We start from the raw sequence: 72089 nt of genomic DNA, 5'->3' as shown, positions 1-72089 counted from the left end.
ATCTCCTCTGACTATATCTGTAATACTTTACATTTCCTCAGTCAGCTTTAAGGAAAATCCATCCGTCCATCCATTCTCTGCTGAATAACTGAGGTCAGGTCACTGAGTAGCCTGAGTAGTACAGCCCAGACTTCCTTTTCCACTTCTGCCAGCTTGTCCGGGGAGATCCCAAGGCATTTCCAGGTCCCTCCAGCATGTCCTGGGTCTTTCCCCAATGTGTAGAATACAGGAAGGTTTACTCCCTAGCTTGTTAGCGTGGACACAGGAAGAGTGTTTTTTGAAGTTTTTCTAATTTGTGTCAGCCTGACTTCGCTCAAATCTTCAGTTAGAAGTGCAGGTGTTTTATGTCTAGATACAGCTCAGCTTTGCAGGATTGTTTGTGATCTGCCCAGCAACTAGGAGGGGTCAAGTACAGTGGGGATCAAAAGTTTGGGCACCCCCTGGTAAAAATGTATTTTAATGTTAAAAAAAAAAAGGAGCCAACAAAAGATGGAAGATCTCCAAAAGGCATCAAATTACAGATTAGATATTCTTCTAACATGTCCAAAAAGGTTTGATCTTATTTCCATCATTTAAACTTTCAAAATAATAGAAAATAAAAAATGGTGCCTGTAAAAGTTAGGGCACCCTACAGAGTTTAGTACCTTGTACTCCCACATTTGGACAGCTGAGCACCTGACAGTGTCCTGGATTGTTTAGTGTCTGGAAAGACCAGGTGATGTCAGTTTCAAAGGTTTTAAATGCCCAGACTCATCTGACCTTGCCTCAACAATCGGCACCATGGGTTCCTCTAAGCAGCAGTCAAGAACACTGAAACTGAAAATAGTTGATGATCGCAAAGCAGGAGAAGGGTGTAAGAAAATAGCAAAGTGTTTTCAGATGCTAATATCCTCTGTTCCGAATGTAATCAAGAAATGGCAGTCATTGGGAACAGTGGAAGTTAAAGCAAGATCTGGAAGACCAAGAAAAATATCAGACTGAACAGCTCGCAAGATTGTAAGAAAAGCAAGTCAAAACCCAAGTTTGACTGCACAATCCCTCCAGGAAGATCTGGCTAATACTGGAATTATGGTGCACCATTCCACAATAAAGAGATACTTATACAAATATGGCCTTCATGGAAGAGTCATCAGAAGGAAACCCTTTTTTACATTCTTACCACAAAAATCTGCATTTGAAGTTTGCAAAAGAACTTTTTGGCCAGAATGAGCACAGGTACATTTGGAGAAGAAAGGGCACAGAGTTTAATTAAAAGAACCCTTTATCCAACTGTTAGGTATGGGGGTAGATCAATCATGCTTTGGGGATGTATTGCAGCCAGTGGCACAGGGAAGATTTTGGATGCTAACCTGATGCCATCTGTGAAAAAGCTGAAGTTAAAGAGAGGATAGCTTCTACAAATGGATAATGATCCAAGAAAACATCAAAATCCACGGTGGATTACATCAAGAGGCATAAACTGAAAGTTTTGCCATGGCCTTCACAATCTCCTGACCTCAACATAATTGAAAGTCTATGGACAGACCTTAAAAGAGCAGTGTGTCACAGATGGCCCAGAATCTGAAAGATCTGGAAGACTTTTGCAAGGAAGAATGGGCGAAGATACCTCAGACAAGATTCGAAAGACTATTGGCTGGCTATGAAAATGCATTTAAAAGCTGTCATAATTGCCAAAGGGGGGAGTACAAGGTACGATTCAATCACCTGCTCAGTTGTTCCCTCATTTATAAACATGACCTCAAGAGACCTGAACTCCTCCACTTTGGGCAAGCCTTAAAGAACTACAGAAACCTTTATAAAAGATACTGTTGTGCTGAATGCTACTTGTAACAAAAAAAAAAAAATTGACAACAAAATGTACATTTAAACTGACACTGATGCTTTTATGAAACTACAGATCTCTGCTCTTTAACACTCTCAGTGAAACACTTCCCCTTAAGTTCTCATAAGAAAATTACATCTGACTATAATATTGAAAAAAATGATTAATAAAAAGACATTAAATAGTTATTTAAAGTAACAATCACAGTAGCTTCCTCTGGTCTTGGCTAGGTTGTTGACCATTTTTCACAATGAAAAACAAGATTCAGTAAAATAACTTAAACCAGTTTTGCACTGTAACTCTTATGAAAAACACATGTTAAGGGATTAAGAGCAACTGCAAAGTGAAAACCACTGAGAATACACACACACACACACACACACACACACACACACACACACACACACACACACAGTGTCACTATAAGGAAGTGACCTCACAAACCAGAAGTGGCTCATAATATTTCCATTTTAGAAGAGACTCAGTCATTCGTGAAGAAGACATCACTAGAGTCAAAGGATCACAATGGCTCTAAGATGCATTAAAATCCTGATTATAATGCTGCAGTTTAAAGGTAAGAATGCTAATTTAATGTTTAATTTTTAAACATGATGCAAAGCATTAGGCAAGGCAAGTTTATTTCGCACAATTCAACAACTGTGTGATTCAAAGTGCTTTACAGAGACAAAACATTAGAAAATAAAGAGCATCATTTAAAATTAAAACATGAAAGCAAGGAAACAGAAATAACATTAAAGAAAACATGTAGATTTGGACTTGAAAAAAGTACTCAAAATAGCTTTGAATGAAAATTACTGAAATGCAGCTGAGAACAGGTGCGTCTTAAACCTCGGTTTAAATAACTGAGTGTTTCAGCTGATATGAGGTTTTCTGGGAGTTTGTTCCAAACATGAGGAGCAGAGAAGCTGAATGCAGCTTCTCCATGTCTTGTTTTGACTTAAGGTACCGAGGAAACCTGATCCAGATGACATGAGGGGTCTGGTAGCTTCATAATGGGACAGGAGGTCTCTGTACTTTGGTCCTAAACCATACAGAGCTTTATAGACCACTAACAGAACTTTAAAGGGGTGCTATTATGGTATTTGGAGTTTTCTGAGCTTTCTACCTTGTTAGTGTTGAATCCTTATCAGACATGTGAACGACCCTGTTTTTTAATCATCTAAATGCATGTCTGAGTATGAGTTTGAGTTCCAGCACACACTCCATTCAGTTTCCATGGCAACGAAAAACGCGTTGTTTTAGAAAATTTTTTTCTACTTGTAAATCCTTGTGACGTCCTGGGGGATAAGGTTCGGTGATTGGTTACCTTCTACTGGTTAACAAGGGCATGTACAAATACATCATTTACCAAAGAGACATCCTGCTGCATTCGTTGCTGTGGGTTGCTGTTTTCCACTTCGTTTTCAGGGTCTGATTCAGGTTCCAACATGTAGGGCTGTATGCTATGTGTTGACATTGTATTTTGTTTTTTTTATTGAGTTCATATTAGCCTAATCCTTCTGTTTATGAGATGTTACAATGACGGCGAAAGCAAGTGCGGTGCGCGCTCCCGATGTAGTGCAGTGGCGGGAGGCGGGGCTTAAGTCTCAATCCACTCATTTTGCCCACAGGCTGATCTGACAGCCTATGGAGAGGGTCGGTCTGAAGTAAATAAAGCCATTTTTGACAATAACTCCATCAATCCCAGCCCTTCTGGGCTCAGAAATAAAAATAAATTAGCCTGAAATGCACATAATAGTTCCACTTTAAAGTCCATCATCAGGCAGTCAGTCTAAAGACCTCAGAACTGGACTGATGTGGTCCACTTTCTTGGTTTTAGTAGGACTCGAGCAGCAGTTCTGAATTGGCTGCAGGTGTCTGATACATCTTTTAGGAGGACTCGTAAAAACACTGTTACAGTATGTAAAGATTGTTTTTAACAGAAATGTGTTTTCATTACTTGGTTTGGTTGTAAAATTATTGTCATACTAACAAACATGACAGACACTTGCATTAAACTTTTTTCATGTTTCAATGTTATCAGGAGCCGAGCCACATTCATCCTTCATTGTCAGAGTTGGTGTTGAAGTCACTTTCCTTGTGAAAACGTGATAAATGATCAACGTGACTGTGACAGTACGACTTGGATCTTCAGTAATGAGATGGGAACAATACGGCTGTTTGAACAGGGACAGATAAACAGAGATGCAGCATCTAAATCAGACAGACTGAGTCTTAATGCAGAATGTTCTCTGGTTATGAAGGTATTTTATGAAGATGCAGGTCTTTACAGATGCAGACAAATTGTATCAAACCAACATGGATCAGACACTGAGGTTAATCTGTTTGTTATCCACAGTGAGTATTTACATCCTGATGTTTCCAGCTCAGACTGTCTTGTCATAAAATCATACTAAAAATTAAATTTTGGTCACACTGAAGTTAATTTAACTCTTTCTCCTATCTCCATCTTCACAGTGACTGAACAGAAGAACAAAGATAAAGTCACTTTGTTCTGCTCTGTGTTGAAATATCAACACTGCATTCATAAAGTAGAGTGGCTGGATGACAGTAAACAGCAGATATCCTCAGATATGGAGATATCGCCATCTTCCTGCTCTGCAAATGTGACATTTACGCCATCTCGCCTCAATCAGGAGTCTGAGATGTACAAGTTATTCAGGTGCAAAGTGATCAATGTTTACACTGGAAAAATACATCTGTTTCCCTTCATCACTGACTTCTCAGATGAGGAAACAGGTGAGAACATCATGAAATGTTAATAATCATCTCAAACAGTAAATATTATTCTTTTGAATCAATTTTTAAATTTCAACTTTGTCTCAAAGCTGTGAAACATTTGATCTTAATCGACACTAGTTTTTGTTTTTGGTCAGGTGAAAAGTTTACAACATCAACACAAGCAGTTACCGTGGCAACATCTACAACAAGATCCGCAACACCAGCAAAGTCAGTGACACAAAAATTATCCACTGCAAGTAAAGTTACAAGAAAAGGAACATCCACATCACAAAGCAAATGGACATTAGTGGATAAACACACACCTTCAAACAACAATCAAACACAACAAGCAGGTAGAAACTTAATTTCTTCATTTTCTGAAGTGTGAATGTCAGACTGAATCTTGACTGCTGGTGGAGATTTTCTCTGATCCAGTCAGTGTGTCTCAGTCTGAAACCTTGTTCAGTACCACTGACTGTGTTTTAACATTTTAAATGTCTTTCCAGGTTCATCATGGTTGGTTGTTACTGTTTCTGTGGGTTCAGCAGTTCTTCTAACCATTGTTGTGGTGATCATCATATGGACTAAAAGTAGTGGTGAGAACATCCCCAGATTAAACCTCCTACCTCCGTACAGGATGTAATGATAATGTTTGACATTCCAGTTTCTATGTTAGATGTCTATCTGAATCTTGAATTGTTAAAAATTCATACTGACATTGATTTGATCAGACTGAACAGAGGAATTAAGTTGGTTTAAAACAAATATGTATTCTGTAGATGATAGGATCAAAAGTCTGAACTTTTACTTTGGAAGCTGAACTCATTTCTTTTGTCATTTTAGGACATAAAAAGAAAGAAGAGAACAATGTGAGTAACTAGTTGAATATTAAGTGTGTGATTTTGCGTTACAGAGCTAAAGTTTGTTTGCGTGGATATTTATCAGCAGTGAAATAATTCTGATAACAAATGCACACACTCGCATGCACACACAGCTTTTTATGTTTTAGTTCTCAAAATTATTTCTGGAAATAAACACACAGACCACTGAATTTGTTATGAATTTATTTTTTCTAGAAGATTATAGAACAGTGATGATGATATCACTTAAATGAAATACATGTGCAGTTTAGTCAGTATAAATCCTTTTATCTCTGAGCTGCCAGCATATTGTCTTCTCTGTTCAGGCTGATCCTGATGATGGTGTTACCTACGCCTCCATCAGCCTCACCCATCAGACCAGACGTGGAGAACAGGTGAGTGGTGTCATGTGTTATACTGTAAATGTTGCTGAAAAGCTTTAATATTCTGTGTTTTGTTACGTAGATGTATGCAAATATTTAGGTTTCTGTCTGAAAGTTTATTTTACTTTCAGTAACTGCATAAATCTGATTTGTAAAAAGCGTAAATATAAAGCCAGTTTTAATTGAAGGAATATTTTGTTGTCTTCAGAGTTTAATTAAAAAAAAGAAAAAGAAAAAATGATTCAATAAACAGGTGATATTAGTTAACGTTTTTGGGATGTTCAAACTTTTGTAACTTTTTCTTTGTGGTGTAATGTTTGCTTCCAGGCCTCTGACACTGTGACCTACAGCACTGTTAACACTTCCTCCTCTTCTGCTGGAGCTTCTATTGATCCAAACGGCCTCTATTCCACCGTCAAAAAACCCAAGAAATAAAAACCTATATATACCTATAATTGACATTTCATGTTTTCTGATTGGATCATAGACTTATAATGTACAAGCATCTTGACATAATGCAGGAGATTTCAAAGCTTTGAGTATCAGTCATGTCGGATATATTGTTTAATAAAGAAAAGGCTTGATAAAGATTATGTTTCAGTTCTTTTAATTCATTCATTCTTAGTGATATCACTGATTAGCTTAAAAATTTATGTTTTGAGAACGTGGCAAAAACATGTATTTTTGGTTTTTTTTGCTTTGCTCCAACTTTACATTTGTTTTTTTTTTGTTTTTTTAACCAGCTTTTATTTCGTAGTTTATTTTAGTCACTTGTATTAAGCTGTTAAACATTTCCTTTTGATGTGTTTAATAGACAATGGTCAAATCCTTATTGTAAACTTCAAAAGTCCATCTTGTTTTCAGCTGAACTCTTGCTTCCTTTTTATTTTTAGTTGCATATATTTCCTGCAGTGGAAGAGCTTTTGGTTTCCTGTCAAAGTTGTCAGAAACCAGAAAATATACAACATTTAGATACACACACACACACACACACACACACACACACACACACACACACACACACACGCACGCATACACTCAAAGGTACCACATTTCACACATTGAAGCACCACCCAGTTCCCCCCAAAAAAACCCAGCCCACCCACCTTCCTCAGCCCTTTCCAGGTGATATATTTTGGCGAATAAATGACTAACCTGTCATGTCCAGAGTCTCACAAAGTGCTATTTCTAGATCTGACCATATTTCACTTCATATATAAGATTTGCATAATTTTGTTGCTTGTTGACTTAGAAATAGTAATGATGTTGGGTAGATGTAATGCTCAGGAGTTTCTAGATTTCTATAGGTGGACCCACAAAAATGAGATGAGTGCAGACAGTTTGTTTCTGCCAAGTTTGTACATGTTGAACTTTTATTCATCTTGATTTAAAAAAACAAAAAACTCTGCTACTGTTTTCTCATGAACACAAATTTAGCTGCAAGCAGAAAGTAACACCTCTTTAACCGCTGATGCACCATGATGTTCCAGTGACATCATCCCTCAAAGCCATTTAGCATTTTTGTTCACTTTAACTTAATATTAAGAGAAAAGTTGGACGTCTTTAAAGAAAGTGTTGAGTTTGATCTCTTAAGCAAGTATAAAAGTAATTACCAAATCAAATTTCATAGTTAATTGTCATGATTTCCATCTGTATCTATTGGTACTGGTTCCTCCCATTACTTATGGGACACTTAAAAACACTTAAATGTTGGACTGATGCACCTTCAATGCACAGTTGAGTCCTGTTTGTCAGGTTAACTTCTGACCTAAAGCAAACTGTGAACATATTTAACAAATCAGCCATATATTCCACGTGACTGGGGAGGAGCAGCACAAGCTTAACCAGGTCAACCTTTACTTCCGTGCAGTGACATATGTGACAGAAAAGAACCTTTTCTCACATTCATGCGAGCTAACGGGCAACATAAAAGTAACACTTCAATGACACACATCATGCATTTCTGTTTAAGAGGAAACCAGTTTGCAGACTGGGTTATTTGTGAACCAGACCACAGGTGCAAGTTATTCAGGTGCAAAGTGATCGATGTTTACACTGAAGAAATGCATCTCCCTTTATCACTGACTTCTCAGATGAGGAAACGGGTGAGAAGATCATTAAATGTTAATAATCATCTTAAACAGTAAATTTTATTCTTTTCAATCAAATTTTAAATTTCGACTTTGTCTCAAAGCTGTAAAATATTAGATTTTCATAAGTACTGTAGTTATTATTGTTTCTTTTGCTCAGGTGAAAGGTTTACGACATCAACACAAGCAGTTACCGTGGCAACAACAGCAGCAGGATCAACTAAGTCAGAGACACCAAAGTCATCCACTGTTGGTAAACTAACAAGAAAAGTAACATCCATAGCACAAATAAAATGGAAAACATTTGAGGACAAGCAAACCGCTTTAAACAACAATCAGACACAAGCAGGTAGAGACTGAACCTCTCATCTGCTGAAGTGTGAATGTCAGACTGAATCTTGCCTGGTGGTGGAAAATCTCTCTGATCCAGTCAGTGTGTCTCAGTCTGAAAGCATGTCCAGTACCACTGACTGTTACATTTTTATTTCCTGTATCCAGGTTCATCATGGCGGTATGTTGTCGTCTCTTTGGGTTTAGCAACACTCCTGATTTCTGTTGTTACAGTCAACATCTGGACGAAAACTAAAGGTGAGATGATTCATTCATGAAACTTGTGACAAAGTTTTGGAAAACATCTGAAACCAATCAGGCGTCTGTTTTCTCTGTTTTCACTTTCAGGAAACAAAGCAGATGTAAGAAAACAATGTGAGTTTAAAGAGTAAATTTTGGAATATTAAAGTTATTGTAAGATGCAAATTTCTGTCAACGCTTTTGTTTCTATTAAAGTTTGCAACAAAATAAAATATAAAATTGTACAGTTGAAAAGAAACTACCGATTGTTTTGCTCAACACAGCTTTTTGTTGTACATTTGCTAAATCACAGATGTCAAACTGTGGTCCCGAGTGGCCGCTGTTCTGCAGGTTTTTCTTTCTGTGCTCCATCACACCTGACTGGAATGAATGGGTCATTGTGAATCAGCTGTGTTGGAGCAGAGAAACATCAAAATTATTCAGGACCTGCAGGACCAGAATTCTACACTCCGGGTTTAAAGTGTGATTAATTGTAGTGGAAATACAAATAAATTCATTTTTCCTGTTAAAAAAAAAAAGACAAATAATGCAAATATCGAATGATCCTGATAACATAAACCCCTCAACACAACAATAAACTACAACCACAGTTTTCAGGACCTGTTGTGTTTTCCACAGGTAAACAGTGATGAAGATGAAGGTTCGGTGAGATATGAAAAACTTAGACGAGCCTTCTATTTCTGTCAGACTCCACTGATCAACATCAACTCATCACAGACATGAGTCAACATATATTTTTGTGCTTTTAAACATTTTTTTTCCACCTACATTTTTTTCCCTTTCAGATTTAAGTCAAAGTGAAAAGTTGGATATTTTTATAGTCTGTTTTTTTTTTTTAATATTCATTTTGTTTTGGACCTTGCTCTTTCGTTTATTGGACTAATATTTTGTTTATTCAACCTCATTAAATTAGATTTAACTGGCCGTCTACATGTCTGTGCTCAGTTTTTCCTCTATTGTTTTTAAAAAACTATATTTAATGTTTTATTCAGTAAAACAGCTCTTCTGTTCAGTTAGATTTACTCTGTGACAGACCAGGTCCTGTTCCAGAAGCAGGTGAGGATGTTTGATATGTAATTCTAAAGTATGTGTTTTTATTATTGGATTGTTGTCACCTTCTCTCAGCCTTTATAATTATTCAGACAATACCTCACAACTCAGTCCAGACATGTAATTTAAGAATTTCAGCTTCCTCATCTGGATAGTTGTGCATGTGAACTGGAGTTAATTAACAATTAGATTTGTGAATAAACCTGGATAGTGTAAAAGAGGAAGTATAAAACTTCCCCTTTAATTCTCAGAAGAAAATGACATTTTACTTTTTTAATAATAAACACATTAAACACAGAACAGATGAATAAATGTGTTATGTTTGTCTGCATCAGCAATCTTCACACATGCAACCTCTGCTTGTCTTAAAATCTCCAGTCATCTTTAGTGGAGAACAGAGCAGATCAAAGTTTTAGTAAAATATATGATAGATTTAAAATTGAACAAGTTTTAGTGCAACTCTTAAAATAAACACAAAACTAATGGAATAAGATGGTAAACAACTCACATAATTCAAAAATAAAAAGGTGAAAAAGCACAGAGTGCAGTCACTGAGGAAGTGACGCCTCACAAACCAGAACATCATGATATGTTTGTTTCAGAAGAAACTTTTTCTAGAGACTCGGTCATTTGACAAGTAGACAAGAGGTATAGAGAAGCACAATGGTTCCACTCAGATTGATTAAAATGTCTGTATTGCTGATTCTGATTAATCAGTTTAAAGGTAAGGATGCATATTTAACGTGGAAAAAAAATGTTTTGAACCAGTTACAAAGATTGACTAAAGCAGCTTTAAGTTTCCCCCCTTCATCTAACAGACATGTTAGTAACTTGGTTATAAACTTGGTCTTGTAGTGAAATTATTCTCCCTTTAACATAAAACATGACATTTATAGTATTTTTATTTTTTTCTTTTCTCAACAGCAGCAGCTGAGCAACGTTCATCCTCCATCGAGGATTGGTGATGAAGTAAATCTGCCTTGTGAAAATGTGATACATGATCAACATAACTATGACAGTATGACCTGGGTCTTCAGTAGAAGGAAGACAACAATAGTGCTGTCAGAACAAGGGCAGATTGACAAAGATGCAGCATCTAAATCAGACAGAGTCTGACAACAGAATGTTCTCTGGTTGTCAAGAAAGTCACAGATGAGGATGTTGGTGGTTACGTCTGCAGACAGTTTGTATCAGATCACCAACATGGACCAGACTGAGGTTGATCTGTCTGTTCTCCACAGTGAGTATTTACATCATGATGTTTTCAGCTCAAACTGTCTTGTTAGAACAACATACTGAAATATCACAATAATTATGATCACAGTGATGAAGTTCATTTTGCTCTTGTTGTCTTTCTCACATTATCTCCATCTTCACAGTGACTGAACAGAAGAACAAAGATAAAGTCACTTTGTTCTGCTCTGTGTTGGAATATGAACACTGTAGACACACAGTGGAGTGGAATGATGGTGGAATGATCTCCCAAACTCTGTCCGCTCTGCAGAGTCCATGTCTACTTTTAATAGCAAGCTGAAGACTCAGCTCTTCGAGGAGCGCTTTTAATGCTTAGTATAGCTATATTTATTGGAAAGTTGGAGAACTTTGCCCAGTTCTTGGCAACAAACTTTATGGCATTAATGCTTTGTATTATAACATAGGTGATATTATGGGATCGCAAGGGAGTAAACAACAAAAAGAAAAAAAAAACAAAAAACACTGTAGCACTTCATGGAATGACCTGCGTCCAACTGCACAGTCCACTAGCACCTTGCTACGATGTCCTCTACCGTTTATGTGCTTGTGTTGTTCTCACACATATGTAAGTCGCTTTTGATAAAAAGTGTCTGCTAAATGACTGTAGAATAGAATGTTGAATAAAATTATTCAAACCAGGTACCAAGCTTGACTAAAGTAGCTCCATTAACTTTGCCCCTTTCAGGTAACAGACATGTTTGTATCTTGGGTACAGATGGGTGATTTATGAAATTATCCTCACTCCAAAAAACATGGGACATTTACATTGAGTGTTTTTTATCTTTTAATTTTGTGCTTTTCCCAATAGCACCAGGTCAAACACATCCATCCTCCATTGTCAGAGGTGGTGATGAAGTACTATTCCATTGTGAAAATATGGTACCTGATTAGCATAACTGTGACAGTCAACCTGGATCTTAAGCAACAGGAAGAGAACAGTAATGCTGTTTAAACAGATTTACAGACATAAAGCAACTGAATTAGACATAGTCTTAAAGCAGAATGTTCTCTGGCTTTAAAGCAGGTTATTGATGAGGATGCTGGTTTTTATTCTTGCATAAAGTTTCAATTACAAGTAAAAGACTCTGAGGTTTAACTGTCTGTTCTCCACAGTGAGTATTTACATCATGATGTTTTCAGCTTTAAATTTCAGCTTGGTTTCAAAGCTGTAAAACATTTGATCAGAATAGATAGTGTAGTTATTTCTTGCTATTGTCTTGGCTCAGGTGAAAGATTTATAGCAACACAATCAGTTACCATGGCAATATCTATAAAAAAAGTAATGCTAACAAATTCAAAGACACCAAAATCATCCATTGCAAGTCAGCTTAAAAAAAAAAACAAAAAACAAAACAAACAGCAACACCACAACCTGAAAGGACAACATTGGTTGGTTGTAGCTCAGGAGGAAGGGCAGTCGTCCTTCAACTGGAAAGTTGGGAGGTCAATTTCCGGCTTCCCCTTACCACATGCCGAAGTGTCCTGTGGCAAAACACTGAACTCCAACCTGCCCTCTGATGTGCCTTTCAGGTGAATGTGACAAATAGTGTAAAGCGCTTTGAATGGTCTGCATGACTGGAGAAGCACTATGTAAGTACAAGTCTATTTACCATTTATCACTTAACATGCATGTAGAGACTGAATCTCTTGTCTGCTGAAGTGTGATTGTTTGACTGACTCTTGGCTGGTGGTGGGGATTTTCTCTGATCCAGTCAGTGTGTTTGTCTGATATCTTGATCATTACAAGTGACTGTGTTTTCCATTTTTATTTCCTGTATCCAGGTTCATCATGGTTGTTGTTGTCTCTTTGGGTTAAGCAACACTCCTGATTTCTGCTGTTACAGTCAACATATAAACGGAAACTAAAAGTGAAGATTCTTGATGAAACTTGATCTAAAAAGATTTGTAAAACATTTCTGAAACTAATCGTCTGTTTTTCACATTCAGAAAACACAACACAGGTGAAGGAAAACATTGAGTTTAAACACTAAAATTTTTAAATATTTATCGTTTTACCATCTCAATTTTTGTTTGAGTCTTTGGTTTATTTTGTACTTGGAGTTAAAAAAAAATAGAAATAAATAAATGGATGGTTCAGATCAAAATGTGCTGATTGTGTTTTGCTGAATGCAAAGGCTTTTTTATGTTTTTTTGTCAAGCTGGTCCCGGAGGGCCGCTGTCCTGCAGGTTTTTGTTTCTTTGCTCCATCACACCTGACTGGAATGAATGGTTCGTTGTGAATCAGCTATGTTAGAGCAGAGAAACATCAAAATTATTCAGTATCTTTGGTTTAAAGTGTACTTGATTGTATTAGAAATATAAATCAATGCATTTTTTTTCTGTTAAAAAAAGGGCAAATAACGCAAATATTGCATAAACCTGATAATGTAAAAATCTTAACACAACAAAAACTAGGTCAGTTTTCATGACCTGTTGTGTTTTCCGCAGGTATACAGTGATGAAGATGAAGATTCGGTGAGATATGAAAACTTTCAGGAACATTCTACTGTCAGACTCCACTTATCAACATCTTAAACTCACGACAGACATAAGTCCACGTTTTGTGCCTTTAACAATTTTCAAACACTAAATTTTTTTTTTTTTTTTTTTTTTTACATTTAAGTCAAACTTAGTAGCTGGATGTTTTCTTTGTCTTTTTTTCTTTTAGTTTTTTTTTTGTTTTTAACTTCATGTTTAATTTACTAACACCGTTCCTCTCGTGCATTTATTTTTAGTCTTTAACACACCAGGCTGTGATCCAGAAGCAGGTTGCATTCAAATTCTGAGTATGTCCCATTATGTCATTTTCAAATCTGTGTGTTTTTATTATTATTAAATTGTTACCTTCTCACAGCCTCTGTAAATAAAACTATACCTCAGACCTGAGTATAGAGGGGACATTTTTCAAGTTTCAGCTTTTTCATCTTCATCATCCTGCATGTGAACTAAAGATGATTAACTCTTAAAATTTGTGAATAAACCTTGATAGAAATGTCGAAGAGAGAAGGTGTGTTGGAAGATCTACTGGATAACCAGGCATTCAGCATTGCAGCATCTGAGGTGTTTATTCTGAAGGGGGTGACACATGTTAATATAAAATAAACAAAATAAACAGTAAACTAAATTTCTACCTTGTTACAGATTCATCCTTCATCAGACAGAATTACGATTTGAAGTTACGACTAAACTCGTGTCAATTTAATGACTCTTAAGCAAAGACGTAGCATTTTAAAACACTTTTCGTAGACGCATTCTCAGCTAACAAACTTCCTTTTTATTTCAGTAGAAAATGACGTGACTTTACCATCTTATTAATAAACACATTTAAAACAGAACAACTCAAGTGTAAATGTTTATTTGTGACAGCAATCTTCACAAATGTATCTTGTGCGCATCTTTGCTCAGGTTCCCACTGTTGGCTTCAATGGAAAAGACTGCAGATCAAAGATTTGGTAAAATGCGTGTAAGATGATGAATCACAGTTTTTCTGCAGCTCTTTAAATGAACCTATAAACTAAAGGAACAAGAGCTTAACAATGCAATTAATACAACAAGTAAGAAGTGATAAAGCACGGGGCAAAGTCACTATGAGGAAGTGATGCCTCACAAATGAGTCCGTTTCCACGGTAACTGATTCTTGTCAAGTAAACCTACTTCATGGCAGGTTCCCTGCGAAACCTTTAATTTCCACCCGTCTTGCCCCACCTGAAGCAGCTGTTGGACATTTGTTCCCAGAGATTGACAATCTGATTTAAAGCACAACTAGTTTATCTAATTTAAGACATGTGATCTCATTTTTGGATCAATACTTAATCATTTATTCTCTTTGGCCTTTGACCCAGTGTGAGAGTTGATTTTATTATTATTTTATTATTCTGGGGAGGTTTAATACATTTGTCCCTTTTTATTGTCTTATTTTCTGTTTCCTTATTTATAGATTTATTTTATGTCTTTAAATTTTTTTGCACCTTTTCTTGACTGTTAAGCACTTTGGTTAGTATTTACTGTATTAAGGTGCTTTATTCATATAGCTGGAATCGCTGGGCAACACTTTAAACTATAAATAAAAAAAACAGCTAATTAATATGAATGCCTACATTATTTAGATCCTGTTTGACCAATTTATTATTGCTGCACAACGTTCCTCCTGTGCCATTCAGGTCACTTCAATCATTCACATCTCAAACCCTGCTGCTCCTTCAGGACATGTATGCTACGACTTTTGTCGTTTCAAATCTTTGTAGTTTTTGAGATATTTAGCATTTTGTAAAAAAATTAATTCAGCCTTGTGATTGGATGAAAGTCATTCCAACCAAATGCGGATTGGACCTTGCTAAAATTCAGCACAGCGATTGGTCAACAGTTTCAGAGCTCTGCACCGGTTTGCAGTGTCCGGTTCATCAATTTCCCGTCCCCTCTTCAAAATGTTTGAAACACTACTCCTCCTACACCTTTTGTCTCACTTCAACTATTTAAGTATCAGACTCTTCAGCCCATTCACGGAATATGTGCTACGACTTTTGATCTTTGTAACATTTCAACTTTTCAAGTTATTCAAGTTTTTGTCAATGTATTCAAATCCATTCCTGTGATTGGATGAAACGGAATTCAGCTCAGCGATTGGTCCATTTTGTGCACCGGGACACAGTTACACACACAAGGCACTGGTTCAAATGCAGCATTTAACACATAGCTTCATTGTTGTTTGTCGGCTGTTGCTTGTGTGATGGCGTGCAGTTCTGCAGGCTGCTCAGTGTGAACTATTGGTCTCAGCTGCGCACTTGGAAGAGTAAAGGAATTTATTTGCAAATGTCACAGTTAAATATGAAGGATTTGTTCAAACAATGCTCCCTGCAACATTTCAAGACTTTGATAAAAACTTTAAGTTGTTTAAGATTTAACATTGAACAAGAAAGTCTGTCACGTCTGGAGTTTAGTTCAACCTCACACATGTTTTTGCAATCCTGCTAATTACACCCTGCTGGAAGTGGAAAAAAAAGGCATTCCCATCCAAATTGGAAAACATTTAAACGCTTTTTCCAAGGCATAACTAAGAGTACTAGTGGCGTAGTGAGTAAGTCAGTATTTTTCAATACAGACGTTCGTGGGTTCAATCCTGATGAGAGGCAATTAGAAAAAATGTCAGTTGTCCTTTTTTTAAAATTTCTTATAACTTATGCAGTTTTATTTCAATCATTCAGCATAGTTCTATAAATGGGGATTCACATTTGCCATTATTTCAATAATAGCTGGTTCTAGTTTGTATTTGGTTTCAAACTGATTTAGTGTTTGTCAGACAAAAAATAAAGATGTGAAGCTACAATAAGTCTGTTTAAAGGACAACAATGTGTCACAACACTTGGCTGAAAAAAGATGTTTCAATTGATGCTCTGAAGCAAATACATTGCATTTTCTTTAGTATTTACTCTACTTTTCTCAGTGGAACAACATTTACCAAATGGTTATTATTAATAAATGATCATAACTGGAAGCCAAAGCTACAGAACTGTTCTCCTTTTTCAGTCTTGCTATCAGTAAAAAAAAAACGAAAAAAAAAAAACTCCCCTTCAGTTCTGAGAAGAAAGTTGCATCAGTTTCCAATTTTATTAATAAACACATTCGAAATAGAAGTGCTTAATTTATAGAAACGTTTATCTCTATCAGCAATCTTTAAGACTTGCAGCTTCTGCTTGTCTTTATTTAAGTTTCCGTCATCTTCAGTAGAAAAGACTGCACATCAAAGATTTAGTAAAATACATTAAAAATAGATTTTAAAAAAATGCATACTTTATTGCAACTCTTTAACCCACAAACTACAAGAATAAGAGGTAAACAACTAATATAATTTGACATGTAAAAGTTGATAAAGGAGACTGAAGTCACCATGAGGAAGTGACGCCCCACAAACCAGAAGCTCATCATGTATTAAGAAACTACTTTTAGAGACTGATTCATTTGAGGAAATAAAAAGGGATGTAGAGAAGCACAATGGTTCCACTTAGATGGATTAAAATTTCTTCATTCCTGATTCTGATGTGTTATTTTACAGGTAAGGATCCATATTTAACACATTGAATAAAATGATTTAAACCAGATCCAAAGCTTGACTAAAGTAGCCTCATTGTGTTTTTCCATCTTCAGCTAACGGACATGGTGAGTTGTAAATTGGACACGGATGGGTGATCAATGAACGTATCCTCACTAATAACAATAAATGGCAGACATTTACATTGAACATTTATTTAAATGTACTTTTCTCAACAGCAGCAGCTGAGCAACGTACATCCTCCATTGTCAGAGTTGGTGATGAAGTAACTTTTTCTTGTAAAAATGTGATACATGGTCAACATAACTGTGACAGTACGACCTGGATCTTCAGTAGTCTGGAGAGAACAATAGCGCTGTTTGAACACGGACAGATGCACAAAGATGCAGCACCTAAATCAGACAGACTGAGTGTTACAGCAGAATGTTCTCTGGTGATAAAGAAGGTCGTTGATGAAGATGCCGGTCTTTACGTCTGCAGACAGTTTGTATCAGGACACCAACAAGGACCAGACTCTGTTTTTTCTGTCTGTTCTCCACAGTGAGTATTTACATCATGATGTTTTCAGCTCAAACTGTCTTGTTAGAACAACATACTGAAATATCACAATAATTATGATCACAGTGATGAAGTTCATTTTGCTCTTGTTGTCTTTCTCACATGATCTCCATCTTCACAGTGACTGAACAGAAGAACAAAGATAAAGTCACTTTGTTCTGCTCTGTGTTGGAATATGAAACCTGTAGACACACAGTGGAGTGGCTGTATGAGGGTAAAGAGAAAATATCCTCAGATATGGAGATATCGGCACCTTCCTGCTCTGCTAATGTGACATTTACATCATCTCACATCAACCAGGAGGCACAGTTTGAGTTATTCAACTGTAGTGTGACTGATATTGATACAAAAAAGAAGCATCTTTTTCCTTTCATCCTTCAGTCCTCAAGGGGGGAAACTGGTGAGAACATAATTAAATGTTAATCATCTTATAATTTGTAAATATTTATTTTTGGAATCGATAGTTTAAATTTAGTCTTTTTCATAAAACTAAAACATTTAATCATAATTGACAATCTCGTAATTTTTCTTTTACCTTAGGTGAAAGATTTACATCGACACGGGCAGTTACCGTGGCGACATCTACAACAAGATGCGCAACACCAACAAAGTCAGAGACACTAAACTCATCCACTGCAAGTAAAGTAACAAGAAAAGCAACATCCACAGCACAAATAAAATGGTCAACTTTGGTAGACAAACACACCTACAAACAACAATCAAACACAACAAGCAGGTAGAAACTTAATTTCTTCATCTTCTGAAGTGTGAATGTCAGACTGAATCTTGACTGCTGGTGGTGATTTTCTCTGATCCAGTCAGTGTGTCTCAGTCTGAAACCTTGTTCAGTACCACTGACTGTGTTTTAACATTTTAATTGTCTTTCCAGGTTCATCATGGTTGGTTGTTACTGTTTCTGTGGGTTCAGCAGTTCTTCTAACCGTTGTTGTGGTGATCATCATATGGACTAAAAGTAGTGGTGAGAACATCCCCAGATTAAACCTCCTACCTCCGTACAGGATGTAATGATAATGTTTGACATTCCAACTTTCATGTTAAATGCCTTTACTGATTCACATTAGTCTCGAATGATTAGAACTTGTCACTTTAACATTAATTTCATTAGAAACTAATCTTGATATTTTTCAGATAAACACATGGATCAAAATAGTTATCTTTTATAGACGTTATAATGTGACTGCCAAAATTAGTCACTGAGGGGTGATTGCAGGAGTCTGTCTGACGCGCAAATCCAAACAAAGAAGATCAGGAATCTCTTGCAGTTCAGGTTTTATTTATCCTCTCAGTTAAAGGTTACTGCTTGATACATTTTTCTCTTGCATTTGCAATCTGAACTCATGTAAATTATCAAATGTGCGGTCAACAGAAAATATCAGCTTCCACTCTCACCCTCTCTCTGTGCCAAGCAAAACCAAAATCACAGACAGACTCGGGAGATATCAATTAGTCAATCACTCAGCTGTAGACACACACACACACACACACACACACACACACACATACACAAACACAAACACATACATACACAGACACACAATACCCTCTAGTGACAGACTTACTGATTAACATCCTTGCCTCTACAGACGTGGTTCATAAATGCAGACACGATTAAAAGTCTGAACTTGTCAAAAAGCTGAGCTCATCTCTTGTAATTTTAGGGCATAAAAAGAAGATGGAGGAGAACAATGTGAGTTCAAACACTGATTAAATATTCTTGTTTTTGATTCTACACACACAGTAAACGTTTGGGTTGATATTTATCAACCCTTATTTTGTGACAAACCACTGCACACCCACATAACCACACACAGCTCTGTGTGTGTTAGTTCTCTATAATGTATTTCTGTGAATCACTGAGTCTATTTTAATTCTGCAACAGAGAGGAAGGAGGGATGATGAGGATGATGATGATGCAATCAGCTGAATGTAATATACATGTAGTTTATATCACTGAGCTGTTAGGATGTTGTGTTCTCTGTACAGGCTGATCCTGAAGATGGTGTTTCCTACGCCTCCATCAGCTTCACCAGTCAGACCAGACAAGAAATGCAGGTACTCATTGATTCATAGATTTTATTTATGGATGTTCAAACTTTTGCATGTTTATGTAAGTGATGTTTATGTTCTTGGCTTTCAGGTCTGTGACACTGTGACCTACAGCACGGTAAAAGCTTCCTCCTCTTCAACTGGAGCTTTTAATGTTCCAAACAGCCTCTATTCAACCATAAAGAAAACCAAGAAAAAGTTACTTTGTAAAATTTCATTTTCTTAAATGTTTCCTGGTTTGATCACAGATTTAGAACAGCAATGTACAAGCATGCAGACTAAAACAGATATCAGCCTGTTCAGCTGACTAAAAGTTGAAGAAAATGATTTTACTGATCAATACTTTTACTTTATCTCTCTGAAATCACATTAATTTCCTAATGTGAACTGAAAACTGAAAAGCTTTTGAACTTAGCTTTGGAGAAGAGGGTTAAAACACCTGATCTTTCCCAACATCATCTTAATGTCTTAAGCTGTTTTATGTTTACTTATATCCACATAACTTCTCAAATGTTTCTTCAGTAGTTGTTTTTTTAAAACTTAGTTTTATTCCATATTGATCTTATTTAATGTCACATCCTATATGTAACATTTTAACATCCATCTTGTTGTTTTCACTTCAGTTCTTTTTCCTTTTTGTGTTGAGTTATAATTTTTCCTGAAATAAGAGTTTTTGCTTTGTTGAAAATAAAGTGTTTTACTTATGATTCATGTGTCTCCACTGTTTTGTTCTGAGTTTGGGTGCTGATACTTATGTTTCAAGAGGAGTCTTATATTATTATATCCAAAGCTCTGAAAAATGTTACTCCTCTGATAAAGATGACATGCTTTACTACATTTATGTAGTAAAGGATGTCGTCATAGGGCTGTCATGATGCTGGACAGGACAAGGTTAGAACAGAAGAAAAACTGTTACACAAATAAACTTTTTTTCACTGGCTGAGTTGTTTCATGTCATGTTGTAAGACTAAATGATTCATCAAAGTGCATGGAATATTACATGTAGGTTCAAATGTTTTGCTGCAACACAGTGTACTGGAAGAGGTGTGGAAATATAGTCTAGTCACTATGAAAAAGTGATGCCTAACAAAATAAAAAAAAAATTATATTTCTGCTTTGGGGCTCAGCCATTTGAGAGGGAGTCAACAAGAAACACAACAAGAGAGAAAAGCACAGTGGATCTAATCTAATTAAATCTTAATTCCTGATTCTTAAGCTAAAGTAATTCAAGCAATAAAAGAGAAAATAAGAGTGAAGACACAATGAGGAAGTAATACCTCACAAGTCTGAGGAAGAACATGACGTATTTGTTTAAGAAGCAACTCTTAGTGACTCCATCCTTTGTGAAGGAGACCAGAGAAACAGAAGCACAATGGTTCCACTCAGATGGATCAAACTATCTTTATTCCTAAATCTGATGCTTCAGTTTACAGGTAAGGATCCATAATCAAACAACGTTAATCCAAATGATCTCAACCAGCTACAAAGCTTCACTAATAATACTTTTTCTAATTTTTTAGTTTCATATTTAACTAAGAGATGTTTTGTTACTGTACTACAAGCTTGTATTGATTATGAAATGATTCTCACACTCACTAGAAACATGGCAGTTTTTTATATTTAACTATTTTTTATATTTCATTTTCTCAACAGCTCAGCAAAATTTATATTACTTAAATGTCAGAGTTGGTGAAGAAGTCAAGTTGCCTTGTGGAAATGTGATACAAAATCAACATAACTGTGACTGTACGAGCTGGATCTTCAGTATTTATCAGAGGACAGTGGCGCTGTTTGAACACGGACAGATTCACAAAGATGCAGCATCTAAATCAGACAGACTGAGTGTTACAGCAGAATGTTCTCTGGTTATTAAGAAGGTCGCAGCTGAGGATGCTGGTCTTTATATCTGCAGACAGTTTGTATCAGGACACCAACATGGATCAGACTCAGCTCTACATCTGTCTGTTATCAACAGTGAGTTTTTACATCATGTTTTCAGCTTGAACAGTCTTTTTCGAACAACATACTGAAATATCACAATGATCTCCCATTTTCACCAGCAACCTATTTTCAGGAATTACTTTATTTTCACAATATGTTTTGGTTTAGATTTTTGTCTTTGTGTACAATGGATTTAACGTATTATTGTTTGTTCAGGCGATGAGTCAACACAAAAATCAGCAATATCTAAAATGACAACACAAGCTGAAATCACACCTGTGGACAAACACACACCTGCAAACAACAACAATCAAACACAACAAAAAGGTAGAAACGGAATCTCTCATCTGCAGAAAGTGTGAATGTCAGATTTAATTCTGGTGGAGATTTTCTGTGTTTTTGTTGAGTATTAGCTGCTGGTTTGACGTTGTCTTTACAGGTTTGTTATGGCGGTGCATTATCACGTCTTTGCTGTTAGCAGCTATGTTGACATCTGTTGTTGCAGTCAACATCTGGACAAAAGCTAAAGGTGAAACTGTATAATAAAATTTGATCAATTTTAGGATTATTAATCATCACATCTAAAGCTAACTTCTTTTTTTTATTTCAGGAAACAAAACGAGGCGTAAAGTAAACACATTAAGTTTAAATACTGAACATTCGAGTCATTACACAGTAATTTAAGATGCAGAAGACTGCAAACAAGCAGACACAAGCTGATTATGTTGTGTTGACTTTAAATGAAAAAAGTCAAATCTCAGAACAGAGGTGCTTGAACTATATGAGATTTAAAAAAAAAAAAACAAACAAAAAAAAACATGCAATAAACTATAACGGTGGTGCTAAAATTTGGGAAAAGAGCAAAAACCTTTGAGGGGCATTCAGTTCCTGGAAATGACCCACACTTATTTAGCTGCTTTTGCAGTGGTAGACTGGTTTGGTTCGTACCCAACGATCATTACAAACCAGAACACCTTTTGGCCTTTTATTAATTACTACAGATTTTGCAATTCTTCACATATGGTAAATCACTTGATAAATTGAGAAAAAAAAAGCTTGTACCACTGATAATGTGAATGGTATACATTACTTTCTGTGTTGTTTTCCTCAGGTGGGCAGTGATGGTGATGAAGGTACTGTGATGTATGAAAACGTCTGAGAACCTTCAGTTTCTGTCCAATTGCACTGATTTACATCAGAAATTGGTCCTTATGTTATTCTCAACACTTTTTACACTCAGACAAAAATAGGTTTACTGTTTATGTGGATCGCTGGATAGAAGTTCAGCTCTAATATTATGTCAAGAGACAGATTTTTTATATTTTTGTTTTTTAAAATTCAATCTGAATTTTTATTTTTTTTTATTTTTTTTTATAGACCACCAGTAAAATTCTTTGTTCTGCCATGTCAATTAGATTTCAACCACTGGATGTCTTTGTGGTCTGTGGGTTTTGTTGCTTTTCTTTTGGACATTGCTTTGTGGTTTCTTGGACTGTAGCTCCAGAGGACTAGCAGTCATCCTCCAACCAGATGGTCGATGCATCTATTCCAGGCTTCAAGATATTGAACTCTGCATGGCTCCCACCTGATGTACCTATCGGAGGATGATTGTGTGTGTGTGTGTTGTAGGTTGCGTGGCCAGAGTGATTAACAGATGGCAGTAGGCAGATGTCCTCCAGCAAGATTAACATTTAGTGAACAATGATGCGTGTTGTAACCAAAACAACTTCAAAATCACAAATGAAGAATAATATTTATATAACTCAACAATTACCTTTACGGACCAAAACTGAACTGAAATCAAAATCTATCAAAAGTAATGTAACATGCATCCTGCTACACCGTCCTCTGTCTTGCAAACAGACAAAATACCCCCGCAGCCTAATCCCAATATGGCCACCTGTCGGCATCTACCATTTTCCTGGTAAGCACACTAAAGAGTGAAAAAATCCTTCTTCCTAAGTAACCCTAGATAACAGTCCAGTTTCCCCATCCACTGACATCAGGCACAATGCATATCCCAAAAAACAGAACAGTTAAACAATTCCTGAACACAACTCTCTTCCCTCCTCATACTTGATTCAATCCAGTGACATCACTTGGATAAAACCCATAGACTGTATATAAAAGATGGACGGAGCCTCCGGCGGTTAAAAGTGAAGCCTATGCGGAAGTGGATAAAACTGAAGTTCCTCCTTCATCCGCTAGGGACTGCAAAACAGAGCAAAGCTCCATAGACTCCCATGTTAAAAAGACCAACTTCACAGCAGAAATAAACATGTTTACAACGTGGTTAAAAAAAAAATCCATTTTGGTTCATAGGTCAGTGTTACCTTCATAACAACTGTGGGGGGAGTGAATTTTTTTTCTAACTTGCCCTTTTAAAGTAATTTAATCTCAAAATTCAGCATATTTACGGGCGTGTCCTTTTGATTGACAGGTTCCCAATATCCCGCTTCAAGTAAGAAGAACATAGAACAATCACGGTTTTTAGTGAGTTAACAACGTGACTTAGCTTTAGCCTGCTTACCTTTGTTAGCTGGTTAGCGCCTGTTAACGCCGGGTTAGCTCGGTTAGCTCTTAGCTAAAAAAAAGCTCAAAGTTTGCTCGATGTCAATAATCCACCTTGACTTTCACACCCCTGCTCTCAGCTCCACCTCTTTGCCCATATTTGTATTTTCCATGCGAGACGACGCGCATGCCTGTGCCAAGATGGCGATGGTGGGAATCGCCCACCGAGCTTCAATTGCAGCTCTTCAGAAACCTACGGGTGACGTCACGGAGGCTACGTCCATCTTTTTATAAACAGTCTATGGTAAAAACCCTATAAATCCAGGAAATACAGCAGTGACAAATGGTGACACCTACCAACTTTGTCACAGTGTGAATGAATAACTGTTATATATAGTTTAAAGCGCTTTGAGTGGTCGGCACGACTGGAAAAGTGTTATACAAGTCTATTTACCATAAAAAGTTCTGGTAATTTCCCCCAGTTTTTCACATTATGATTGGCTGTTGGCTTCTTCTGTCTTTGCTCAGATTTCCTCCCTTCCATCGCTGATTAACTTTACTGTCTTGTGTATTTAGGAGAGTCTGTTTCTATGTTCATTTAGTTTTACTGTCTGTTTTTTTTGCTGATAACACACCTGTTCTGTATTTCTCATCGTTTCTGTCAGTTTAAAGTCCATCAAGTTATTTATTTTGCTTTGTTGTCATTTTAACTTGTTTTTCCCATCATCTATCTTATTTGGATTTTTTTTTTTTTACTAGTCGTGAAGGTGATGGGATCATGAATGGGATTACCGTTAGATTGCCTGCTGTATCAGCTTTTTTAATCCTTATTTTTTCAATGTAACTTTGTACTTCAAAGTTGTTTGATCATCTGCTCTCTCCTGCTAGCTGGTTCTGGGTTTAGGTCCTCCAAACTATAACCCAGTCATAGATGTGACCTTCATATAATGAGAAACATAAATTGCTTTTGCCATTTAAATTTCTATTAAAAATTTAAATTCTTGTCCTTGTTTTTTCTTTAAATGAAACATTCCAGAGCAAATGAGCTTATGCTCCAAAACTATTGTAGTTTTTTTTATTTATTTATTTATTTATTTTTATTGACAATTATTCACAATTTATTTTTTATTTATTTATTTATTTATTTTTATTTATTCACAAAAACAACGGCCACTTCCACTTGATTTCTCATAAACTCAGCAGCAGGTAAGCAAAGTAGCACACTCTGCTGTCAGTCTAAAACACAATGTATAAGAATCCTCTTAACCCATGAATATACATAAACCATGATTAAATATAAGTTTAAAATGTTCTGTCTCCTAATCTGTGAGATGTGAGGGCCAAAAGCTGTTCTACCACTGCAGGCAAAAGTTGCCCAAATCTGACTTATTTGCCCATATGTGAACATTTATGATTTTTCTTAAAACGGTTGGAACAACATAAATCCAATTCTTTCACATATGTCCTGTAGGCTACTTTCATGTGCAGAACTAAATCAGATACATATCTGTTTTTGAAAGAGACCGAAGTCTGGAAGGTTATGTTGCATTTTATCCAACTTTTACATTACTGAAGTGACACAATGATGACAACGTTATGCTGGTGGAGGAGAGACGTGATAAGATTGAATGTCATCAGTGGGTAAAAACTAAATTTTAGCACATCATACTGCAAATGATAAACATCTTTTGCCTGTGTTGGTGACATCAGGGCGACAGACTGTTCATACAAGAGACCTCTACAAAAATATCTAAATAGAGCATATAAGTATATTAGTTTATTCAGTAAAAATAAGTATATTAAGAATAAAATAGTGTGAAGTGTAGATGTGGAGCATCATGTGATGTGTTTTCTAAAGAGATCACTTCATTTCCATAGGGCCATGTATGATGGACCAGTTCAATTAAATAATTTGACTTAATCTGTAGGAAATTATGTGAAAACAAATTTGACATGTGAATTATTTCCACAAGATTGTGTAGCGTCTTTCCTTGCTCTTTACATACACATTCTAAGTTAATTTAGGTGTGCTAATAAAATTAAAGAGTACTAATTGAATTAATGCTGATCTCTGTCCTTTAAGGGCCACATGAACAGCATGGATGCAGTATCATTCATACCTGAATGAGGGAACTCTGCCTGAGTTCCTTACATCAAGTAACCTGGGAGTTTTCAGGATTTCCAGATTATGGCTTTAGGAGTCCTCACAAATCAAATCAAATCAAACTTTATTTATAAAGCACCTTTTCTACAATAAAACGCAACACAAAGTGCTTTACATGATATAAAAAGGAAACACAAAGAAAATTCATCAGCCCCTCCCTTCTCACATTCAGACGCATACACACTCATACACACACCCAAACAACGTCAATTTCAACACTACTCTTAAACATTACGCATACACCTACCTAGTTATTTATTGCTGAGCACAGATGAGCCTGGTAAGGAACACCATCGCAGGAGCCATCTGCACCAGGAGTCGATAAGACCACAGTACCAGGGGCACCGTTACAGACCAAAGCCATGAAAGGCGCCCCTGCAGCCATGGCCATTATGACACCCAGTGCAGAGGGCTCCCTCTGAGGAAACACCGAAAAATATCCTAAAATTGATAAAATACATTAAAAGAAAAATAAAATAGTAGTAAAAATAAAAACAAGAAATATTTCAATAAAAACAATACAAAAAAGATTATAAAAGCAGATTAAAAAAAAAAAATCCCTAAAAAGAATTAGGTACAAATAAATAAATTAAATGTTCAGACTAATCTGCACATCCACATCATCTGCCTCACAAATACACCTCAACCATCGGAGCGCAGAGATAGCCTGTCGGTAAAATTACAGGGAAACTTCTTGTAACACTTTTTCACATATGCTTATTCCAAAACAAACGTTTAAACTGATGAATCAACACAGTTCATGGAAGTTACCGTCATTACATTTAGCTTCCTTTATTCTTGGTAGTTAGCAGTTTGGCCTCACAGCAAGAAGGTCACTCGTTGGATCCTTGGCTGGGGCAGGGTTTGGTCAGTGGTCTTTCTGTGATAACTTTCTGTGTGGAGCTAGCATGTTCTCCCCGTGTACTCCAGCTTCCCCCCACCGTCCAAAGACATGCATGTTTGGTCAATTGGTTACTCAAAACTGCCCCTAGGAGTGAGCGTGAGTGGTTGTTTGTCTCTGTGTGGCCCTGCGGTGGACTGGCGAGCTGTCCAGGGCGCACCGTGTTTTTCGCCCAAAGACTGCTGGGATAGGCTCCAGCTTCCCTGTGACCCTGAATTGGATTAAGTGGTTAGGAAAATGAATGAATGAATTCTTTTGCTGAATTTTCCCTCGCTGTCCTTTTAAAACAAATTAAAGATTCAGTAAAATACATTCATTTTAAAAACACAAATCAAGACATGAAAAGTTAAATTAAAGCAGAAATAGAAAACCAGAGTTATGACGCAATGAGGAAGTGATACCTCACAAGTCAGAAGAAGCACATGACATATTTCTGTTTAAGAGTCAACTTTTAGAGACTCAGTCATTTGTGAAGGAGACAAGCGACACAGAAGCATAATGGATCCACTCAGATGGATTAAAATGTCTTTATTATTTATTCTGATTCTTAAATTTACAGGTAAGGATACAAATGCAATGTTTAAGTTTATATGATTTTAAGCCAGTTTACTCATTTGTACCACCGACATGTTTTGTAACTTATATACAAACTTGACTGTAAAATAATCCTCACATTAACAAGAAACGTGACAATTGTTTACACTGAACTTTTTTTATATGTATTTTCATTTTCTCAACAGCTCAGCAAAATTCACCTGACTTAAATGTCAGAGTTGGTGATGAAGTCGAGTTGCCTTGTGGAAATGTGATACAAAATCAACATAACTGTAACTGTACGACCTGGATCTTCAGTATTTATCAGACGACAGTGGCGCTGTTTGAACATGGACAGATTCACAAAGATGCAGCATCTAAATCAGACAGACTGAGTGTTACAGCAGAATGTTCTCTGGTTATTGAGAAGGTCGCAGCTGAGGATGCTGGTCTTTACGTCTGCAGACAGTTTGTATCAGGGCACCAACATGGATCAGACTCAGCTCGACGTCTGTCTGTTAGCAACAGTGAGTATTTACATCATGTTTTCAGCTTGAACTTTCTCTTTAGAAAAACATGCTGAAATATCACAATTATCTCCATTTTCACCAGCAACTTATTTTCAGGAATTCAAACTTTCATTTAACATTTTTTGTATCTACAGTTTTGTCTTTAAATACAATATTATGACATCTTTTTTGTTCAGGGGATGAGTCAACACAAAAATCGATAACAGCACAAACTGAAAAGACATCAGTGGACAGACACACACCTATAAACAGCAATCTATCGGAACAAACAGGTAAAAACTGAATCTCTGAGATTCAGACTTAATTCGACTGTAAGTGGAGATTTTCTCTGATTCAGTCAGTGTGTCTGAAACCTTGTCGTTCAGTACTACTGACTGCATTAAATGTTGTATTTGTCTTTTCAGTTTCATTGTGGTGGATTCTTATAGTCGCAGTGGGATCAGCAACTATTTTAATATTGATTTTCTTCTGGAAGAAAACTAAAGGTGAGACAATCTTCAAATTAAACTTCCAGTCTCCATGAAACAGATTAAATAGTGCCGAGGATTCAACGGTTTGTGACTGATGCTGGTTCCTGAAGCCAGCATACTTTCTAATGTGACAATAACTTGATCATATTCAGAACTGAGGAAATTGAACATGTTATGATTGTTCAGATAATAAATACTTTAAAGCAGCTCTTTATTAGGGTTAAGTATGGAGGGAGAACCCCAGTGCAGCAGAGGCAGAAACTATTTATTTTAAAAGAACAAAAAGTGATGTTTTTGCAGGAAAACAAAGAACATGACCAAACTATGACAACAGGCAAAGCAGAAGAGTTAAAATGGAATAGAAGGTTATTTGGGCAGCAGTGACTCAGGGTGTAGAGTAGGTCATCCAATGACTGATAGGTTAGCTGTTCGTTGCCTCCACCATCGGCATCACTGGTAAAAGATGAATTAAAAAAAATGAATGAAAATGGTGGTAAGAGAGGCCACTGGCATGCAATGGTTGTCACTTCTCCCGTAGTCTTCCCCAGGGCAGCTGTGGCTACAAATATAGCTTAGCATCACAAAGCGGGATTAAGGAAGGAATGAATGATGGATTCAATATATAGTGATTTGAATGGCTAGAAAAGTGCAATAGACATGTAATCCATTATTATTATTATTAAATGACAACAAGGATATGGGGAAAAATCAAAAGAAATCAAGGGCTATGAAGACACTGAAGAAGAAGAAGCAAACACAGCAGTTTGCAAATGAAGACCAGGTGTGTGGAGTGAACAGGAAGTAAAGAAAGACACAAGAAAATAAAACTTGAACAAAAAATAATACAGGGGATTCATGAACAAGCAAGCTCAAAGAACTCAACTATTTTTTTCTTTTCAGGAAATAAAAAGAAGGAAGAAAACGCTGTGAGTTTAAACGCTGAATAATTTAACACTTGAATGTTTGATTCTGTGGAGCACAGAGTTTGGTTTGTGTGGATATCTTTCACCTGTGAAGTTATTCTGTAATTACTGCTGGAGAATACAATAAATAACAGGTTTATGCAGCAGCAGAGGGAATGAAAGTCTTAAAATTAGACTGACGGGTTTCTCAACTGTGATTGTGCAGGAACTGAGCTTAAACCCTGCAGTGACTCAGACTGCTCCAGAAACCAGTCAGGAAATGGTAAGAACACACGCTGCACCCAGATTCATGCTCAGTTCTCTAAACTGTTCTGTGAAGAAAGACAGTGACCACAAAACCTATTTTTGTTAAAAAAAAAAAAAAAAAAAAAAAAAAAAGAGGAAGGAGCAGTGATGATGAAATTAACGAATCAAACATAAACAGTTTAGTGAGAATAAATCCTTGTATCACGGATCAACCATGATTTTGTGTTCTCTGTCCAGGCGGATCCTGAGGATGGTGTTTCCTACGCCTCTATCAGCTTCACATATCCAACCAGACAAAACGAAGAGGTGAGGGATGTCATTTGTTAAACTGTAAATGTTGCTGCAAAAGCATGAAATGTGATTGGTTGTTGCATAGAAATATGTAAATGTTTAGGTTTTGTGTTGGTAAACAACACAAGCTGAGACACTGTATGTCAGGGGTGCCCAAGTCCAGTCCTGGAGGTCTACCATCCTGCAACCTTTAGATGAAACTCCTGTCCAGCACAGCTGAGTTAAATAGCTGGATTCCTCTTCTGCATGTCATTCAGCTCTGCGGAGACCTGCTAACGAGCCGCTTATTTGATTCTGGTGTGTTGGAGAAGGGTTGCACCTAAAAACAGCTGGATGGTAGATCTGGAGGACCGGACTTGAGCACTGCTGTACACCTGCTGTATGTGTTCATTAAAAACCACTAATTTTCCATTCCTTTAAAAAAAATTAGCACTTGTTTATCTGTGGGATTTTTTTTCGTCTTGGGCCATGTGAAAAAGGTAATGTAACTTTCATGAAGAGCTTCAGCTGCTTATTAGTGGGAAAACATCATGGGGAAGAAAAAATATTTACAAATGTTAACATCCTCTGACGTATCCATGAGCGAGTCACATTCCCAGAAATAAAATACACAACGGACCTGGGTTCACTTCTGGTTATGTCTTAGTGTGCATCAGGATAGTCCGCTAGACTCAGTACGATTGGGGACTTGGCTCAGTTTTAGAGGGGGTATCCATGCAGACCAAGATTGCATTTACACTGCGCTATTGTGAAACGAGCCAAACGATTAGAATAATATATTTCCATTCTCACCAAAGGTGGCGCTGCACTAGTTTTTAGCAAAAGAGGACAAGACCCGCGTGAAGAAGAAAACTCTACTCGTTAAACATAGAGACGAAACCATCACTGTTATGGTTTTTTTTTTTAATTGTGTCTTATGCAAGTATACTGCAGAAATACACTGCAACAATGGTCGCAGTATGAACAACAGACGAGGCAGAAGACCATTGCTATTTATTTACCCACAATGCAGTGCTACACTAACTGCAGGAAGTAATTTTTTTGTAGTTCACTTGAAACAGACCATACCTGCGTTTGTAGGCGGACTGAGTCATCTTCTTTCTCACAAATCAGAATTTGTTTGCTGCATTTACATTTCCCCAAACGAAGCGGACTTTCCGAGCAAATAGACTTGGATTCTAATCAAAAAGGCTGATGTGAATGTGTCCTTACATTTTTATTAATGATCTAAAATAGATCTAGAATTTACATATCAGATTAAAAGACAATTAAATCTGATCACAAATTGAGATCTTATCAACCTCTAAAAAACATGATACAAAAAGGATTTTTTTGTTTGATTCTTTTTTTTTTTTTGTTTTTCTAAGTTTGACCAGTACTGACACTGACCATCAGAAACTTTTTCAGGAAGGTGCATTAAAGAACAGGAGTAACTCTTATAATCTGGGATGGCTCACTTTTGTCTGTGATTTTTATCTGTAATTCAGCAATTAACAGATGAACAGGAGTCGGACATGGAAATATAAATACCTTTCTGTCCTTTGGAGATTCCCGATTCACATAAACAGCATTTTGATCAAATCAAATCAAATCAAATCAAATACTGATACTTTATTCATCCCCGAGGGGAAATTCAGAGTTCAAGCCAGCTCGTCCAAGGTCAGACATACAAACATGTAACATTCATGACAAAAGAGCAAAAGAGAACCGAGCTAAGCTGAGGCCATGCAGCTATTACAGCGCTGCCTTACAATAGATAAGAACAGAGATACATTAGGCTCAAAGGGGGTCGAGGGGCAAAAAAAGGTCATGTAACTCCGGGCCGCGCCAGGAAGACGCGGTCCGAAAATACAAAAAAAACCAAACTCATACACTGAAGCACAGACTGAACAAGACACAAAAAGTCCAGGAAGGCGGTGAGTCATGTGGGAGGGGGCTGGTGGTGGATGAGGAGGGGGACAGAGCGTCTATGAACATGTCTTCTTCTGTTCTCAGGGGGGGTTGCCTCGGCCCAAGGCCGCTGGGAAGCCGAATCAAGATATGATTGTTGTTTGGGTTCCAGGCGAGGAAAACAATTTGCCTTCGGCCTTGAGTCCATAGCTGATCTGAGACAGGCATGCTCCAGACAGCCGAATGGGGGGGGGGGGGGTCAATTTCCACCGATTCTGGCAGACATTTTCTCCAAGTTGTTATCAATTTTGCGGACCAGCTCCGGGACCGCGGCCAGATGACCAGTGTGGGCCAGACTGGCATCCTGCTCACGGTCGAGTCCGGTCAACGCAAGAGTCTGTGCACTGCTAGCTCGGCCCATACCGTTGCAGAATTGTGGCAGCCTGCCAGTTGTTGCCAGAATCTCATGGGTCTAGAGGTAGATCAGGACTCCACCAGCGCCAATCAGCAGAATCTCGATCACCAATAATCCAAAGATGTAAACATCCTCCACGTCCTCAGAGGACAGAACTGCCAGACACATCGGTCTCCATCTGGCCCATGAGTCCTGAACGTATCCAGCCGGAAGCGTCCCCTCAGGACATGCAGGCTCCCCTTCAGGTTGAGAAAATTGGATCAATTGCGTTGATAGACCAGCCGATCAAATCCATGATGTAGTTTGAGTGGAAGTAAGAGATGTAGAAAGAGGCTCAGAGTCAGACAGGAGCAAAGGAGAGAAGGGGATCAGGAATGTTTAAACTTTTACCTCTGTAGGTGATGCTTGTGTTGTAATGTTTCCTTCCAGGTCTCGGACACTGTGACCTACAGCACTGTGAAAGCTTCCTCCTCTTCTGTTGGAGTTTCTATCGACCCAAACAGCCTCTATTCCACCGTCAACAAACCCAGGAAATAAAAAAGTTTTTTAATTTAACAGGTTTTTTTAAAATGTTTTCTCAAATTATGGATTGGGGATTTTAATGTGTAAGCAGCAAAGTGATGAGTGTTATGAGCAGCCATATGTCTGATGCAAGACATCGTACAGAATGTCTGACTTGCATGAGACATACTGAGCCAATATGTATGATGTGCAAAACATTGAAGGAGGATCATTTCTGTTTTATTCAGTTCAATAAATTCCTGTTAAAACCTTTTTAATTCTTGTCCATATATTTAGAAATGGATAAACACGTGTTATTTCACAGATCCATGATATTTTGTCTCTTTGACATGTTGAACACAAATGAAACAGTCAGATCCTTGTCATAGCTCTGTGATGTCATACATTTAGAGTCATATCCAGAGTTAAAGCGCCATTTAAAGCAGTAACATAATGACTCCAGCAGGGGGAGTCAGAGCTGCTGATTGATGCAGACAGACACACTGCTGCTTCTCCTGAGTCAGTCCATGCAACAACAGAGATTTTAATGTATATTCCACTGCTGAGAATTTTACATTTCTTGCCTTATAAGAGCAAAAGAAGACCAGATATTCATTGAATGAAATAGAAGAAATTCATCTCAGTTTTCTTTCACTGAATAAATTTCATTTCAAAGTTTCAATGAGAAATTGTTTTTCTCTTCTGCAACAGTTTTCCTGAAAACTGACTTTATTTTTTTGTTTTATAATCTTTCTTCAGTTCTTATGAGTTGTGTAAAACATGTTCATAATGATGCGACTGCTGACTGTTTCCGCCTAAAACACCAGAGCTCTGCTGCTTCTCCCACATTAACACAAGTTGAGCTGCCAGCAGAAAGTAACGCCTCTTTAACCACTGAAATACCTGCATGATGTTTCACATGACGTCGTGGTTTAAAGCCATCTAGTGAGATTAACTTTCATGGTTTATCTTCATTCTATCAATATATGTCTGCTGATGCTGGTTCCTCCTTCCCTGATCTGAAACCCTTTTATTGCAACCAGTTCAAGGTTGGATTTATTGCACCTTCAGTTAACATGATAGTTATCTTTGTAAGGTTCATATGCAGAGTGGGGGGGTTCAAAGTTGATCCACCCCAGAGCTTGTATGGTACTAGGGATGGTTTGAACTGATACAAGGATGAGGAAGAGTTGGCACACTGTAACAAACCACTCTAAAAGTGCAGATATTTGTAAAGGTATTGAATAACTAAGTTGTTTATTCAATTTATATGACTGCAGTGCAGCAGCACCAGCTGAACCAGGTTGTTTCTTTTTTTTTTTTTTTTTCTTTCTTTTTTTTTACCTGCGGGTAAATGTGTGAAAGGACAAAAAGCCTGCTTCTCACACGAGTTATCCTGCCAACTGACACCACCACCGATGCACCAACATGATGTGTCACATGACATCATACATTAAAGCCCAGAGGTTAGCAATGTTTAGCTTGGATGGTAAAATGAATATGTAATTATTCTCAGGAAAATAAAAGAGCAGTGCAGCATAAAGACACTGAGCATAAACCTTACATGTTGAAATGTTTTTACTCAGAAAAGTTAGAGCATTGTTTAGAAATACTTTGACATGACAAAAGTGTGAGAAAACACAGAGTGATGTCATTATTAGATGAGTGAAACCTGAAAACCGCTTGATGCATGTGATGCATTTCATTTTAAGAAGAAACCAGTTTGCAAACTGTGTCATTTGTGAAGCAGACAGCTGAAGAAGACAAGAGACAATCAGAACAATGGTCGCATTCAGATGGATTTTGTTTTTATTCATGATCCTGATTCTCCAATTTACTGGTAAGAATAAACATAAATATGGTTCCATTAAAATCAGTTTCACTGCTATCTTTTCTGCAAAACACAGATTTCTGAATTATCTTATTTCATTGTCATACCATCTGTGAACACAAATATTTTCTTTTTTTTCCCCTTGTTTAATATGAATCTTTTCTCCCAACAGCAGCAAAAGGACAAACTTTGTTCATCACTGTTAGAGTTGGTGAAAAAGTCACTTTCATTCCAAAAACTCTCATTGATGGTCAGAATAATTGCAATGGTACCACCTGGATATTCAGTGATAACATGAGAACAATGAGATTGTTTGAACTCGGTCAGATTGAAAGAGATGCAGCTTCCAAATCAGACAGACTGAGTCTTGCAGCAAACTGTTCTCTGGTTGTAAAGAAAGTCACAGCTGAAGATGCTGGCGTTTACACCTGCAGACAGTTTGTATCAGATTTGCAACATGGATCAGACTTTCAGATTTATCTGTCTGTTCTCCACAGTGAGTATTTACATCATGATGTTTTCAGCTCAAACTGTCTTGTTAGAACAACATACTGAAATATCACAATAATTATGATCACAGTGATGAAGTTCATTTTACTCTTGTTGTCTTTCTCACATTATCTCCATCTTCACAGTGACTGAACAGAAGAACAAAGATAAAGTCACTTTGTTCTGCTCTGTGTTGGAATATGGAAACTGTACACACACAGTGGAGTGGCTGTATGAGGGTAAAGAGAAAATATCCTCAGATATGGAGATATCAGCACCTTCCTGCTCTGCTAATGTGACATTTACATCATCTCACCTGAGTCAGAAGTCAAAGTTTAATGAGTTATTCCAGTGTAAAGTGACAGATGGTAACACTGGGAAGATAAAGCTGTTTCCCTTCATCCCTCAGTCCTCAGGTGAGAAAACAGTAGCGTTATAAACTCAATATTATCAGTACAAAAACACATGCACTAATTTAAACATTTAAACAACAACACATAAGTTTGGGATAAATATAAAATAAAGTGGAGTTTTTTATCACTGCAGTTTGTTGCACAACTTCCTGTTTTTCAGCTGATAATGTAAACATGGCAACTGGAAAAATGACGACAACAACAATTTCTACAACAATTAAAACATCAACTACAGGAAATAAAAGGCCAACAACTTTGAAGAGAAAGTCATGTACAAATAATAGTCCAACAAGGCATCAAGGTAATGATTGAATCTATTTTCCTTTCAATCTAAAGTCTGAATTAACATTTTTAATAGAATACACTGGGTATCTTTGTGTGTTTCATGGAAAAAAAAAAATGCAGATCTTTATATGGTCTGTTTAGTGGTTGCCTTTGAAGCCTGTCTTCTAAGCAGTCCTATTTTATGTCTGATATTACAGTGATTATTTACAGACAGGGATCATTAGCTGCTGTCTGGGTGACATTCAACAGTAACTTCTGCTTTCTGAGTTGCTCTTTCCTGCCTTTTTCTTCTTCTTGATAAGTGTTGAGGTAAATAATTACATTAAATATATTGGATGTAATATGAAGTTTTTCTTCCCTTTTTCAGATGACAATGTAACAACAACAACAAGGCAACTGACAAAGTCAACCTGGACAACATCAACAACCGAGTCATCAACCGCAACAAGATCTGCAACAACTAAATCAACATCGACACACAGAACTAAACGGACAACATCTGTAAAGATAAACTCAAATACAAACAACAAACCAACAACTCAACAAGGTATTCACTAAATCTTTTGGTGTATTCAAATAATTTAATTCACCTTCATGTATATTTTCTGCTCAACTGTTTTTTCTTTTAATTGTTTTTCATTTGAACCCTGTTCTTTCAGTCGTCAGATTTTTCAGTTATTTTCTTCTTTCCCCCAGATTGTGTTATTTATTTATTTATTTTTTAAACAAATAATTAATGGGTTATTTTGTTGCACACACAGGCCGAATTAAATTTTTTGGAAAGTTTTTATTTTTATTTTACAGTAATTTTTTTCCTTTTTTTTTTTTTTTTTTTTTTTTTAATGTTTTTCTTTTTAAAGCATTACCAATTGCTAAGTGAAGAGGTGAATGTAAACTCTCTCAGTCACCACAGTATTAGTCTCAACCACCTCTGCCAAGTTGGGAGCATCCCTCCACACATGCAGCATCCATGCTGGATGATTGCTAATTACATAGATGCTGAGTATGTGGATGAATGCTGCTTAGTTACCACCATGATGCTACAAAGTCACAAGTATAGATGAATTATGTGGATATGTTAGTGATCATAGTAATAATCCCAAATCAGCCTTTTTTCCAGGCTGTAATAGTGATGCTTCAATTTATTGTTAAGGATACAGATTTAACATACGGAATAAATAATTGTACGGACCAGTTACAAAGCTTTACCAGTAGTATTCCTCCTTTTCACTAAGACGGAAATTTTTTTTTTTTTTTTTTTGTTTTTTTTGTTTACAAGCTTGTGTTGTTTGTGCAAAGATCCTTAGCTAACATGAAACATGACAGTCATTTATATTCAGTTGTCCTTTTCATATTTCCATTTTCTCATCAGGAGCTGAACCATCTCTCTCCTCGTTCACTGTCAGAGTTGGTGATGAAATCACTTTGCCTTGTAGAAATGTGATACATGATCATCATGACTGTGATGCTACAACCTGGATCTTTACTCATGAACTAAAAGCAGAAACATATGAACTGTTTGAACATAAAAAAGTAAAAACCAGGTCAGACAGACTGAGTGTTACAGCAGAATGTTCTCTGGTTATAAAGAAGATCACAGATGAAGATGTTGGTTTTTACGTCTGCAGACAGTTTGTATCAGGACACCAACATCATTCAGACTCTTATGTTTTTCTGTCTGTTCTCCACAGTGAGTATTTACATCATGATGTTTTCAGCTCAAACTGTCTTGTTAGAACAACATACTGAAATATCACAATAATTATGATCACAGTGATGAAGTTCATTTTACTCTTGTTGTCTTTCTCACATTATCTCCATCTTCACAGTGACTGAACAGAAGAACAAAGATAAAGTCACTTTGTTCTGCTCTGTGTTGGAATATGAAACCTGTAGACACACAGTGGAGTGGCTGTATGAGGGTAAAGAGAAAATATCCTCAGATATGGAGATATCAGCACCTTCCTGCTCTGCTACTGTGACATTGACATCATCTCACCTGAGTCAGAAGTCAAAGTTTAATGAGTTATTCCAGTGTAAAGTGACAGATGGTTATACTTGGAAGACGGAGCTGTTTCCCTTCATCCCTCAGTCCTCAGGTGAGAAAACAGGTGAGAACATCATGAAGTGTTTACAGTCATCTGAAACCGAAAACATTTTTTTTACTCATTGAATAAGGATTTTCATGTACACTGTGGTTACATCTTGTTTTTGTGTTGCTCAGAGGAAGGAGTAACACCATCAACAACACAATGAGCTTTAACAACGTCAACAATCACAACAAAGTTTAAGTTATACATTTCATGGAAGACTAAAATAAAACTTAATAGGAGCATTACAAAGTTTAACAACACTTAAGTCTACAGAATTCCCTAAAAACTACATTAAGCCATCACAAGAAGCAGGTAGAGACTGAAAAAGGACAAACATCAACATGATAATTTATCGCCCCCTGTGTGAATCCCAACACAAGGATGCAAAAAACAGCAGCTTCTGCTGCAGCGTAACTCATCATGCCCTCGGATTGCTTGTCTCCAAGAAATGTGATAATGGAGGGAATTATGACTTTGTCAAAAGAGTCCCTGACAAAGAAGGAAGAAAGAGTCAGAAAATTTTCCTGGACTTGTCAGAAATCTTACTGAGTCTACTTTAGCTATAAAAGAAAAAAAAACCCAAACACTGGGTTCATTGTATTCTACAAAAATGCAAACAGCAGGATGGATATCCAGGGTCTACTTGAACAGTCAATGGAACACTTCTTAAAACTTATGTTGTGTCTCAAGGCTCTGTATGCACATCTGCATAAGTGCACATTTTCACATGCGCACATGTCGCCTGTCATTGGGCTTATGGAGGGCAGCAGTTTTCGGCTCATTAGGCAAGCAGGAGTGATGTCGAGTCTCTCAGTTTTAAACCCTGTTGTTCATCATCAGCTGCTGATTTGATGTCATTTGTGTTTGCAGGTTCATCATGGAGGTATATTATCATCTCCGTGGTTTTAGCAGCTCTGTTAACATCTGTTGTTGCAGTCAACATCTGGACAAAAATTAAAGGTGAAAAATTTTCAGATAAAATTTTAAATTGTAAAAAGTTTAAGTTGTTTAAACATCAAACACAACTTTGAGTCAATTTTATCTTTCTGTCCTTTCAGGAAACAAAACAAGGACCAAAAGAAAAACAGTGAGTTTAGATCGGTGGGGGGGGGCACAATCCTACAGTTTTTCCATGTTTCCCTGCTCCAACACACCTGAATCAAATGAGTCAACCTACAGAACTTCACTTTCTGCTGGATCTGATTAATGTGAATGAGGTGTGTTTGGAAAAAGGATACATTGAAAACCTGCAGGGCATCACCCTTTGAGGACCAGCTTTGGGCCCCTCTGGTTTAGATACAATATATTCATGAATTTGTAATTTATTTGTTGAATTCAGAGGATTTTTCTTCACATCACAGAGAATAAACTCGGGATGAAATTGTGACGCACACAAAACATGTGATCCCAATTTTTGGTTTGTGTTTTATACCATTGCATCGGGGAACAATATGTGTTCCAGTTCGTGCTAAGGATTTATCAGGGGTTTAGTGTATCCCATGTCAGTTTTATTTGGGGTTGTTTAGGATTTAGTACCCATTTACGCCAGTAGTAGGACACCCCTCAGCTCACACAAACTCAGCTTTTGGGCTGTTGTTGGCTTTTTTGTCACTCTGTGATGACTCGATGCACCAACAGCATGATGATGTTTCTGCTTATTTAACCTTTCTTCTCAGGTCAGTGCTTTATATTCATGTAGAAAATGAGTAAGATGAAGCTGTGGAGTAACTGAATGTATTGTTTGATGCCTTTTGTGACACTTTAAGTTGTATTTTTAACTTTGTTTTACTAAAACATGGCAAGGCTCACTGTCGGGTTGTATTATCATGGTGGCCACGTGGCAGTTTGAAATGCCTTTGGGATTTAGTCAAAAGCTTCTACAACCAATATTAAATTGCTCATGGGCATATTTTATTCTGATCACTTTTGTGCATGTTCACAAGCCTGTTTAATGGGTAAATAACTCAAGCATTTGCACTCAAAGACAAACTTTGTAAACCTGGACTTGAACAATTTGCAGTGGAGTTGAACTGGGTGGAAAAAAGGTTGGTTGTTGCTATTTAATGGGGAACATGGTAAATGCATTTGTTTGTATATGTTTAAAATGTTAAAGAAATGACTGTCTGCTCATTTAACCTTTCTTCTCAGAAATCACTGTGTGGTTGCGTGCCTGGTACCTGCAATAATACAAAGACAAAACTTAAAACTATGCTAATGTGATTCAGTATAAATCCACATTTTACTGTACAACCTTTATGTTGTAACAGGTTGATCCTGAGGATGTCGCCTACACCATCATCAGTCACACCAAGAAGACCAAGAAAAAATGCTCTGTGAGTGATTCAATGCGTTTTAGTGGTGATGTCGCAGTAAAGGAAAGGCTGTTAAAACTTTATCTTATTCATTATTGATTTTCTAGTGGCTCCTGATTAAATAAGCTGCTTAAATGAACTAAGTAGAGAATCCTTAATTAAAAACGTTGAAGCCCTTATTATTTAACCAAATTTACGTTTTTTTTTTTTTTAAGTTTCATTTAATACTACTTTTTTTTGGCAAAAATGAAAGTAAAATTTCAAAGAGAATAAAGAAATTCACTGTGAGTCGTATCAGCTGGAGGACTTGTTGAAAACCTGAATAACAAAGTTTATGTTGTAATGTTTCCTTTTAGGTTCCTGCCACTGTGACCTACAGCGGCGTGAAACCTTCTTCCTCTGAAGGAGTTTCTAACTGATCTAAACAGCCCCAACTCTACCATCAACAAACCAAAGTATTTTTTAAAAACGTTTACAACTTCTTTCATCTTTCCCACCTTGAACTGGCAGTGGAAGAAGTGCTGGACCATGACACAGACCAGTAGCAGGTTACCAGTTAGCATCAGCTTTGTGAAGAATGTAACTGAGGTGGAGAGTAAGAGACAATATGAAATGTATAGTGTTGAGCATACTGTTTCTTTGCATGTTTTTTCTCTCTTTTATCCTTTTGACCTTAAAACACTACCCCAGTCTGGATTGGCAGACTGGGGTGGTGGTCCCCCTTTTTAAGAAGGGGGACTGGAGGGTGTGTTCCAATTACAGGGGAATCACACTCCTCAGCCTCCCTGGTAAGGTCTATTCAGGGGTCCTGGAGAGGAGGGTCCGCCGGATAGTCGAATCTCGGATTGAGGAGGAGCAGTGTGGTTTTTGTCCTGGTCGCGGAACAGTGGACCAGCTCTATACCCTCTTTGGGGTCCTGGAGGGGGTATGGGAGTTTGCCCAACCAGTCTACATGTGCTTTGTGGACCTGGAGAAGGTGTTTGACCATGTCCCCCGGGGGCTCCTGTTGGGGGTATTCCAGGAGTGTAGGGTACCGGACTGCCTTGTACGAGCTGTCCGGTCCCTGTACGACAGGTGTCAGAGCTTGGTCCGCATTGCCGGTAGTAAGTCGGATTTGTTTCCAGGAAGGGTTGGACTCCGCCAAGGCTGCCCTTTATCACCGATTCTGTTCATAACTTATGTGGACAGAATTTCTAGGCGCAGCCGAGGAGTTGAGGGTATCCAGCTTGGTGGCCTCAGGATTGGGTCCCTGCTTTTTGCAGATGACGTGGTCCTGTTAGGTTCATCTGGTCGTGATCTCCAGCTCTCGCTTGAGCGATTCGCGGTCGAGTGTGAAGCGGCTGGGATGAGAATCAGCACCTCCAAATCTGAGACCATGGTCCTCAGCCGGAATAGGGTGGATTGCCCTCTCCGGGTCGGGAGTCAGGTCCTGCCTCAAGTGGAGGAGTTTAAATTTCTCAGGGTCTTGTTCACGAGTGAGGAAGGATAGAGTGCAAGATCAACAGATGGATCGGTCCGGCGTCTGCAGTAATGCGGACTTTGTGTAAGTCTGTTGTGGTGAAGAAGGAGCTGAGCCAGAAGGCGAAGCTCTCGATTTACCAGTCGATCTATGTTCCTACCCTCACCTTATGGTCATGAGCTGTGGGTCGTGACCGAAGAAATGAGATCTCGTATACAGGCGGCTGAAATGAGTTTCCTCCGCCGGGTGGCCGGGCTCTCCCTTAGACCCGACCCCGGATAAGCTGCTGAAGATGAATATGAAGACAAAACTAAACTTGAAGGACGTGACAGGATACATGGAGGACAGGCTTGTTACTTATCAGCATCCAAAAAACAACAACAGAATTATGTATCATTCTGTACATCACCTTACAGGACACCCCGACTTATGCAAGATGTTGACATATTTATGTTCGGCAAGGCACCATAGAGCATTAGCTTTGTTGTTTAGTTGTTTGCATTCGGTCTGTGTGTGTGTGTGTGTGTGTGTGTGTGTGTGTGTGTGTGGACTTACTTGGACTTGCTCTTAAATTCTGAATATAGAAGTAATTCTCTGTGTATTAGCTGTATAATATGTTAATCTGTAAAGTTATTGAAGGTCTTGCATAAAATTGTTTTATATTCATTGTTTTACCCCAAAGTTGAATATCCCTAACTTCTTGTAAATGGTATGTATGTAAAAGATGTAACTTAAAACCTTACTGTCTTGCATCAAGTGTATAATCAATCTGAATAAATGCACAAATACTTTTAAATGAATTTTCTTAGATTGGGAGTTGACCTACTTCAAAGAGGGGTGCACTTTTTGTCTTTGTGTGTATGTATTATATGATTGTAGTTTATCAATCATATTTAATTCTGCAAAGATGTCTCATGAGGAGAGGAAATTAAAACTAGAGCTAAAGGAGCTGTGTGTGCTGCACATTGTCACCTAACAAACAAATGAGGTGTGGACAGGGATTTGATATCTTGTTGTTCCATGTTGGATTCTTTATGAATATATGATCTATAAGCATTTGCGTTGGTGTTTAGTGTTTCAGATTTGTACTCCCTGTGAGCACCTGCTCCTCCAATGGCTTCTGCATGACCCTGTTCAACAATACTACAGTGTTTGCTGTGTAGTGGTATGGATCTGCAAGAGCTGTGATGTCAATTTTATTTATAGAGCACATTTAAACAACCACAGCATCCAAAGTGCTTTACATAATGGATAAAGATAAAAAAAAATCACAAACCACTTAAACACAAGGACAACACATGAACGCACAGAATTCTGTCACCATGACCAGCCAAAGCAAACAAATGTGTTTCCAGCCTAGATTTAAAATTTGACTTACTGTCTGCAGACCACACAGTTACATGCAGCACATTCCACAGACTGGGAGGCACATCTGCAAAAGCTCTGACTCCTCTTGTTCTCAAGTTTGAAAGTGGAACCTTGAAGACCTTGGACTGATGTACTTCAATTAGATCAGACAGATACTCTGAGGCCAGCCCATTCAGACACCTGAAAACAAATAAAAGAATGTTAAAATCAATCCAGTGCTTGACTGGAAGCCAGTGAAGTGAAGAAAGCACCAGTTATGTGCTCATGTTTCTTTGTACCAGTGCAAAGTCAGACTGCTGCATTCTGAAAAAGCTGCAGGTCTTGAAGTTCTGACTGTTCAATTCCCACATACAGGAATTACAGTAGTCTCTGTGAGAGGAGACAAAGGGATGAATTACTCTTTCAAGGTCTCTTTCGCTTAGATAGGGCTTAACCTTACTGTTGGGTCTTAGCTGGAAAAAGACGAGACTTGACCACCATGTTGACCTGCTTTTCCATCTTAAATGCACACATGTGCAGAACCATAATTACACCAAGATTCCTGACTTGGGATCTTTTATGAGGTGCAATTTGCCCAAGTTAACCACCAAGGACTTGAACAATCTCAGGGTGACCAAACAGAACCAGATGTTGCCCAGATTTAGTCTATAGCATAAATGGACCTTTGGAATGAATAATCAGTCTTTTAATTGCTGGTGCATGTAATTCAAATACAGTAATAATACAACATGGGTAAGATTAACAGGTAAACAATTTAGATGGTGAGAACAAAGTTCACATATATATATATATATATATATATATATATATATATATATATATATATATATTTTTTTTTTTTTTTTTTTTTTTTTTTTGAATTTATTTTTTTCTTTTTTTTTAATCTTGTCCAGCATTTGAGCAAGCAGACTGATGTTCTGGATGCTGTGTTCTGCTGAGCAAATTTATTTTGCCAAAGGGAGTTTTTATAGATGTAATGATCCCCTTGTATTTCTGGATTCTTATTTTATTGTTCTATTTGTTATGTATAATTGTTCGTTTTACAGAGTTTATGCTGCTGGACCGGAAAGGATAGAAAAGGGACAGAAAGAGAACAGAAAAGAAAACAGAGAAAATAAAAGAAAGAGATCAGTGCTTACACGTGTATGCACATACATACCCACCTACATACATATGTATATACGCACGCACACACACACGTAATGATCTTGGCCTTCCAGGATTAAAAGACATTCGAACTGGATTAAACAATAGTTCCTATCTCTCTCTCTCTGCAGTAAGACTGGTCCACACAGGACTAGAAGGGTGACCATTTGACCCAAAGGAGGACGACACTCAGAGATTTACACTCTCCCTCCTCTCTACAGAATGCAGCTGCATCAACAAAGGGAGGTTTTCTCAGTGGAACATCAAACGCAATTTATAGTTGCAGGTCGGGGGGATGCCGAGAGTCGCATCTGACCAAACCTGGATCTTGTCAAAAATTAAACCTTTCATCAAAGTACTAGACTTCATGGCGCCAGAACAACCCCCTCCCCGACTGAGAAGGGGACTGGAAAGAAATTCCAACTTCTTCCCCAATTAAGGGAAAATTCAGATGCTTAACCTCGTTGATTTTATTTTACAAGTTTGTCTCTAACCGATTTAACTTAGTCTAAGTGACTTTGGTAATTGTTTGATTGAATTTCTCCATTTTCATTATTTCATTTTCATGTGATTTAATTCCTTGAACTGATCACACATCACAATTAATCATGAACACTATTAAATCTTGATTATGTTTTCCAAGCTTCAGACCTCTCTTAAGCTCCTAATATGAATGAATCAAATCTGAGTTTCCTTTTCAGGATTCATTGCCCGATGAAGACGAGTCATGACAATTAATTAATCGTCAATGTTTGGGCCATAAATATTTGGGATGCATAACTTCATGTTTTGGATAGATAATGTCATTATGATGAATCTTCCATCAGGGTCTAAAATTATATTTTTAGCTGTAAAATTAATTTTCCTGTTTATTAGAATGGCTACTTTTTGTCTAGAATTGAAGCAGGCTAAGTTCACATGAGGGAGCTGTGCTGTAGAGAGTACATTAGCTGTTGTTTTTAATAAATGAGTCTCCTGTAGCAGGACAATGGCTGCCTGTAGATCATTCAGTCTGCTACACCTTCAACCTCTTCTCCCTGGAACCAGCTCCACGTATATTGTGATGAAGTTCATTTTACTCTTGCTGTCTTTCTCACATTATCTCCTTCTTCACAGTGACTGAACAGAAGAACAGAGATAAAGTCACTTTGTTCTGCTCTGTGTTGGAATATGTAACCTGTAGACACACAGTGGAGTGGCTGTATGAGGGTAAAGAGAAAATATCCTCCTGCAGGTGTGCTTGACAAGAGAGACTGAGTGGACTTGCTATGTTGTCCATAGAGAATGAGAGAGCAAAGGAAATGGACATACAGAGCATTGTGGACGAGTTCGCGGAGCGCAAGGCTCGTCGTATGGCCTTCAGATAGTGGTGAAGAGACCTAAAGTAGGCTACTTCATACCTTCATGCTGAAATTGTGTTTGTGAACATGTGTGCCACTGTTCCAGTTTTACTCAATTATATTTAACCTGTGCAGACTCTGAACTGAAATCATTAAATTGGGTGTCAAAGCGATGTGGTCTCTCTCCGGGGTGCTGAACAGCTTTAAATTTGCTTTATTATTTGTGACGATGAAGCTGAAAAATTTTTTGTTGTCTTGGTTTGTTACTTCATGTCTGTTTGATGGACTTCAAAATAATAGTCACTCTCCATGGTGCTGAAGCTTGTAAGCCCTACTGTTGCAGACAAGTGTGTTGTAAAGTTGTGTTATCATAGTTTTTTTTTTTTTTTGTTTGTTTTATTTGATTTTTTTGGTGGGGTTAAAGCGCCCGGTCATTTGCCCCGCCCCCGGCCCGGTTCTGATTTGTTCCGCTAGTGCCCTTCTCCCATTTTAATTCTACTGTATTAGCAAAGGATGGTTTTAAGGTTGTTTGTGCTGCTCCTTTCCTTTCCTTAACTGTTCATTTTTGTTTTCTTTTAATTGTGATTGATGTAATTTTCTTTTTTTCTTAGTAGTCTGAGAGTTGGTGGCGGCAGTGGTGCTGCCTTAGTGTGGTACTTTTGGTGTGACAACTCCCTGTTCTGCAAGTTCTTCACGTGTTTTTGTGTTTGGAAAAGAGAGTTCTTCACGTGTGCTTGGGGTGGCCCTTATTTTTGCTGGATTTCCCCACCTTGGCGTGGCCCATTCATCCAGCATGGAAGCTCAATCCAGCCTCTTTTAAGGTAATTGTTTTTTTAATGTTTGTTTCAATAAAAATGCTTTTTTCTTTTAATCGGACACTTGTCTCAAGCTTCTTTGATTATCACGAACCTGAAGGCCTTAGGTCAGGGTAACTAGTGTTAATCTCTGGGTGAAAGTGCCAGGGTGGCGTTGTCAACAATTAGTCAAGATATTTTTCCCCTGTCTCGCCACGTGTCTGGCTCCGGAGTGGGGCGGTTGGGTTCTTTGCTTCAGGGAGGTTGTCGGTTGCCCAGGTCTCAGGGATCCTCCTGGCCTCCCTCTCACCTTTGTGTGGGTGGGGTCACATTGGCATGATCACTCTTCTCTGAACACGTTCCACTCTGTATGTTCTGCATGTGACACAGTCACTGAGTCGTCTGCAGGTTTATTCACTAACAGCAGATAGTTTTCTTTCTATGTTTTTGATTTATATTTAACTTGTTAGGTTCTGGTTCTCCTGACAGTTGAAAGCTTAGTCCTCCGCAGGAAGAATATGAATCTAAGGTTGGCTTGTTTGTGTTTATGTGTGTATATCTGTATTTGAATAAGCAAATGTGTGTGTGTGTGTGTGTGTGTGTGTGTGTGTAACTGTGTATGTATGTTTTTCTTTCTTTTACTTTCTTTCTTTTGTTTTCTCTTCTTTCTCTTTTTTCTCTTTTCTATCCTCTCCGCTCCAGTCCAGCAGTATAAACTCTGTCTTCCAAACAATTATGTACAATAAATAGAGAAATAAAATAAGAATTCAGAAAATCTAGGAGAGCATTACATTTATTATATCATTATTACTGGCAAAGTAAATCTGCTCGGCAGAACACAGCATCCAGACCATCATTCTGCTTTCTTAAATACTGGACAAGACACAAGTAAATATGTGAAAAAACAAAAGGCCTGCTTTTCATTCGAGTTATACTGCCAACTGAAACCACACCTCTGAGTACCGATATGCGCCAACATGATGTCACATGATATCATAAATAAAAGCCCAGAAGTTAGCATTGTTAGGCTTGGAAGGTAAAACAAATATTTCGTTATTCTCAGGAAAATAAGAGCAAACAGCATAAAGACGCCGAGCATAAATGTCACATATTAAAATGTTTTGACTATGAGAAAAGTGAGTTCTTCAGACCCTCTTTGTACCAAAATTAAACTGCTTTCATGGTTCTGTTTCTAGCTTGACACTGCTGTGAGGAAGGGGGGGATCCATCCACATCAGGAGCCACTACCGCAGACATAGTACCAGGAAACTCCCAGACTGGGGAAGACCACAGGCCACACCGCAGCCATAAGGCTGCAGTGCAGAAACCCCAACAACAACCCCGGCCAGGTCAACCCCACCAACCAAACACAGCTCCTGACATGGAGGATCTCCATGGGGAAAACAATGGATCTAAAATATTTCAAAGATAAGAAAGTAATAACAAATAAAAAAATAAAAATAAACCTAAAATTCTGTAAAACAATATATTATTAGAACAACTGAAATTAGAACAATAAGAGTAAACCTGCGATGGACTGGCGAGCTGTCCAGGGTTTACCCTGCCTGTCGCCCAAAGCCAGCTGGGATAGGCTCCAGCCTTCCTGCGACCCTGAATTGGATTAAGCGGTTCAGAAAATGAATGAATGAAAAAATGAATGAAAAAAGAGTAAACCTAAAATGAAAATACAATACAATGCTCCAGCAGACTGTTCTCTAGTTATGCTGACTTTATGTGTGTAACTAGGTACATGTGATTAAATACCAGTGTCCTCATACTCTAATGTGTCTTTTACATGTTTATGGTGTTATATAATACATCCACCAGAGGGCAATGAAGAGTAAAAAATTCCCCTTCGAGATATAACCCAGTTTTGTGACAAATTTGAATAATTTTAATGATTTTGCTCAAAAACATGCTGAGAAATTTATTTTATTTGAGAGGTCATACAAGTATTTTTATTTGAGATGTTCCAATGTTATTTTTCATTAAAAACTCTGTCAACTCTGAATTGTTTTGTACTAGAAATTGGTGATACAAATAAACTCACCTTACGTCCATCTCTGTCCCTCGAGCTCGGCCTTACAGAGGAAGAGGAGACACATGTTGTGGTGAAATTATTGTGAAAAAAATAAAATAAAATAACACACTAGAAGCACTAAGAGAGTGCAGACCTCCCCCAATGTAACACATTGCTGTAAGCAGCATCATGTCTCAAAATATTGATGCATACTTCTTGCAGTATTGTTTTATGATGAATTTTTTATTCAATATCATCCGGCAAGCCAGGTATTGCTGACAGTCGGCCAGTTTTGGACTTCTGCCAACCAGTTGCCAACTACTGACAACTGACCAAAGAAAAGTTTCATTAGCATTTGTACAGTTTGTACAGCATAAAAACAGCCTGCAATGAATGTTTCAGACACCGACTTCATGCAGATGTGGCTCAGAAAAATATAAATATCGGACATTAAAAAGCTTTTCTTTAAAAACCATTTTGCAGCAACATATATTCAGAGTAAGTAAGGCTCTGTGCTTGGTGGGCCTGCCGGGCCCTGGGGATCTCAGGCTCCTCCCTGACACTTCAGGGCGTGATTGTGGTCCCCATGCAAGCACACGGTTCATCACTGTAGCATGATCACACGTGCACATTTCCACACACATGCCTACAAACATGCTCCTTTTTCCATTCCATATGTTGCTGATGTTTATGTGTTGTTAATTTTCTCTGTAGGTATGTTTATAACTGTTGTGCTCTCGCATATCATTATTATTCTACTTTATGTTTCCTGTATATCATGTATGATATCAAAGGCAGCCATAAATAAGACATGTCCCCCACTGCAGAACAAATCTGTCTGGCTGAATATGACACACAGACTGCTGTTCTGTAAGCTAGGATGGTGGACAGGACAGGGTAAAAAATGACTTCACAGAACCAATGATGAGGTGTTATAAACTATTTCATATCCCCATGAAATTCTCAATGATGTAATGAAAACTTAAAATAGCATGTAAAAAAAAACAGTCACCATCAGAAAGTGACGCCTCTCAAACCACACGAAGCTGCTCATGTGTTTGTGTTCAAGAAGAAACCACTTTTAGAGACTCAGTCATTTGTGAAGGAGACAAGAAGAGAGAAGCGCAATGGTTCCACTCAGATGGATTAAAATGTCTTTATTCCTGATTCTGATGCTTCACTTTACAGGTAAGGATACATATTTAACATGTTAAATTACATTAGTTATGATAATTTCCTCAGTTTAAAAGTGTTGCTGATGTAGATTGATGAATTATTTCTCTTTTAATTGAAATGGAAATTGCTCATTTGTAGCTTGGTTAACAAGGTTCAAATTAACTTTATTCTCATTTTTTCTCATTTCATTTTTGAGTTTGTTTTTCCATTATGTTTGTGTTTTGCTGTAATGATGAAAATGTTATAATTTAAAACATTTCGTATTGTCTTGTACATGAAGAGTGATTTAGCAAGAAACTTGCCTTTATTAAAAACTTGTGCAGAGTGCTAAATTATCTCCACACTAACAAGAAACATGACATTAATTTATATTATTCTATTTATTTTTCATATTTTTATTTTCTCAACAGCAGCAGCTGAACAACCTCCATCCTCCTTCACTGTCAGAGTTGGTGATGAAATCACTTTGCCTTGTAGAAATGTGATACATGATCATCATGACTGTGATGCTACAACCTGGCTCTTTATTGATAGACTATATGCAAAAACATCTACACTGTTTGAACATAAAAGAGTAACAACCAGGTCAGACAGACTGAGTGTTACAGCAGAATGTTCTCTGGTTATAAAGAAGATCACAGATGAAGATGTTGGTCGTTACATCTGCAGACAGTTTGTATCAGGACACCAACATGGATCAGACTCTCATGTTTTTCTGTCTGTTCTCCACAGTGAGTATTTACATCATGATGTTTTCAGCTCAAACTGTCTTGTTAGAACAACATACTGAAATATCACAATAATTATGATCACAGTGATGAAGTTGATTTTACTCTTGTTGTCTTTCTCACATTATCTCCATCTTCACAGTGACTGAACAGAAGAACAAAGATAAAGTCACTTTGTTCTGCTCTGTGTTGGAATATGAAACCTGTATACACACAGTGGAGTGGCTGTATGAGGGTAAAGAGAAAATATCCTCAGATATGGAGATATCAGCACCTCCCTGCTCTGCTATTGTGACATTTACATCATCTCACCTGAGTCAGAAGTCAAAGTTTAATGAGTTATTCCAGTGTAAAGTGACAGATGGTTATACTGGGAAGATAGAGCTGTTTCCCTTCATCCCTCAGTCCTCAGGTGAGAAAACAGGTGAGAACATCATGAAGTGTTTACAGTCATCTGAAACTGAAAACAAATTCATTTAAAGAAACAAAACTTTTAGTTTCGACCATATTTGTATGTTTTTGTGAAGTTTTTAAATATAGATTATTGTTTTAATGCTCACTGTGGATACGTATCATTTTGTGTTTCTCAGATGAAGGAGGAACACCATCAACAACACAATCAGTTACAACAACAACGTCAACAACCACAACAAAGTCAGAGACAACAAAATCCTCCACTGCAAGTAAAACATCAGCAACACAAACTAAAAGGACAACATTAGTGGACAGAAACACACCTACAGACAACAACGATCCATCACAACAAGCAGGTAGAGACTGAGACTGCAAGTAAAAAATACAAAAACATCAGCAACACAAACTACATGGAAAACATCCGTAGAAAAACATACAACCAGATAGAAAACGAGTCTCTGCTGAAGTGTGAAAGTCAGATTGAGTCTTTGCTGTTGGTGGAGATTTTCTCTGATCCAGTCAGTGTGTCTCAGTCTGAAACCCTGTTGTTCATCACCAGCTGCTGGTTTTATTTGTGTTTGCAGGTTCATCATGGAGGTATATTATCATCTCTGTGGTTTTAGCAGCTCTGTTAACATCTGTTGTTGCAGTCAACATCTGGACAAAAACTAAAGGTGAGAAATATCCAAATAAAACTTTTATTAAGAAAATGTTTTGGTTCAAGTTTATTTATACAGCACATTTTTTTACAGCAGCAGCTGCTCAAAGTTCTGAACAACAAAACAATAAACAACAATTCTGAAGATGTTTAAAGATCATGTATTATGTTTCTCTTTTATCTTTCTGTCTCTTCAGGAAAAGAAACAAGGATTGAAGAAAATACAGTGAGTTCATCATAAATATTCAATAATTTGACTCTATATGGAGAATTAAGGGGAGGGGTTTTCATCATCTTACAATAAGAAACAAGATACATGAAAAAATGACAATATAGAATAACATGCTTTTGTAATTTAGTATAAATCCAGGTATTAATGAGCAGTCATTATTATATATCTGATGAACAGGTTGATCCTGAGGAGGATGCCACCTACACCAACATCAGTCACACCAAGAAGACCAAGAAAAAACGCTGTAAGTGGTTCAATGTATTTTATTGGGGATGTTGCAATAAAAGAACAGAACTTGGAGGACTTGTTGAAAACCTGAATAACAAAGTTTATGTTGTAATGTTTCCTTTTAGGTTCCTGACACTGTGACCTACAGCAGCGTGAGACTTTCTTCCTCTGCAGGAGTTTCTAACTGATCTAAACAGCCCCAACTCTACCATCAACAAAGCAAAGTATGTTTCAAAAGCTTCACAACTTCTTTGTACAGAAAGGTGCATCTTTCCCACCTTGAATAGGCAGTGGAAGAAGTGCTGGACCATGATACAGACCAGTAGCAGGTTACCAGTTACAGTATCAGCTTAGTGAGGAATGGAACTGAGGTTAGTGTGAAAAAGAAAAACACTGTATGAAATACATATCATGTAATGTTTCTTTAAACAATTTTTTTTTATTTTCTTATTTTAATTTTTTACACTCCTTTAATCCTCAGTTTTCAAATAATCATATAGTGGAATCTGTTCATGAAATCTGATTTAGTTTTTTTCTACTCTGCTATTTTGTGAAAAATGACTTCCACAGAACTAAAAGCTTTTCTCTGTGTGGTTTGACACATTTCAGGACAGATGAATGTTGACTGTTGAGGTTTTAATGATAAAAAGAAACACCAGGTATCTCTGCTGCAGTTGTTCACATGTTCATTTATGGTGCCACATCAGTGGTTCATAACCACAGATGTGGCACCATGATTAGCCACATGTTTTTTTGCTCAGTGTTTTTATATTTAAATCAAAGAGAAAAGGCCAAAGTTTTATGTTTTTTTTTTTTAAATCGTAGAATGCAACAAAATGAACAGACTTTTTACATTTATGTGTGACCACCATGATGACATCGTTCTTTATTGTTCAGTGTTTTACTTTTAAAGAAAGTAGGCAACATTTTCAAATATGTGTTTTAAGTGTGTCTAAAAAACAAACTTGTTTTAGATTCATGTGTTTGTGTAACCGCAGGTTCTTTCTCCATCAGTCTGAGACATGTATTCCCACACTCACACACGTTTAGCTGTGAATAGAAGTTAACACCTCACTAACCACTGGTACACCAGCATGATGTTTCTCATGGCATCACACCCTTAGAGCTGCTCACTAAATATGACTAAAATATTATCTGTTTAAAATCCCAAGACTAGTTTAAGCTGTATGATGAAATACTGACCCTGCATGATGTCCACACATTTATGAATTAATCTGATTTTACAAAAACACATTTTATTCTCAGGCTTATTTGAATTTATATGTTAATTTTCTTATTCAAAACCAGGTTCTGCAGCTCAGACACTTTTCTGTCTTTTAGCCTTAATATCAGTCATAATAACTGATTGTCAGAGTATCATGCAGGACTTTCAGACTTTGTTGATTCATCTTTGAAGTTTGTTTAGTTAGACGAGAAGAAAACTTCACTGCCACTGGTTTACATTGTGTTTCTGATTGTTTTATTCTACTTAAAGTTAATATCATAACAGAAAGATTGATAAAGTCCATTTTTTAACATATTGATAGATGTAGGTCCATTATGACATGCAGTGTCATTTAATTTTTGAGAAATACTTTTGGAAAGATTATTTAAAAAAAAAAAACATATTATAAAAAAATATGTATTCATGAGCTTCTTTGTAATTTCAATAGAATATTTATTTTCATGATTTATCTTATAAAATAATTTAATCTGAAGAATTTTTAGAAAATTTAGAATAAATTTCAGGATGTAAATATTTAATCCTTTTAAATCTGTCTGGATGAAACATCCAGATTCAACATGTCATTTTAAAGATTAAACCAAAGCAAATGGAAACAAAGGGAAGCTTTAGATCAGTTTCAGATTATTATTATTCTGTTTCTTACCAGAGAGTGGCACCAGAGATCATTCATTATGCGATGGGTCATTCCTGTACATTCACTCTACTTTATTTAATGCACACATATAAACACATATTTAACTGGTGACCATCTGCTTTCCAAACTATGAGGTGTAATACTGCATGATGTTAACTTTTCTTTTAGGTTTTGTGGAGGAATCTAGAAAAGTTGGGATGAGATTCAGACTGAACTCATGTCAGGAATATCTTAAAGATGGTGGAAATGAAATGAGAGTAAAACAGAGAATGTGATTGTATGTAGCTGGGGATGTTTGTCATGAAACCATCATGACATCAACACCAAGACAAGAGCTAGGGAAGGAACTAGTAAGTGTATCTAAACTCAGACTTCTTCATAAGAAGTGAAGGTAAATGTAAAATGTTTCTTTGTCATTAAAAAGTCGGTGAGTCCAAACTAAGAAAATTCTGGAAAACTGCTTTTAGTTGTAATTACTTTCCTCCTCTGCCTTCACATTAAAGATGTCTTCAAAAAAAGTATAACTTCCTCATATAGTTGTATTTTATCGGATTTTTCATCACATTAGACTGTTAAGTACTCTGAATGTGGTGCTTTTAAGAAAAGCTAATAAATAAATGAGGCTACAGTTTGCCTTGTTATGCAAAAAAATTCAAAATAAAACAAACACATTCACACTGTAGCGGAATAGCCTCTACAAATTATGAATTTATTAATTACCTCGGAGCACCACTCATCACCTTTAATTAACTTAAAATTCAGGCGGATGAGACACCTGAAATAAACTCAATTCAATAAACAGTCTCACTTCCAAGGAGTAAATCCTAAGAACGAATGAACCAGAAATCGTGCATTCAGAAATTATGACAAGAACGGATGAATTGATTATACATATTTATTTACAATGATGGTAAACATACAGCAGTGAAAATGAGCAATGATGGAGAGATGTTATTGGTGAGATGGTATGATGAATTTGTCAACATGGAATTTCATTTATAACATTAATAAAGAACGCTGAGATTAATTAAATGAGATGGAGCAGGAAGAAACTGGTTGGAATTAAGCAAATAAATCGGGATGATTATCTTACTTAAATCTTTGACAAGAACGTGTTCAATAATTCTAAATTTGGATAAGAATTCGAATTTAATTATTTAATTAGAATTTGATGTACTGGTTTGGGACATCACAAATGTCAGAGCGCTGTCAGATCCTACTTTGAACGTTGAATCCGGAGTGTGGGTCGAAGCGGGTGGTTGGTCCCCTATTCGGCGCGTTTCCGGGGAAATTGGATCCCTGGAGCGTCAGAAGATGTAGGTCTACGCAGCTACTCTGGCCTTCTGGATCCGTTCAGCGGAGTTCCAGAGCGGTGTGATGATGATCCAGATTGTCCCAAAAATAGATAGTTCCAGATTTTACGTGTAAAGACGTAATGGAAAAAGTTGGAGCTACGGTTCTAGTTAATTACTGATCTCGGGAAAAATACTGGTTACAAATAAACACTTGTTGTACTTTCTCCCGTTCGGAAGAACGGAGAGGTAAAAACTTATAATGAAATAACAAAAAGAAAAAGAAGACGAAAGGCTAAAGAACTAAACAGAGGACAAAAGAAAAGCAGAAACTTTAAGAGGAGACGAAAAAGTAAAGAAAACTCTGGAGGAGAAAAAGCTCAGGAAGTTGGTCTGCCAGTCTAATTTAAACAGACCCGCCTTTCGAACTTCCAGCCAATCATGAGTTGCTTCTGTCAGAAGCTGACCAACCTTATCCAATCAGGTCAGCTCCAGTTCCTTCCCTCTGCATCTCATTAATGTGAACAGGATACTTTCAACTCCTTGATTTGTCTGCCGCAATACACATCAAATCACATTCTTTCAGAGTTATGCAGATTCCTCGTTTGCTGGCGAAGGAAAGCATTTTATAGTATTACTTTCACACATGAAAAGATTGGCTACATGTAATTTTTATTAAAGGTGGATTAATTCATTGTCATGACTCGTCCTCATTGGGTGATCCTAAAAAAAGAAAACTCACATTTTATTCATTCATATTAGTAGCTTAAGAGAAGTCTGAAACTTGGAAAACATAATCAACAATTATTTACTGCAGTGTTCATGATTAATGTGTGTGTGTGATCAGTTCAAAGAATTACATTACATATCAAGATAAAATAATGGAAAAGAAGAAATTCAACCAAAACAATTAACCACAGTCTTTTAGACTAAGTTAAATCAGTTCCTTCAATTGGGGAAAGAAGTTTGGATTCCTTCTGTCTCCTTCTCCGTCAGGGGAGGGGTTGTTCTGGCGCCATGGAGTCTCGTCTTTTGGCTTAGAAGTGTCATTTCTGACAAGAACCAGGGTTTGGTCAGATGCGACTCTCGGCATTTCCCCCGACCTGCGACCATAAATTGTTAGATGTGCTTTAATCCTTCGTGTCGACACAGCCGCATTCTGTAGGGAGTAAAGGTGTAAATCTCTGAGTGTCACCCTGCCTCTTGGGTCAAATGGTCACTCTCTCTTCGTCCTGTGTGGACCAGTCTTACTGCAGAGAAAGAAATACAACTATTGTTTAATCCAGTCGAATGTTTTTAATCCTGGGAGGCCAAGATCGCTACACACACATACACAGATGTTATAATAAGTCTATGTCTGGCATAAAAAGATAGTAGTTTGGGGCAAAGTGTTCATGCAGTTAAGGACAAAGACCTTGGAAATGAGGATACAGGACACATTGCATGCCTCTGTAGGTGATGTTTGTAATGTTTCCTTGCAGGTCTCTGACACTGTGACCTACAGACCTGTGAAAGTTTCCTCCTCTTCTACTGGAGCTTCTATTGACCCAAACAGCCTCTATTCCACTGTTAAATAAAAACACCATATATTAATTGAACATGTTTTTGTTCAAGTTTCCTTAAATAACGGAATTGTTATTTTAACGTATAAGTTGCCAACTAATGAGGAATATTATTGAGAGAGCAGACATGAAAAGTTATTTCTTATCATGGGCAAAAGATTTAAGGAAGCTCATGTCTGTTTTTATTCCTTTTAATTCATTCTTGTTTAAACCTTTTTATTTTCCATATGTACAAATATTTAGAAATTGGTAAACACAGGTAATATAATTCAGAATTATGATTTTTTGTATGTTTGACATGTTAAATACAGATGAAATAGTCAGATCCTTGTCATAGCTCTATGATGTCACGTGTTTCGAGTCAGATCCAGAGTTAAAGCGTCATTTAAAGCAGTAACATAATGACTCCAGCAGGGGGAGTCAGAGCTGCTGATTGATGCAGACAGACACACTGCTGCTTCTCCTGAGTCAGCAGGGACAGACATGTTAGTGTGCATTCCCCTGTGGAGAATTTATGCATGTGCATTTCCAATTAATTCAATATAAGGAGCAAAAGAAGACCGGATATCTGTTAAAGAACAAAATAAATTTCATTTCAAATTTGGGAAATTGTGTTTTTCTCTTCTGCAACAGTTTCTCTGATAACTGTCTCTTTATTTTCTGTTTTGGATTCTTCTTCAGTTCTTATGAGTTGTGTAAAACACCTGATCATAATCTAACACACAAGTTATAATCATCAAAACAGAATGATTCAAATTGAACAAATTAAGTGTATTTCCCTTTACATCATGACTTTTACATGCATCCATCAGAGAGTTGTTGTCCCTCTGAGGGGAGATGTGACTGCTGACTGTTTCTGCCAGGTTTGTACGTGAAGTTTTAATTATTAGAAGAAAATAAAAACACTGGAATTCTTCAGCTAATGTTCGGGTGAACGTTTTCAATGTCTGTCTTGATATCATCATCCAACAACTGTCCCATCGATTCACCAGCTTAAATGGAACTGTGAATTTGTTTGAGACAGTTCACCCCAACACACTGCTACAAGCAGGAGATGAGGAGTTACACCACGCTGACCAGCGGCTTAGTGAGCATTACAGTCGGGACATCGGCCCCAGCTTCCCTGGCCAGCTGCTTTGCTTAAGAACGTCTTTCAGGGACCAGATAGCAAAGCAAAAGTCTGTTGCCGATCTGGTAAAAATGATCCTTGTCAACCACCCAGCAGGAACTTCTGTGTTCAGTGAGGTTTGCACCGCCCTCCTTTTATTTATTTATTTTTTTTATCTTCCCGTCACTGTTGCAACCTCTGAGTGCTCATTCTCCAAGTTAAAACTAATTAAAAACAACTTGAGGAGCACAGTGGGACAAGAGAGACTGAGTGGACTTGCTATGTTGTCTATAGAGAACGAGAGAGCAAAGGAAATGGACATACAGAGCATTGTGGATGAGTTCGCAGAGCGCAAGGCTCGTCGTATGGCCTTCAAATAGTGGTGAAGAGACCTAAAATAGGCTACTTCATACCTTCATGCTGAAATTGTGTTTGTGAACATGTGTGCCACTGTTCCAGTTTTACTCAATTATATTTAGCCTGTGCAGGCTCTGAACTGAAATCGTTAAATTGGGTGTTAAAGCGATGTGGTTGCTCTCCGGGGTGCTGAACAGCTTTAAATTTGCTTTATTATTTGTGACTATTTAGCTGAAATTTTTTTTTGTTGTCTTTGTTTGTTACTTCATGTCTGTTTGATGGACTTCAAAATAATAGTCACTCTCCATGGTGCTGAAGCTTGTAAGCCTTGATTTTGCGGAGAAGTGTGTTGTAAAGTTGTGTTTTTATAGTTTTTTTTTTGTTTTGTTTTGTTTTATTAGATTTTTTTTGGTGGGGTCAAAGCGCCCGGTCATTTGCCCCGCCCCCGGCCCGGTTCTGATTTGTTCCGCTAGTGCCCTTCTCCCATTTTAATTCTACTGTATTAGCAAAGGACGGTTTTAAGGTTGTTTGTGCTGCTCCGTTCCTTTACTTCACTGTTATTTTTTGTTTTCTTTTAATTGTAAGTGACGTTGTAATTTTCTTTTTTTCTTAGTGGTCTGAGAGTTGGTGGCGGCAGTGGTGCTGCCTTGGTGTGGTACTTTTGGTGTGACAACTCCCTGTTCTGCATGCTCTTCACGTGTGCTTGGCGTGGCCCATTCATCCCCCATGGAAGCTCAATCCAGACTCCAGGCCTAATGCTGGGAAAAACGTATAAAAAAGTATAATAGTAATACACTGTTTTTTTTGTTTTTTTGTTGTTGTTTTGTTTATTTGTTTTTTTGTCTTGTCCAGCATTTAGGCAAGCAGGATGATGGTCTGGATGCTGTGTTCTGCTGAGCAAATTTTCTCTGCCAGGGGAAGCTTTATAGATATAATGATCCCCTTGACTTTCTGAATTTTTATTTTATTTCTATATTTATTTTGTATTGTTCTTTGAATTGTAGAGTTTGTACTGCTGGACCAGAGAGGACAGACGAAAGACAGAAAGAGAAAGGAGAAAAAACAACTCATTAGAAAAGTGAAAGAGATCAAGGGAGAGAAAAGGGAGAGAAAAAAAAACTAAAAAATAACCCAAAAACAAAAAGAAAGCAACCTACAGATGTATACATACACACACATATAGGCACACACATACACACGCATACATACACATACATACACATACATGTGCACACACGTATACACACACACACATATATACATATACATATATATATATATATATATATATATATATATATATATATATATATATATATATATACATATACACATACATACATTTACACACACACGTCTATGCACACACATACACACACATATAGGCACACACATACACACGCATACATACACATACATGTGCACACACGTATACACACACACACATATATACATATATATATATATATATATATATATATATATATATACATATACACATACATACATTTACACACACACGTCTATGCACACACATACACACACATACATACGTACAAACATATACACACTTGCCAGTATTAACACATATACATACACATACAAGCCAACTTTAGATCATAGTAACTAAACTATGAATCTAAAAAGTTAAATATGAATGAGAAACAAACAGAAATGAGAAAACTAGCTGCTGTTAGTGAATAAAACTGCGTGACGACTCGGTGACTGTGTCACATGCAGAACATGCAGAGTGGAACGTGTTCCGGAAAAGGTCATCATGCCAGTGTGACCCTTCCCACACAAAGGCAAGACCAGGGCCATCGGCAGCCACCCCCAGGCGCAGACCCCAACCGCCCCACCCCGGAGCCAGCCATGCACCGACCCAGGAGGAGGCAGAGGGGGGTCCCAGCCAGAGTCCCCCGCAGTCAGGGGGAACAGGCCCCAGCAGGCCCGGACCAGCGAGGACCGGCCCCGCCGGGCACCGGCCACCCAGGGCAGACAGAGCGCGGGCCCCACGGCCCCAAGAGCCCGGAAGCAACCCCCCACCCCCGCAGGCAGAGGGCCCAGCCCACACCGATGGAGGGCCGGGATCCCCAGACCGCCACCGAGCGGCAGCCAGGTCACACCCCAGTGCACCAGCAGCGCTCCCCGAGCACCAAGACCCTCCACGCACCCACGCACACACACACATGCACCCACCCACACCCACACGCATCCACACTTCCTCCTTAAGCACACCCTGTCCACACATTCTCTTACACGCGCTCAAACTCACACTCTCCTACCCCCATTCTTTATACACACACACCCCCTCACACACACATCCCTGTTCCCTCTATAATCGCCCATTCTTCCATACACGCATACCCCACTCTACACACACACATACCTCCCTACACCCCTCTATCCACATTCACACTCCTCATTGTACACCCACCCCATCACTTCCCCGTACCACCAACATAACCCCACATACACACCCCCACCCATCTGCATACGCCCCCACTTCCTCCTATCCCAGCGGCCACCCACTTTCCTAAATTCTTTCACCCTGATCCCCCCACCCCCCCTCTACCCTAACATTCATTCACCACTTCATCCATTGGCTCATGCACGCCCTCACTATTCTTTCCCAACGTGTCCCCTGTGAGATACCCCCAGGGGAGCAGGGGATAGGAGGGCCCCGATCAGGGCCCCACAACTACCCCCCACCCCCGTCAATGCCCCCCCACCACTTCACACATGCAGCCAATCCAGCACCACCCAGGGCCAGCAGCAGTCCCACCCCCGCCAGGCCAGCCCAGACCCAGGCCTCCTGAACAGCACCACTCCCCCGCCCAAACTCCTCCGGCACAGCCCCAGAAATAGGGGCGCGGCAGGACCCCATTGTCACCCCCTCCCTCCCAGCTTATGAATGATTGTGAAGTGTGTGTTGTTTGCAATTAAAATTGGCAAGAAGTAACCACATCATGTTGGGAGCAGGACCACCAAAGCAGCCCCGCCCACCGCACACTGCATGGCCCGCCCCCCAAAATATGTCCATGTGTTGTCAGTGTGTGTTTTTTGTGTTATGTTTACTAAGTGTAATTAAAACTGGGAGGTGAACCGATGCTGGGTGCAGCGATCGAGACCACCTTGATGGCCTCTCTCACCATCCAGATCAACGTGTCCACCTCCCAACGCCCTGCCTGTGTGTGGTGGAAGAAGGGAAGGAGGGGGGTCCGGGGATTTAGGTCCCGAGGGAAGCGCGCCTCCCTCAAGAAGATGAGCCACCTGCGGCACGAGGCACGTCCCCCATTCCCGGGGCCCCCGAAGGCCAGGACAGGCCAAGGGCAGCTGCCCGAACAACCAGGGCCCTCAGCAACCCCAATAAAGGAGCCGCCACCGGCCCCAGAAGGCACCAACGAACCACATGCAAAAGTGGGGGGGGGGCAAAGAAGAGGAGGGGCGGGATAAGTAGAGACAGACCAAGGACCCACCGCCCCCACACCCCTAGGAGACGCCCCCACCCAGAGACACGTTGCATTCCCTCCTCCTTTACACACCAACACATTCACACCCCCTCACCATTAGCCTGGTATACACACACATCTACACACACACCTACAGACCCACACATACATCTATACACATACACACCCATTCTAACAGATACACGGCCAAAAGTTTAGTCCACCTCCAAAACCCTACATCCCACTCATCCCCCTGCCCATCACAAAACACCCCTTCTCATTCTACCTACCCTAGAACAAACCACCACAACTCCCCACTTCTCTCACTGAAGTCCTACCCCCTTCATAATCATGACCCTTCACCCCCCTATACACCTACATACACATGCCCCCCCCCCCCCCCCCCCCCCCCGCCACTCCGCCCTCAATACTCCTCTATATACACACACCCCTATCTCCCATGCATTTAACACCAGATTATCCACACACAAGCCCTTACCCCCTCCCACACACACACACACACCACCCACTCCCTCATCCACACCCCCAACCCCCCACACAATCATGTACTATCACACTCCCCAAAACGTCCACCCCCACACCTACATGCCCTAACACACTCCCCCTTACACACAACCCTACCCCCCACAAACTCATGCTCCACTACACTCCCCATAAACCCCCCACATATAAACCACCACACACCTCCTACACCCCACACACTCATGTACTATCACAGTCCCCTAAACCTCCACCCCAAACCCCTCACACACTCCCGCATACACACACCCCTCACTCCCTATACCTTCATGTACCACTACAATCCTCTATAAACAACCCACATATACACCACCGCATTCCCTCATACGTACCCCACCTACACCCCACACACTCATGTACTTTCGCACTCCCCTAAACCCCCACCCCTACACCCCCACACATACATGCCTCAACACACTCCCACATACACACACCCCTACCCCCCATACATTCATGTACCACTACACTCCTCCATACACACCCCATATATACACAGGCACCCCCCCATCCTCAACTATCTTGGGCCCAGGTCCCTCTGCCGGGCACCAGGGCACGGACCTGCCCCCACTGCAGCGGCAGGTCCAGGTCAGCCCAACCCCCCCACGGCAGGGCCGACCCCCCATCCCCGAGAAGCAGGGGACAGCCCCGGGCACCGGACCCCAGGACCCGCACCCAGCCCACCCCGCAGCGGCACGGCCACCCGTCACGGAGCCAATACCCGCCGATCCAGCCTCCGCCAGCGACCTCGCCATAGTAATACACTGTTAAATTAGTCTAAGAAACAGCCTGCAGTGAATGAATCAGGCATCAAGTTTATGAAGATGTGGTTCAGAAAAATACAACTATATGACATTAAAAAGCTTTTCTTTAAAAACCATTTTGCAGCAACCTATATTCAGAGTAAGTAAGGCTCTGTGCTTGGTGGGCCTGCCGGGCCCTGGGGATCTCAGGCTCCTCCCTGACACTTCAGGGCGTGATTGTGGTCCCCATGCAAGCACACGGTTCATCACTGTAGCATGATCACACGTGCACATTTCCACACACATGCCTACAAACATGCTCCTTTTTCCATTCCATATGTTGCTGATGTTTATGTGTTGTTAATTTTCTCTGCAGGTATGTTTATAACTGTTGTGCTCTCGCATATCATTATTATTCTACTTTATGTATCCTGTATATCATGTATGATATCAAAGGCAGCCATAAATAAGACATGTCCCCCACTGCAGAACAAATCTGTCTGGCTGAATATGACACACAGACTGCTGTTCTGTAAGCTAGGATGGTGGACAGGACAGGGTAAAAAATGACTTCACAGAACCAATGATGAGGTGTTATAAACTATTTTATATTCTCACCAAATCCGCAATGATGTAATGTAAAATTAAAATAGCATGTAAAAAAACAGTCACCATCAGAAAGTGACGCCTCTCAAACCACACGAAGCTGCTCATGTGTTTGTGTTCAAGAAGAAACCACTTTTAGAGACTCAGTCATTTGTGAAGGAGACAAGAAGAGAGAAGCACAATGGTTCCACTCAGATGGATTAAAATGTCTTTATTCCTGATTCTGATGCTTCACTTTACAGGTAAGGATACATATTTAACATGTTAAATCACATTAGTTTTGATAATTTCCTCAGTTTAAAAGTGTTGCTGATGTAGATTGATGAATTATTTCTCTTTTAATTGAAATGGAAATTGCTCATTTGTAACTTGGTTAACAAGGTTCAAATTAACTTTATTTTTCTCATTTCATTTTTGAGTTTGTTTTTCCAATTTGTTTGTGTTTTGTTGTAATGATGAAAATGTTATAATGTAAAACACTTTGTATTGTCTTGTACATGAAGAGTGCTTTATCAAGAAACTTGCCTTTATTAAAAACTTGTGCTGAGTACTAAATTATCCCCACCCTAACAAGAAACATGACAGTCACTTATAATCATCTGTTCGTTTTTCATATTTCTATTTTTTCTCAACAGCAGCAGCTGAACAACCTCCATCCTCCTTCACTGTCAGAGTTGGTGATGAAATAACTTTGCCTTGTAGAAATGATCATGATCATCATGACTGTGATGCTACAACCTGGCTCTTTATTGATAGACTATATGCAAAAACATCTACACTGTTTGAACATAAAAGAGTAAAAACCAGGTCAGACAGACTGAGTGTTACAGCAGAATGTTCTCTGGTTATAAAGAAGATCACAGATGAAGACGTTGGTCGTTACACCTGCAGACAGTTTGTATCAGGACACCAACATGGACCAGACTCTCAGGTTTTTCTGTCTGTTCTCCACAGTGAGTATTTACATCATGATGTTTTCAGCTCAAACTGTCTTGTTAGAACAACATACTGAAATATCACAATAATTATGATCACAGTGATGAAGTTCATTTTACTCTTGTTGTCTTTCTCACATTATCTCCATCTTCACAGTGACTGAACAGAAGAACAAAGATAAAGTCACTTTGTTCTGCTCTGTGTTGGAATATTTAACCTGTAGACACACAGTGGAGTGGCTGTATGAGGGTAAAGAGAAAATATCCTCAGATATGGAGATATCAGCACCTTCCTGCTCTGCTACTGTGACGTTTACATCATTTCACCTGAGTCAGAAGTCAAAGTTTAATGAGTTATTCCAGTGTAAAGTGACAGATGGTTACACTGGGAAGATAGAGCTGTTTCCCTTCATCCCTCAGTCCTCAGGTGAGAAAACAGGTGAGAACATCATGAAGTGTTTACAGTCATCTGAAACTGAAAACAAATTCATTTAAAGAAACAAAACTTTTAGTTTCGACCATATTTGTATGTTTTTGTGAAGTTTTTAAATATAGATTATTGTTTTAATGCTCACTGTGGATACGTATCATTTTGTGTTTCTCAGATGAAGGAGGAACACCATCAACAACACAATCAGTTACAACAACAACGTCAACAACCACAACAAAGTCAGAGACAACAAAATCATCCACTGCAAGTAAAACATCAGCAACACAAACTAAAAGGACAACATTAGTAAACAGAAACACAGCTACAAACAACAACAATCCATCTCAACAAGCAGGTAGAGACTGAATCTCTCATCTTCTAAAGTGTGAAAGTCAGACTGACTCTTGTCTGTCAGTGGAGATTTTCTCTGTTTCCATCAATGTGTCTCAGTTTGTAAACTTGTTATTCAGAACTACTTTCTAACATTATAATGTCCTTTTTCCAGGTGCATCATGGTGGTACGCTGTTGTATCTGTAGGTTTTGCAGCCCTTTTATCTGTTTTTGTGATCATCATGTGGAAGAAAACTAAAGCTGAGAACATTCATAGATTCAACTTTTACAAGTAAAAAGTTGACATTTTTGTTTTCAGAGTAAATATTCTATTCAGTGTTTCATCTTTTATGCCATATATTGTTTTCATTGTTCGATGCTGTTTATAGTGAAACCACAATGATGTTTTGGTTGTAATTCAAACTGAGAAAGATTCAGATGCAACAAGTTCAACATGAATATTTTAGTTTATAAATACATATGCATTCATGTACGACTCCTTTTCTGTAGATTGTAACTTTTACTAAATAGAAAGGATCAAAACTCTGCTTTGTGATTGTGAAGCTAAACTGGACTCTTGTCTTTATAGGAAATAAGAAGAAGGAAGAAAACACTGTGAGTTTAAACACTGAATTACTGAATATACAGGAATAGAACTGATAGAGATATTCTTTTCAATGTCACAGAGAGAAGAAACAAGAAGTGATTAATTAAAGAAGATAATAATCTGATGTAATTAAGTTTAAATCTGTGCATTACTGAAAAGCCATTATGTTGTATTCTGGGAACAGGTTGATCCTGAGGATGATGTCGCCTACGCCACCATCAGTCTCACCAAGAAGACCAAGAAACAACTCTGTGTGAGTATTGCAATGCATTTTATTTGTGATGTTACTGTAAAAGAATGGCTGTTAAAACTTTACTCAATTTGTAGTCTGGTAATTAAAATGATGTTACATTGACTCACTGACTAAAGAAAAAAAAACACTTTAAAGCAATTATTTAACAAAATTCACTTTTTTTTCTGATATTTCATTCATGATCACTCAAATAAACATTTCCAAAAAAGAAAGTCAAATTTTAAACAGAAAGAATAAATTCCCTGTGAGTCGTATCAGCTGGAGGACTTGTTGAAAAGCTGAATAACAAAGTTTATGTTGTAATGTTTCCTTTTAGGTTCCTGACACTGTGACCTACAGCAGTGTGAGACTTTCTTCCTCTGCAGGAGTTTCTAACTGATCTAAACAGCCCCAACTCTACCATCAACAAAGCAAAGTATGTTTAAAAAGCTTCACAACTTCTTTGTACAGAAAGGTGCATCTTTCCCACCTTGAACAGGCAGTGGAAGAAGTGCTGGACCATGATACAGACCAGTAGCAGGTTACCAGTTACAGCCAAGGGAAGTAACTGAGGTGGAGAGTGTCAGAAAGAAGAGAGAATGTGAAATACAGAGTGTTTAGTATTTTTGTATTTACATGTATTTTTTTTAAATCCAGTTATAATTTTAATCTTTACCACTTGTTTAGTCCTCTCTGTCTGCTTATGAACATATTCTGGTATCTATTTAGTGAATATGATTTAGTAAATTTCTGCTCTGCTATTTTGTGAAAAATGACTTCCACAGAACTAAAAACTTTTCTCTGTGTGGTTTGACACATTTCAGGACAGATGAATGTTGACTGTTGAGGTTTTAATGATAAAAAGAAACACCAGGTATCTCTGCTGCAGTTGTTCCCATGTTCATTTATGGTGCCACATCAGTGGTTCATAACCACAGATGTGGCACCATGATAAGCCACATGTTTTTTTGCTCAGTGTTTTTATATTTAATAGTAGAATGCAACAAAATGAACAGACTTTTTACATTTATGTGTGACCACCATGATGACATCGTACTTTATTACTCAGTGTTTTATTTTTAAAGAAAATAGGCAACATTTTTAAATACATGTTTTAAGTGTGTCTAAAAAATAAACTTGTTTTAGTTTCATGTGTTTGTGTAACCGCAGGTTCTTTCTCCATCAGTCCGAGACATGTATTCCCACACTCACACACGTTTAGCTGTAAATAGAAGTTAACACCTCACTAACCACTGGTACACCAGCATGATGTTTATCATGGGATCACACCCTTAGAGCTGCTCACTAAATATGATTAAAATATTATCTGTTTAAAAATCCCACACATTCAAACACATTAAAACAAACACATTCAGACACAGATGTTATAATAATTCTATGTTTGGCCTAAAAATATGGTAGTTTGGGGCAAAGTGTTCATGCAGTTAAGGACAAAGACCTTGGAAATGAGGACATAGGACACATTGCATGCCTCTGTAGGTGATGTTTGTAATGTTTCCTTGCAGGTCTCTGACACTGTGACCTACAGACCTGTGAAAGTTTCCTCCTCTTCTACTGGAGCTTCTATTGACCCAAACAGCCTCTATTCCACTGTTACATAAAAACACCATATATTAATTAAACATGGTTTTGTAGAATTTTCCTTAAATAATGGAATTGTTATTTTAACGTATAAGCTGCCAACTAATGAGGAATATTATTGAGAGAGCAGACATGAAAAGTTATTTTTTTTATCATGGGCAAAAGATTTAAGGAAGCTCATGTCTGTTTTTATTAATTTTAATTCTTTCTTGTTTAAACCTTTTTATTTCCAAATGTCCAACTATTTAGAAATGGGTAAACACAGGTAATGTATCACAGAATCAGGATTCTATGTATTGTTTGGCATTTTAAATGCAGATGAAATGGTAAGATTCTTGTCATAGCTATATGATGTCACGTGTTTCGAGTCAGATCCAGAGTTAAAGCGTCATTTAAAGCAGTAACATAATGACTCCAGCAGGGGGGGTCAGAGCTGCTGATTGATGCAGACAGACACACTGCTGCTTCTCCTGAGTCAACAGGGACAGACATGTTTATGTATGTGCATCTCCAACTAATGTTCCCCTGTCAGGACTTTTACATTTATTGCTTCAATATAAGGAGCAAAAGAAGACCGGATATCTGTTAAAGAACAAAATAAATTTCATTTCAAGTTTGGGAAATTGTGTTTTTCTCTTCTGCAACAGTTTCTCTGATAACTGTCTCTTTATTTTCTGGTTTGGATTCTTCTTCAGTTCTTATGAGTTGTGTAAAACACCTGATCATAATCTAACACACAAGTTATAATCATCAAAACAGAATGATTCAAATTGAACAAATTAAGTGTATTTCTCTTTACATCATGACTTTTACATGCATCCAGCAGAGAGTTGTTGTCCCTCTGAGGGGAGATGTTACTGCGGACTGTTTCTGCCAGGTTTGTACGTGAAGTTTTAATTATTAGAAGAAAATAAAAACACTGGAATTCTTCAGCTAACGTTCGGGTGAACGTTTTCAATGTCTGTCTTGATATCATCATCCAACAACTGTCCCATAGATTCACCAGCTTAAATGGAACTGTGAATTTGTTTGTGGCAATTCACCCCAACACAGTGCTACAAGCAGGAGATGAGGAGTTACACCACGCTGCCCAGCGGCTTAGTGAGCACTACAGTCGGGACATTGGCCCCAGCTTCCCTGGCCAGCTGCTTTGCTTAAGAACGTCTTTCAGGGACCAGATAGCAAAGCAAAAGTCTGTTGCCGTTCTGGTAAAATGATCCTTGTCAACCACCCAGCAAGAACTTCTACATTCAGTGAGGTTTGCACCGCCCTCCTTTTTATTTTATTTTTTTACTCTGCCCGTCACTGTTGCAACCTCTGAGTGCTCATTCTCCAAGTTAAAACTAATTAAAACCACTTGAGGAGCACAGTGGGACAAGAGAGACTGAGTGGACTTGCTATGTTGTCCATAGAGAACGAGAGAGCAAAGGAAATGGACATACAGAGCATTGTGGATGAGTTCGCGGAGCGCAAGGCTCGTCGTATGGCCTTCAAATAGTGGTGAAGAGACCTAAAATAGGCTACTTCATACCTTCATGCTGAAATTGTGTTTGTGAACATGTGTGCCACTGTTCCAGTTTTACTCAATTATATTTAGCCTGTGCAGGCTCTGAAGTGCCCTTCTCCCATTTTAATTCTACTGTATTAGCAAAGGACGGTTTTAAGGTTGTTTGTGCTGCTCCTTTCCTTTTCTTAACTGTTCATTTTTGTTTTCTTTTAATTGTGATTGAAGTTGTAATTTTCTTTTTTTCTTAGTGGTCTGAGAGTTGGTGGCGGCAGTAGTGCTGCCTTGGTGTGGTACTTTTGGTGTGACAACTCCCCGTTCTGCATGTTCTTCACATGTTTTTGTGCTGTGTGTTTGGAAAAGAGAGGTCTCCATGTGTGCTTGGGGTGGCCCTTATTTTTGCTGGATTTCCCCACCTTGGCGTGGCCCATTCATCCCCGATGGAAGCTCAATCCAGACTCTTTTTAGATAATTGTTTTTTTTAATGTTTGTTTAAATAAAAATGTTTTTTTTCTTTTAATCGGACACTTGTCTCAAGCTTCTTTGAGTATCACGAACCTTAAGGCCTTAGATCAGGGTAACTAGTGTTAATGTCTGGGTGAAAGTCCCAGGGTTGCGTTGTCAACAAGTAGTTTACATATTTTCCCCCTGTCTCGCCACACATGGCTGACTCCGGAGTGGGGCGGTTGGGGCCAGTGCTTCAGGGAGGCTGTCGGTTGCCCAGGTCTCAGGGATCCTCCTGGCCTCCCTCTCACCTTTGTGTGGGTGGGGTCACATTGGCATGATCACTCTTCTCTGAACACGTTCCACTCTGTATGTTCTGCATGTGACACAGTCACTGAGTCGTCTGCAGGTTTATTCACTAACACCAGATACTTTTCTTTCTATGTTTTTGATTTATATTTAAATTGTTAGGTTTTGGTTCTCCTGACAGTTGAAACCTTAGTCCTCCGCAGGGGGAATATGAATCTAAGGTTGGCTTGTTTGTATTTATGTGTGTGTATCTGTGTTTGAATAAGCAAATGTGTGTGTGTAACTGTGTATGTATGTTTATCGTTCTTTTTCTCTGAGTTGTTTTCTCTTCTTTCTCTTTTTTTTCTCTTTTCTATCCGCTCCGTCAGGCTTGGAAGGTAAAACGAATATGTCATTGTTCTCAGGAAAATAAGAGCAAACAGCATAAAGAGGCCGGGCATAAATGTCACATATTAAAATGTTTTTACTATGAGAAAAGTTACTTCTTCAGATCCTCTTAGTACCAAAATTAAACTACTTTCATGGTTCTGTCTCTGGATTTAGCTTGACACTGCTGTGAGGAAGCAATACATGAGGGGGGGTCCATCCACATCAGGAGCCACCTCCGCAGACATAGTACCAGGAAACTCCCAGACTGGGGAAGGCCAGGGCCCACACCGCAGCCATAAGGCTGAAGTGCAGAAACCCCAAATACAACCCCGGCCAGGTCAACCCCACCAACCAAACACAACTCCTGACATGGGAGATCCCCATGGGGAAAACAATGGAACTAAAATATTAAAAAGATAAGAAAGTAATAACATAAAATGAAAAAAATAAAAATAAACCTAAAATTCTGTAAAACAATATATTATTAGAACAATTGAAATCGGAATAAGAATAAACCTAAAATAAAAATACAATACAATGCTACAGCAGACTGTTGTCTAGTGATGCTGACTTTATGTGTGTAACTAGGTACATGTGATTAAATACCAGTGTTCTCATACTCTCATGTGTCTTTTACATATTTATGGTGTTATAGAATACATCCACCAGAGGGCAATGAGGTGTAAGAAATTCACCTTTGAGGTATAACCCGGTTTTGTGACAAATTTGAATAATTTTAATTATTTTGCTCAAAAACATGCTGAGAAATTTATTTTATTTGAGAAGTCATACAAGTATTTTAATTTGAGATGTTCCAGTGTTATTTTTCATTCAAAACTCTGTCAACTCTGAATTGTTTTGTACTAGAAATTGGTGATAACAAATAAACTCACCTTACGTCCATCTCTGTCCCTCGAGCTCGGCCTTACAGAGGAAGAGGAGACACTTGTAGTGGTGAAATTATTGTGAAGAAAAAATAGAGAAACACACTAGAAGCACTAAGAGAGTGCAGACTTCCCCCAATGGAACACATTGCTGTAAGCAGCATCATGTCTCAAAATATTGATGCATACTTCTTGCAGTATTGTTTTATAATTAATTTTTTATTCAATATGATCTGGCAGGCCAGGTATTGCTGACAGTCGGCCAGTTTTGCCAACTACTGACGACTGACCAAAGAAAAATGTCATAAGCATCTGTACAGTTTGTACAGCATAAAAACAGCCTGCAATGAATGTTTCAGGCACGACTTTATGCAGATGTGGCTCAGAAAAATATAAATGATATATCCAAAAAGCTTAAGCAACATATACTACTCACAAAAAGTTAGGGATATTTGGCTTTCAGGTGAAATTGATGGAAAATGCAATATGTTCATGCTACAGTGATATAATATCATAAAAGTAAGACATTTAAGTAGAAGGATGCACTACTGATTTCCTCCTCTCAAAAAATTCATTCAACACAAAAGGTAACAACAATGGTAGTTACACCACAACAAAAAATGTGAACGTCTCAATATCTGGTCATGTGCCCTTGAGCATCAATTACAGCTTGACAACGACGTCTCATGCTGTTCACAAGGCAACTTATTGCCTGCTGAGGCATGGCATCCCACTCTTCTTGAAGGGCAGCCCTCAGGTCATTGAGGTTCTGGGGTGCAGGGTTTCGAGCCTCTACACGACTGCTCAGCTGATCCCACAGGTTTTCAATGGGATTCAGGTCTGGAGAGAGTGCAGGCCATTCCATTTGAGGTACACCAGTCTCCAACAGCCGTTCCCTGATGATGCGGCCTCGATGAGCAGGAGCATTGTCATCCATGAAGATGAAATTAGGCCTGTGCTGTTCATGTAGGGGCACAATCACTGGATTGATGATATTATTCAGGTAGTATGGGCTTGTCACTGTACCATTGACAAAGTATAGGGCAGTTCTGTACCAAGTGGACACCCCTGCCCACACTGTAACACCGCCACCACCAAAAGCTGGCCTGGTGACAACAGTGGCTGATGCATAGCGCTCT

Source organism: Telmatherina bonti (assembly GCF_933228915.1).
Source record: "Telmatherina bonti genome assembly, chromosome: 16".
NCBI lineage: Eukaryota > Metazoa > Chordata > Actinopteri > Atheriniformes > Telmatherinidae > Telmatherina > Telmatherina bonti.
The sequence above is the reverse complement of the archived record's forward strand: the minus strand, read 5'-3'. Positions refer to the sequence as shown.